Genomic DNA, 72,089 nt, shown 5'->3' on the forward strand with positions numbered 1-72,089 from the left:
AGGTTATTAGGGACTGGACCATATTCATGAGACATAAGCTATTAAGCAAAAATGAATATTATATTTATATATATATATATATATATATATATATATATATATAAATTAATAAACGCCACTATTGCTTCAAATTTGCTTGTTTGTATTCTTCAAAAAATTTATTTATTTGTCCTTCAGTGTGAATTAGATTGGATAGGACTTAATCATCTAAATGCATTACCAGACATGGGGTTAAATGCGTTAATTTAGAGTCAATTTCAGATGAAAATTTTTAAAATAATGTGCATCTGAAAAATTCATGCATGCAAAAGAATATATAGATTTTTTCAAAAAAAAAAACATTTTTGGAATTTAATTTGGGATGGTTTATGATGAATTCGGCTTCAACAGTGCAAAACCTGTTTAAACAGTATTTACAGCCTTGCATTGGGAATATTGCCCTAGTTAGATGTTTTATTTCAAGCAGATCTCGCTTATGCCTATATGAGCAAGAGCGAACGTTTTGTAGGATAAAACATATGCAAGAATTAGGGAATAATCGAAAGAACAGGGACACTCGAGATAGGAGAAAGAGACATAGGTGTTTATATTTTGATTTACTTTTTAATATATAAATTCATCCTTTCTTCTCGTCAATGTTTCATTGACCGTAATGATCAAACTGTTTTTTTTTTTTTCAAAAAAAACACACTTTTAGATCTCAAACCCCAATTTTTACATGATTTGATTCAGGTTGACCTGAATGGTCGAACCAATGGTCTATGATTTGGAGTCAAAAGAACATTTCAACCTTGTGATCGGTTTTTAAAACATTACTTCTATACTAAACTAGTGAATGATCCCGTACTAAGTACAGGGAAGTTATTATATATATGAATAAACATTAATGATTTTTATTACCATTTTTTATTATTGTTTATAAACTGCCATTTTTAAGACACTCATACAGTCTACGGGTCTACATAAATTGACCCTTATATGTCGAACCCATAAAATTATAGGGGTCACTAAATTCAATTTGAACCATTTATTACTTTAATTTATCCATTATTACTATTATTATTTTATTTTAGTATTTAATTTAGTTTTTTTGTTATATAGTAATAATATTAACTAAATTTTATGGGTTAAATATTTACTTAAAATATTTTTTCCAACCGACTATAATTATTTTATATTAGATTTTTTAATTCATATTTTGAATTTAAGAATAAACATTAATGATTTGGCTTAACAATTTTAATGACTGTTAATAAATATCGATTCTTATTTAAGGTTTAATTATTGTATTTATTATGGGACATGCTTTGAATAAACATTAATGATAATTGATGATTGTTATTTCATTTTTTATTATTTACTTAATTAAGTACTTGATGATGATTATTATTATTTTTAATTATTTCTATAAATAATTGATTGTTATTATTATTTACTTAATTCAATAATTTTCAGCAAGTAATTATTTGATTTATTTATATTTGAATTATTTCATTTTTTAATTATTTATAATAGACATTTAGGGTAGTCTATTTATTTGATTTAAGAGACTTACCATGTTTTATCTGTAATTTTCAGCAAGTAAGGGGCAACTATAGTATCATTTAATTTCAAATTTACTATTTAACAATAAAAAATCAATGTCCTATTGAGCAACCCACCCCTAAAAAAGTATCAATAACTTTGAATCATTAATCTATTTATAAAATAGTAAAATTAGATGGATGTTTACAACAATATCACCAATACTGCTTAATATTTAGGGGCATATGAATGGATAAAAAAACATTTAAATGATATCCATTCAAAGAGGCAAAGAAGGGAGAAAATCATTCAAAGAGTTGTTAAGAAAAGCAATCCATTCTAAACAATATTTGCAAATGCATCCATCCTCTGAAGTAAGAGATGAAAAATATATGACTACAATCAAATCATCATGTATGGCTACAATCAACTAATAATTTAATCAAGACTTCAAAGCCAATCCAACAGAGGAAATATGAAAGAAATGAAAATAATGGGACCATCCTAAGTATGATAGTCACCTCCAAGTTAGGTGGCAATTCTTCTTTTGGTCAATCATGGTTACAGATTTAAAGTCTAAGCTCCCCACAGTGTAGACTGGCTAGAATTTATCTTTAGGAAAAAGGTAGGGAAACATGTACATAACATAATGATTTGTTTGAATTATGGAAATTGGGAGATTGAAATAGGAAATGTAGGTTGAAATTATAATTTTGGGCATGCTGATGTGTCAAATTCAAGTCAATTAGAATATCCATAGATTTTTATTTCATTCATTTAGTAGCAATTTGAATGTTTTTTTATTCGATGTCTTTATTGAGTAATATAGATTAATAAAATATTAATAATTATGATATTAGTAATAATTATAAGTATATTATTATTATTATTATTATTATTTACTAATAATATATTCTTATTATGTTGTATTGATTTTGAAATCAGTAATATTAAATTATTATTATTATTATTATTATTATTATGAAATAATTTATTTGTTATAATTATGATTTTTAGTTAATTCTAAAATAATAACTACTTTTATATTTCTTTTACTTTAACAATAATGGATAATTAAAAGTTTATAATTTAACTTTAACCAAATGAAATATTTATTAGAGAATATTAATAGTATTAATTATAATTGTAATAAAAATAATGTAAATAAGTAACACTAATTATATATTTATAAAATAAATAATATGAATTGATGTAGCGCGATCCGGTCACTCCTAGCTGGCACTCACGTGGCTCCTGGAAGGTACTTGAGATGAAGAAGAAGAAGAATCCCTGGGGAGTTTACCCGGTGGGGATACTCCGATGCTTAAGTTAGTACTCTATAGGAGAAGCAAAAAGGAGACAAAGGCTAAGAGTGCAGATAGCGCGTTCTCACTATACTCGAGAGATTAGAGGTCTTAAGAAGAAGTTTCTCTTATGCCCTGAGGGCTTTTATAGGGGCACTCACGTCAGGTCGGGCATAACCGCCACTGGGATCCTGCCACAGCCGTTACATGCCAAGGCTGCGCAGGTGACCGTTGTGGCATACGTCTCGCCCGGGTGAGTGACACATCTCCAAAGTGGCAGGCATGCCTTTGCCTGTTGAGAGACGTGGACATAGACAACCAAAAGGACTGGGACTGCGCCGTCAGTAAGAGATATGGCACTGTTTGACCGACACGGTCTGTCAGTCAAAAGCTTCCTAAGGGACGCTCATGCGGCTCATTCGCGAGCTATTTTGTAGCGAGCTTGAAACACTCCAGGATTATCCTTAGTAGAATTGGTCCTTGGGACGACTTGTCTGCTTGGGAGCTCGGATGAGCTAATAACTTTAGCTCGCGAGCTAAAGTTGCTTCGGAGTATCTCTTCGAAGGTAGCTCGGGAAACCCGGAGCTCGCATTGTGGTGAGCTTCTCCTTTTGTGAGCTACAACGTAGCGAGCTGTTTTATGGGCCCATCACTTGGTCGCACCAGGCTACAACGCTGAGCTGTCGCTCGTGCTGAGTCAGTGTCCATGTGTCACTGTTTCATAGGTTGGGTCAAATCGTCCTCCATCAATTGCCCCCACTCCTCGGGCTGAGAGCACTGTCTTAGCGCAGGGAGTTTATGAAGCGCGATGGACTGATTTGACCGAAATTCAAACTTGATTGACTACTCACATTAAATGCATTCGCGGGAATCAAGAGATTTTTTACTTTCCTGACTTTTTGGATTCCGAAAACGTGCTGAAGTGGCTCTTAACTCTGAATGTCGTGCGGTCGCGATTACCTTAATCATGGAAGACGTGTGTGCCCGTGGGCAGTTGGATCTGCTTTGATCTAGGCTGTCAATTTGGAAGTGTGGAGACTATAAATAGGGGGCCTTCTGGGCCTCATTTTCTCCCACGCCATCTTGCTATCTTTAGATTCTGAGGTCGCGCACTTCATCTAGTCTACCCGAATTCCTCAGTTTGCTTTGTTCCATCTCTTTTGGTGAGTCCCAATTGTTGTCAACCATGTCTGGGTACCCATACCACACCTACCACCGGGGCGATAACCAGGATGACGATGCTCCCTCGAGCTCGGGGGGAGCTTGGGAGTAGATCTCGGAGGCTTGGGAGGCCTCTGGCGATGTAGCATCTACTTCTAGGGAGAGGGAGCCTGACACTTTTGGCCCTTCCTCCATGGCAGCGGAGAGACTCAGGTCTCTAATCCGCTACTTTCGCCTCCCTGGGGACCTGGTCTACAGCCTCCCTACTAGCAACTTCCCTTGGGAGCATGCTCCCAATGACATAGTAATCTTGCAAGAACAGCTCGAGGTTGGCTTGCGTCTCCTCCGGCACACCTTGATAGTGGAGGTGCTAAATCATTTTAACGTCACCACTGACCAGCTTCATCACAACACCATTCGAAACATGGTTGGGACTATATCTTTGTGCTACGAGTATTGTCTTCTCTTGAATCTTGATATTTTTGCCTCTATCCTTTGTATAAGAAATGTTGCTCCTAGGGTCCCTCCGGAGAGGTGCTTTTACTACCTCTCTCCTCGTCGCGGCTATAAGCTCTTGTACGAGCTACCGAATAAGATTCCCACCTGGAAGCGGAATTACTTTGTGGTCCACAACCCTGAGGGGTGGCCCTTCCCAACTTCTTGGAGGGGCGCCATCTAGGACCCCGGGGCCAAGCTGGACCCCGAAACTCGGAAAACGATGTTGTCCTGGGCATCGGTAGTTTTCCTCTGCTCAGATTACTTGGCCGAGGAGAAGCTCGTGCAGGTCGGCCTGAGCCCTGGTAGGTTGTCTTTTTAGGTCGCATGGTTTTTGTAACGACAACGTACTCACATTCGCATGCATATATTTCATTCTTACTGAACTAACACTGATGTTCTTTTTGGCAGCCATCATGTCTAGTACTGATTCGCGCCGCCTTCTCTCGAGCAACCAGAGGTGCCAAGCGAAGAGGACGTGCCCCGAGAAGACTCCCCCCTCGAGAGGTACTGTGTTCGGGTCTGCCGAGCCAGTTTTATCCTCCCCTCTGCCTGAGATTCTGGCACCCCCACTCGAGGGAACTAGTGGGGTTGGTTTTGGAGGGGACGAGCTCCCTTAGCAGGGGGAGGCTCCCTATAACCCCCTCCAGCCATGCCCTTACCCCCGGTTCCCAGTGGGAAACTGGGAAGGGGTGAACGACTACATCGTGGCTCGCCAGAGGAGCCAGAAGGCGATTAGTAATGATGAGGTCACTCACTGGGGGAATATGGAGCCCAGGGACCTCGCTGCGTTCGCCTCCGCCCACTGCATGGTGGTAAGTGACTCCTTTCCTTTTTCTTCTCTCATTTTGCTCCCTTTCACTATCCTCTGATCTTCTTTTCTGTTGGCAAGTGAGTTCTTCCATCCATGCCATGGCTCTCTAGATGCGCGTCCACCACGGCGACGCCCTCGACTAGCGGGCTACTAATAAGAAGCTCCAGGGCGAGCTCGACCGGATCCAGGGTGAGCTCCATCACACTTGCAAGGGGAGCGAGTCTCAAGAGCTGCTCGTCCATGACCAGGAGGCTCAAATTGCCCGACTTTCTGAAGAGAGCATGTGTTACAGGGAGGAATTATTGAGGGTGACGGCGGAGAGGGAGCTCCTCAGGCAGCAGGTGCGGGACTTGGAGTCCACTCTTCTAGATCGGACTCAAAACTTTGACTAGATGGTGGAGGCTGCACGAGAGAAAGCGGTATGGGATTTTAGAGACTCCCAAGAATTCCATGACTTCCAGGTGGAATATGGTTCGAGTTCGTACCACTCTGGGTTTAAACTCTACCGGTGGCTGGTTCGAAAAAAGTTCTCTGGGCTCAACCTCGACGGCATCACTATGAAGGGTCTGTCTCCTGAGACGGTGGACCAAGCGAAGGAAGAGGAGTTGACTCCCTAGAGGATGAGGATGAGGAGGCGGATCCCTGAGGCGGTGTTTCTCTGGATTTCTGGTGGCTTTCGAGTGCCATAAACCCGATCTTTCGAAGGTCTTTGGTTGGGCGGTTGTGCCCTATGATAGTCAAACTTTCCTGAGCTATTTAGCTCGGTTATTGCATTGTCATTTTCTCCCTTTTTTTTGAAATGATAATGAAAGTTCTCCCTTTTTTCTTCCAAGTATGATGTGCTCTCTTTATTTTTGCTAAGGCGATCTCAACACCCAAGCTATTAGGGCTACATACCCAAAGTAGGACTCCTCGATAATCGTTATCTCAAATTGTTCCTTAAATCATTTAAGGCATCTCTATGGCGCACGACAAAGTGATTACCACGTGTGCCCAAACTATATGCTCGTCGGTTATTCTCTAGTTCAATCGTCATACTAGAACAAGCTATGCTTGGTGGGGTTTAAGCCCAAGCTGCTTACACTCCTCACTTGAAGTGCGCCCATGTCATGGAGACGACTGGGTCTGATTGCGCCGAGATCGTGTTAGCTCGGCATTTTGGCCCTTAGGCTCTGGGAGTAACTTATAGTCCACTTTTGAAGTTCGTCCGTGCCTCAAAGGTGATCGGGTCTTATTGCGTCGAGATCGTGTTAGTTTGGCATTTTGGCCCTTAGGCTCTGGGAGTGGCTCGTGGCCTACTCAGTTGTTATAGATAGTATTGTCTTAAGTTGACACCCGAGGTACTTGTTTCCCTTCGAGGGTCTCAAGCTCGTACATTCCTTCCCCAAGTACTCGTTTCACTCGATAAGGTCCTTCCCAGTTAGACCCAAGCTTCCCAGCGCCGGGCTCAGGTACCATAACCTTTCGAAGAACCAGGTCGCCGACGCGGAGGTTCCGCTTCTTGACCCTGGCGTTATAGTACCGAGCTACTCTCTGCTAGTAAGCTGCAGTCCTGATATACGCGAGGTCCCTTACTTTGTCAAGTAGATCGAGGTTGGTATGGAGCTCATCTTCATTCGTCTGATCACTGTATTTTTCTAGTCGTAGCATAGGGACTTCGATCTCTACAGGGATAACTGCTTCGGTACCGTAGGTGAGGTTGAAGGGTGTTTCTCCAGTGGCGGTCTTCTCCGTGGTCCGGTAGGCCCATAGGACACTAGGTAACTCATCTGCCCACAACCCTTTAGCCCAATCCACCCATGCCTTCAGTCCGTAGAGGATGGCTCTGCTCGTGACTTCTGCCTGACCGTTTGCTTGAGGGAGTGCGACTGAAGTAAAATTCTGTTGGATTTCCATGTCTTGGCACCAGTCTTGGAATTTGATGTCCTCGAACTTCTTGTCGTTGCTAGAAATAAATACCCGAGGTAATCTGAAGCGGCACACGATGTTCTTCTAAAAAGAAGTTTTGGACGTTCCAGGTTGTGATCATTACAAGGGGTTCAACTTCTACCCACTTGGTGAAGTAGTCCACTACTATTACTAAGAACTTCCTCCCACCCGTTTCTGGAGGGAATGGCCCGAGTAGATTGATGCCCCATTGTACGAAGGGCCACGGGCTTGTAAGATACTTGAGATCAGCGGTAGGTTGGTGGTGAATATTGACGTGCTTTTGGCATTTGTTGCATTTTTTAACAAGCTCAATAGCGTCTGCCTTCATTGTTGGCCAATAATACCCCTATCGGAGTGCCTTCTGGGCTAGGGACCTGTCCCCCAAGTGTCCGCCGCACAATCCTTCATGAGTGTCACGAAGTGTAAGCTCGGCTTCGGTAGGTCGCAAGCAATGCAGGTAGGGGAGCGTGTAAGATCTCCAATATAGCCGTTTGTCTATCATGACATATTTGGCTGCCTGGCGCTGCACCCTTTTGGCTGCATTGCGATCTGCAGAGAGGGTCCCATGTAGCAAGAAGCTCACGAGCGGGCCAATCTAGCTCGGCTCTGCTTGAACGACGGGAGCGACCTCCTCTGCCCTCCCCCCCCCAAGAATGTTAGGCCGAGGCAAGTCCTCTATGTACACGGTTCTCATGGTGATGTCGCTGGCGCTGGCTAATCTGGATAGGGCATCGGCCTCAGTGTTCTCCGACCTTGGGATTTGCCTGACAAAGTGTGACTGAAAGTTGAGCAGGGCCTCTCTGACTTTGGCTAAGTAGTCTATCATGATTATCTCACGAGCTTCGTACTCACCGATGACCTGGTTGACCACGAGGTGGGAATCACTGTAGATAACGATGTGCTTTGCTTTTACTTCTCTGGCTAGGGCTAGTCCAGCTATCAACGCCTCATACTCCACTTGATTGTTAGATGCTTTTACTTCTCTGGCTCCGGCTCCGCTGCCTTGTTGGTTCGAGGAGTCATCTGCGTGAAGGATCTAGGGCTCCTCATCCCAGCTTGTGCTTGGCCGAACTAGGAGAGATGCCACACTAGCTACATGTGCATTTGGCTATGAAATCTGCTAAGGCTTGGGCCTTAATGGCAGTTCGTGGCTTGTACTGGAGGTCGTACTCGCTGAGCTCAACGGCTCACTTCATCAACTGACCAGAGACCTCGGTCTTAAGTAAGACTTGCCTCAGAGGCTTGTCGGTGAGAACGATAACAGTATGAGCCTAGAAGTATGGGCGGAGCTTCCGAGCTGCAATTACCAGTGCGTACGCCAGCTTTTCTATCTTTGGGTATCTCGTCTTTGCTCCCTACAATACTTTGTTGAACCCGATCTACTTCTTTTATTAGTACCGAACTGACCACTTTGTCGCTTGCCGAGAGGTACAGTTCTAAAATATCACCCTCCTCGAGCCGGGTTAAGATCGGCACACTAGTGAGGTATTTCTTGAGCTTATAAAATGTGAGCTGACAGTCTTGGGTCCATTCGAACCCTTTGCTTTTGATTGCCTTAAAGAACGGCAGACAGCGGTCCACCAATTTGGACATGAAGCGGCTCAGAGCGGTTAGGCGGCCATTCAACCTCTGAACTTCCTTCAACTTCCGGGGTGGTCTCATATCTAAGATGGCCTTAATTTTGTCCGGGTTGGCCTCAATGCCGCGCCGGTTAACGATGTATCCTAGGAACTTGCCCAAGGTCACACCGAATACACACTTGTTTGGGTTCAGTCTCATGTTAAACTTACGCACAATTTAAAAAATAGAATGCAGGTATTCAATTCATGTGAAAATTGAGTCTTGACGACCATGTCGTCTACATAACATTCTACTTTTCTACCAATTAATGGCACAAACAACTTATTTACAAGCCTTTGAAAGGTTGCCCCTGTGTTTTTCAACCTGATGTGTGGCTCATTGTGACACTAGCAAGTGCACTAGCCGTTCAAGTAATAAAGTAGTGAGTGAAGTATCATTCCCACGAGGATTTAGGAAACAATTACCAATACTAAATTGAGTACTTCTTATCTGATCAACAAATAATCAAAACTTTAATGAAAGCTAAAAAAAAAATTCTAAATTAAAATCTATCTAAATCATTGGCCCAATTGCCTTCAAATCAGGTTAGAAGAGTAAGCAGTAAATGTCAATCTCAGAATTCAGCAATCTATCAATTTGGATCATTCGAATAAATCATGATTGAGCCTTGGTTTGGTGAAACCCCAAGGTCATGAACAGCCTCTCTCAAGTGCATGTTCATCCTATGCATGAGTGACGGTTCTTCTATCTCTAGCAAGAATCTAATCCCCATGCATGCATTTCTTCAAACACTTCTAAGGCATCAATTCAAATCTGAATTGATCACCAACTGAATTGTGCAAGTTATCTCTAACCTTGCACTCAATTCAGTTCTTGAATAGTATATCTAAATTCCTAGAGTCTCTCTCAAGCACTCTAGGAATTCCAAGCTGTAGATTAATTCGGCCAATCTGAAAATTGCAGATCTGAATTCTCTTTCAAGCAATTCAGATCTTGCAATCTCAGATCTGAGAATTCAGATCTGAGTTTTGAAGGTTAGTTGGCCGAATTACTCTACAATAACACCCTTATTCAAGAAACTTCAAGTATAATTCATGACCATTTGAATGAATCAAAAAGAATTAGATTGCTGAACTGAAATTTTACAAGCTGAAATACATCAAGGAAGAATGGAACAAGGAGAAAGAATAAAGAAAATATAACAAATAAACTGAATTCAAATCAAAAGAGAATGAAACTACAAATGATTTATTACAAAAGATCTTTGAATCCCAAACCCTCAATTCGAACTCACCTTCTCTTCTAGCTTGCTTGTCTTGAACTTCCTTCAGCCCTTCTTCTTCTTCTTCCTTGCGCCTAGCCTTCTTCTCTTCTCTTCTCTCAAGGTGGCCGAACCTCTAAGAGTGGGAGAGCCTTCCTCTCAAGCAATTGAACACCTCTCCCCCCTCCTAGAGGCCTCCTTATATAGTTTTTCAAGGGGGCTCTTGCCCCCTTCTTGAAGCCTCTAGAATGGGGTGTATTACACCCCTTTCTTGAACTTTCTAGAGCTCTCTTGAAAGCCTCCTAAGGGCTGCTATTTGGGCTGCACTTAGGCTCTCTCTTAGCACATGATAGCTATACATTGAGCTGCTCTTTTCGGCTGAGAATGGGCCTTCCTTGCTGGGCCGAATTCTACTCATACCTAGGCTTTCTTTTCTTGGGTTTTCTCAAGAAATTCACTTGCTCTTCTTGGGCCGAAGTGCTCTCTCTTTCTTCCACGACCGGGCTGGACTGAAATTGGTCTTTTTGAACCTTCTTTTCTTGCCTTTTTCCTTCCTTTTCTTGGATTAATTATCCCTGAACTTATTCTTAGCATTAAGCTAAATTAAGGCAAAAATTAAGAAAACCGGCATAAAAATCCATGCTAAAGTGCTCAAAAATTATAGATAAATTGTAAGTTCATCACAACCCGAAGGGCATAACCTTGTAACAGTATAGACCGAACTCTGTGATGAAGGCCGTCTTTTCTTCATTCGCCAGGTCCATCTTGATTTGGTTATAGCCCGAATAGGCATCCAAGAAACTTAGCAACTCGTGCCTTGAGGTCACGTCCACCAAGCGGTCAATTCTGGGGAGTGGGATGTAGTCTTTTGGGCAAGCCCAATTTAGGTCGGTGTTGTTGACGCACATGCGCCACTTGCCGTTGGCCTTCTTTACTAGGATGGGGTTGGTTACCCAACTAGGGTAGTGGACTTCTCTTATGAAGTCAGCTGCGAGGAGCTTTTCGACCTCTTCGAAGACCGCTTTCCATTGCTCCGGGGCTAGGTTGCGTTTCTTCTGTCTAATGGGCCTAACTACGGATCAACATTCAGCTTGTGAGTCATAAGGTCGGGGTCTATACCGGGCATCTCTGCCGCGGACCATGCAAAAATATATAAATTTTGAAGTAAGAAGCTTACTAGTATGGATCGTAGAGGTTCCTGGATGGAAGCACCGATCTGAAGCGTCTGAGCTGGGTCGGCTGTTGAGGTCGGGATTGCGACTGTTTCTTTCATGGGCACAGCTCGTTCTTCACCCTGCTCCGTAGGCCGCTCCAGTTTGAGGTCGTCGGCCACTTTGGTCTTTCCCTTCAGGGCGGCGACATAGCACTTGCGGGACTCAAGTTGGTCGCCTCGCACTACCCCCACACCGAAGTCTGTTGGGAACTTCATAGCTAAATGATAGGTGGAAACCACCGCCCGCAGGACATGGGTGATCGGCTGGCCTATTATGGCATTGTATGGGGAGGGGGTCGTGACCACCAGGAAGTCGTGGTTGAGTCTGACTATGCAGGGCCATGTGCCAACTTCCACAGGTACTATCATTTTTCCAAGGGGCCGAACTTCTTCTCCGCTGAATCCTACCAAAGGAGTGTCCGCAGGATTCAAGTCACTTTTCTACAACTGAAGCTGGTCGAATGTAGCTTTGAAGAGGACCCCTCGCACCTGACCTCAAAGTCGTTGATCCTCAACTTTATCACAAGTGTGTCATCATGGGGGTAGTGGACCCCTCGCGCGTCATCTTCTGTGAAGAAAATTGGCTCTTTTGTCCTCGACAGCTTCGGAGGATTCCATTCTTCTTGGGCGGCTTCACGAACTGACGTTCGAGCTGCTGCTGAAGTGCAACCCGCAATGATCAAACCTCCCACTATAACGTGGATGGTGCCCTGGACCGGCCTCTCTTTCAGAGGCTGCCTCTGTGACTGCTCGACCGGCCTGCTACTGGACTCGGGAGCATCCTTACCATGCTTCCCTTCTGACCTGCTTTATTAGTATTATTGTTGTTTTGTACAAAGTTCCTTAAATATCCGCGATGGATGAGTTCTTCAATCTCGTCGCGGAGATTTTTACAATTTTCGGTACTATGACTGTAATCTTTGTGAAAGCTACAATATAGATTATTATTTTTCTCATTGGGATTTCCCCTCAAACGGGGTGGCCACTTCACATACGGAGCATCCTTGATCGCCATTAGGATTTCGGCCCGCTTCGTGTTCATTGGGGTGTAATCAGTTCGGTCCGCTGCAGAAGCTCAGAACGACTAACCTGGTTTTGCCCCCCAAGCTACATCTTTTTTCTTTTGGCTGTCCCCTTGACTGGAAGACTCTCCTTTTCTTTTCCTCTTTTCGGGCGCTCCTTCGCCCTTCTGGTTGATCTCTTCCTCGATGGCTATGAACCTATTTGCGAGCTTAAGGAATTCGGTTATGGTCGTTGGTTGGTTGATGACCATGTGCCACTTGAACTCCATATGCGTCATGCCTTTCTTGGCTACTGCAAGGCGCACAGCGGGTCCAGGCGTGATATCTGCATACAAGGGTCGTTGAACCGCTTGATGTAGCCCCGGATGGACTCTCCCTCTCTTTACGCTATGCTAAGGAGACTCTCTTTAGTTCGTGGGCACTGCTTACTGGTAACAAAGTGGGACGTGAAAGCCTACGTGAACTACGCCCAACTTCTTTTTGATCCTGGCACCAGGTTTCGATACCATGTGCGGGCTACTCCTCTGAAAGTGGTGGAGAAAGCCACGCACTTGCATGACTTGTTTGCTCTTGCTAGGTGCATTTGCGACTAGAAGGCATCTATGTGATCATTTGGGTCGAACGACTCATCGTACTTATCAAGAGGAGGGAGCTTGAAATCTTTAGGCATTGGGACTGTCAAGAGCTCGGGATATAGGGGGATTGAACTGAAAGAATGGGACCCTTGACTTCGCCTGAGCTTACTTCTTCTTTGCCTCCAAGCTCAGACAGGTCGTGGGTGGCAGACCGGCAAGCTCGACGGTGGCATCTTTGTTTCTTGGCGGGCTCGGCATTTGTACTGCTCACCTCTGTACTGTTTGGGATGGTGTGTGCAGGAAGTAGCTCGGGCCGCTGGTGATGATTGTGGACAGAGGGATCCTGCTTAGAGCCTACGGCCAGAGTCTCGAACTGGTTCTCTAAGAATGAGATATCCGGCTTGGAGGGCTGGGGTCCTTCCGACCTGACCGCCCGTAGAGAGGCCGGAGTGGCCGGTTTTTCCTGTCTGTCGCGGGAGGAGGCCTGGCTCCTTGGAGGGTTCTGGGGGGCCTCTCCTTGGCGAGATGGGTGCTCCTCCTGACGGCGATACCTAGCTCACTGCGAGACTGGGTGCCGAGGGGGAAGCTGCGATTGCTGAAGCTGAGGTTGAGGTAACTGGGGAAACTGCTAGTGATACTGATACTAGGAGACCTGGTGTAGCACATGTTGTTGATAGAGCTGAAATTGTTGGAACTGTTGCATTTGGGTCTGCATGGCCCGCATGCACTGCATCAAGTCCTCTAGTTGGTTCCGGCTGGTCGCTGGGGGCACGACCGAAGGTTCGGTGAAGGTTGCTCCGATTGTAGCAGGGAGCGGTGCGATGACGGGTGCCACTACATGAGGCACATTCAAGCTGGGGATTCCGTCCGCCGAGAGGGGGACGGTGAACTGTCCAATGCAGACAATAGGAAGCTGGGGTTGCTCCCTAGAGTCATCCATCTCCGTGCTTCATCCAATGTTGCTAGAGGAAGCCATGAGTGTTGAGTTTCTGAAGAGTAAAGAGATGTGAAAGTTTAGAGAAAGGCTTTTCGAAGCATTTCCCACAAACGGTGCCAAATGATGTAGCGCGATCTGGTGACTCCTAGCTGGCACTCATGTGGCTCCTGGAAGGTACCTGAGATGAAGAAGAAGAAGAATCCCCAGGGAGTTTACCCGGTGGGGATACTCCGATGCTTAAGTTAGTACTCTATAGGAGAAGCAAAAAAGAGACGAAATCTAAGAGTGCAGATAGCGCGTTCTCACTATACTCGAGAGATTAGAGGTCTCAAGAAGAAGTTTCTCTTCTGCCCTAAGGGCTTTTATAGGGGCACTCACGTCAGGTCGGTCATAAACGTCACTGGGCTCCTGCCACAGCCGTTACCTGCCAGGGCTGTGCAGGTGACCGCTGTGGTGTACGTCTCGCTCGGGTGAGTGACACGTCTCCAAAGTGGCAGGCACGCCTTTGCCTGCTGAGAGACGTGGACGTAGACAGCTGAAGGGACTAGGACTGCGTCGTCAATAAGGGATATGGCGCAATCTGACCGGCACGGTCAGTCAGTCAGAAGCTTCCTGAGGTGCGCTCATGCGGCTCATTCGCGAGCTATTTTGTAGCGAGCTTGGAACACTCTAGGATTATCCTTAGTAGAATTGGTCCTTGGGACAACTTGTTTGCTTGGGAGCTCGGATGAGCTAATAATTTTAACTCGCGAGCTAAAGTTGCTTCGGAGTATCTCTTCGAAGGTAGCTCGGGGAACCCGAAGCTCGCATTGTGGCGAGCTTCTCCTTTTGTGAGCTACAACGTAGCGAGCTGTTTTATGGGCCCGTCACTTGGTCGCACCAGGCTACAATGCTGAGCTGTTGCTCGTGCTAAGTCAGCGTCCATGTGTCACTATTTCATAGGTTGGGTCAAATCGTCCTCTATCATGAATTAATATAAATATAACATGATTTTATCCTGATTAATAATTAACATTATTAAAATACTTATTAATTATCATTAATTAATTAACATTCTGAAGTAATAATTATCATTGTTATAATTAAGGAATTAATTATCAGTAAGTAATTATAATCAATAATTAAATTTTATCACAAACCTTTATTATTAGTAATAATTAATTATAATTATTGATAATAATAATATAAATATATAATTATATTAATTAATATAAGTATTAATTATAATTACTGATAATAATAATATAATTAATTGTTTCATATAAATGTATGAATTATAATTTTTGATATTAATTCTAATATAAAAAATTAACATTAAATATTTATTTTCAAAATAATTAATATGAGTTAATATAAATATAAAATGATTATTTTTGAATTATTAATTACCATTATGAAAATCGTTATTAATTATCATTCTGAATTAATAATGAGAAATATTATCAGTAATTAAGTATTAGCAGTAATTATTATGAGAAATTATTATCAGTAATTAATTATTATTAGTGAGTTATTATTGTTAGTAATTAATACCTGAAATTAATTAATTAGAAGTCATTAATTATTATTAGTACTCATCTCTTTCAAAAAGTTGACTCATCATCATGGTCATCATCAATGACAACAACTTTATAAATACATAATTTGATAAAAATAGGTAAATATCATTAATTTATTTTTTCATCTTTTGAAAAACTGAATAAGGGAAAAATAAAATGGTTAGCATTGCAAATGAAAAATTATTTGGATTTTTGCAAAAAAATATATTGGACATAAAAAAAAACAATTATTCAAAAATAAGGTCATTAACCAAAGAGTATTTAAAATTATTCAGTAAATAATAATTATAAGAAATTAAAATTATTAATTAGTTATCTATCTGAATTAAAATGGGTAATTTCAGAAAATAATTTTAAGTAATTAAATTTCGCTATTAACATTTTTTAATAATAGTTAGTATTATTAATAGATTAATATTATAATAATAATTTTGAAATCAGTAATAATAATAAGCATATTATTATTATTATTAACTAATAATATATTCTTATTATGTGTGTATTTATTTTGAAATCAGTAATATTAAATTATTATTACTATTACTATTACTATTATTATATTTTTATTTTTATTAAGTAATTAATTTGTTATAAATACAATTTTTAGTTAATTCATAAAATAATATTTTTTTTATAATTCTTTAAGTTTAACATTATTTAATAATAGAAACTTTTATAATTTAGTTTTCACTAAATGAAGTATTTATTAGAGAATAATAATAGAATTAATTATAATAATAGTATTAATTATAAATACTTGTAATAATAATAATAATAATAATAATAATGTAATTGTATTAACTAATATAATATTATTAATTATAATTACTTATAGTAATATAATTAATTATTTCATATAAATCTATGAATTATAATTTCTGATGATAATTATAATATAAATAATTAGCATTAATTTTTTTTCAAAATAATTAATATGAATTAATATAAATATAAAATGATTATTTTCGAATTATTAATTACCATTACGAAAATATTTATTAATTATCATTACTTAATCACCATTTCAACTTAATAATGAGCAATATTGTGAGTAATAAATTATCAATAATTATTATAAGATATAATTTTCAGTAATAAATTATTATTAGTAAATAATAGTTGGAATTAATTAATTAGAGGTAGTTAATAGTAATTAATTAGTAATTAAAAATTATTATTATTAGTAATTAATAGTTGTAATTAATTAATTAATAGTTAATAATTGGAATTAATTAATTAGTTTAGTAGTTAACGTTAATTAATAACATAGTTTCTTTTTTTTTTAGGAAATGATTAGAAGTGGGAGTTTCCCACTTCTCACAACTCTGCATGGTGGTAGGCTCCACTCTCCATGTTAGTGGGCTCTTTTCTTGAATTACCACTAATTAAAATTTGACACATGTTTAATGGGCTCTGTTATTGAACTACCACTAATCAGTATTTGACACGTATCTATTTTGTATAAATCTTTGAAATGACAAGTGTCTGAATGTAAATTAGACACATGTCTGACTATAGGGAGCTTTGACTTGAAATCATTACTTTAGTATATATATTTGAAGCAAGCCAGGAAAAGAATGCCATCTCTTTCTCCTTCCAACTAGCAGTAACCAACAACCATAACCGATGACCAAGGGCCAACCTCAGGTGTTGATTCTCTTTGCGTTTCTTCCATGGAAAAACTAACCCTAACCGGTTTGGATGGCAAGCATCAACGACTATTTCATCGGATACCATGCAACTAACAACCATCACCGGTGACTGAAGGTCAACCTCAGGTATTGATTCTTTTCAAGTTTTTTTTCTTCCTCTTTGCATCTCTTCTATGAGAAAACTAACCCTAACCGGTTTGGATGGCAGCCATTAGTGACTATTTCATGGAAAAACCTGCAAGAACCTTTAAATATATAGACATAACAAAAAGGGGAAGGAAAATAAATTGACCTGTGATGGCTGTCATCCAAATTAAAAATAAAAAATAAAAACTAATTAAGGTTAATTTTTTCATAAAAAAAAAATAAAAAGAATCAATAGACCCCCGATCGCGGGTGATGGTTGTTGGTTACCACCGATTGAAGGAGAGAGGGAGAGAAAAGAGAACCCTGCAAAGGAGGGTGGAGTGGGAACTCTTCTATGATATTATATATTCAAGCTTGAAAAACTTGGATTTTTTTCAAAAGAAGCACCTACCTAAAATATTTTGAAAATAAGTTGCTTTAGCTCCGGATTCATTAGATTGGACCCTTAGGTTCACAGGGAGCGTGAACCCTCTAACAGGAGGTGTGCACGTAGACTCTTTTGAACCAACCTTCACATACGACCGTTTAACATTAATTTCTATACATCCGGTTGAACCGGACGCTAAAAGACAAAAAATGAAAAAAACTCCTCCCTCCCATTCTCCGACCACCGGCCATTTTTCTATGCAAACAACATCACTCCTCCTACCCTCTCCCGGCCCTCACCCTCTGCTACCTCTAGAGAGCGACACCAACTCCTTCTGCTTCCCCCGCCGCTGGTGCTGCCTGGTTGATCCCCGTCGTCGCCGGTGCACTGAATTAATCTCTGTCTCACATTGCTGGTTTGCTGTCTGAGTAGTGCGAGACAGAGATCCGGCGAATCCGTTGTACAACCCTTGAACTGAAGCTTCTTCATTCTACGAATTCAAAGAAAAATTAAGAAAACGACAAGGAGCCGAGAATCCGAGGAATCAATGCTGGCCAGGCTTAGAGGAAGTGGGCAAAGCCCTGACTTGCCACCCTAAGAGCTAGTGTCGGGAATAGACAACGGTGATATCGCCATTCCAACGCCGCCTCTCGAAAGAAGTTGTAGCTGAAGGGCCAGCATTTTGGCTGCTAGTGAATTCCCTTTTCTCTAGTTACGAAGCCGTGAGCTGAGCAGCGTGGAATCGTCGAAATCGTACTGAAGGTTTTCCGGCTGCAATGAGTGGTTTCGCCTTTCGCCTTTCTCGATGTGCGCCGGTCTGGCTGCCGATGCAGTGAATATTTTGAAGGTTTTCCGGTTGCCGATGGAGTGCGCCGGTCCTTGGATGAGAGATTTTCTGACTGCCGATGGAGTGAATATTTTGAAGGTTTTCCGGCTGGCGATGGAGTGCTTCGGTTCGGCAACCGGTGGAGTGCACCAGTCCGCTGAAAACTGTACTGAAGGTTTTCCGGCGAAAGGCGAAAGCGGATGGAGGGAAGTTCGAATGAAATTCTAAATCTTAAAACGAGATTCATTTTTTGTCTTTTAGTGTCCGATTCAACTGGACGGATGGAAGATAACGGCTAACGCCTGTTATGTTAGATTGGTTCAAAGGAGTCGACGTGCACGCTTCGGAGAGTTCATGCGCCCCGTGAACCTAAGGGTCCACTGAATCCTCGCTCCTTTAGCCACGTCATGTGGATGTTTGGTTGCTCAAAAATTAGCCACATCATGTGGATGTTTGGTTGCTAAAAAATTAGCCACGTTGGATTGTCCAAAATTGGTTCATGTGATGTAATGAATTATTGTTAAAGAGAAGTGACTGTTAACCAACACCTACAAACTGAACCCCACCTGTTGGCTTGCTATTCGTGTTGGAATTAATGTTATCAGACTTGAATTGGACGGGACGATTGAACTAGGGGTACAGTCTGCTTTTTGAGTCTCAGTTCTTTGTCAGTTTCACCAGCTGAATGATTTAATCTATGGTCGTTAAACCATTAAAACCCACGACCTAGCTGAATGGTCTAGCCGATGGAATTTAATTAGGAGTTAGGGTCAAGGATTACAACTAATCATGGTTTTGAAAACCGGATCAGACCGGATAGTCGGACCGATTGACTCGAGAACGGTCAGTTAACTTTTTTCAGTTCATCCTAATTAAAACCACTTTTCTTACCAAAAATCATTAATTTGGTCGGTGATTCCGCTGATTCGGGCAGTTGAACCTGTCAAATAATCGATCCAGACGAGTTTTGGCCTTTTTATTATTTTTTTAAGTTAAAATGGACTGTCCAACTTGATAGTTTGGATGGAGTATAAATACAATTTTTTTTATCAGCTTCCAAGTTGGATTCCGCCTGTATCAGACTCATTTTGTGTAAAATCTTTCTTTTAGGCTGTGTTTGGAAGTGATGCAGATGGAGTGTAAATGAATTGGGAAATATTGCCGGATCCATTGGCATTATCCACAAACAAAATATACGGTCAGCTGACACAGAGGGTTGTTGAAAACCCTACTTGAGCCTAAAGCTTGGCGATAAGGACAGATGAGTCCAGATGCATGGCCGGATTTAGTCACAAATATCAAAATATTTATAATTTTTTTTTTTTGAAATATTAGAGTTAGGGTAACTGAAATCACAATAACATAACACTGTGGTTTGATAAAAGTAGGGTAAAATATAAAATCCTCTACTGCGGTTACTTTCTTTTTCTTATTTTCATATATGGAAATTGTTGGGGCATTAATTTTTTTAAAGTGCATTTTACTCTTACATCTATCAATTTAGATGGAATTTTATATAAAGTATATATAAACATTAGGTCTAGTGAAATTTAAAAAGACAAATTTTATATTTTGAATTATATTGAAAGATGTAAGAATAATTTCATAACTTTTGAGTCTTCATTAATGGAACAAAGATGGAAGGGAGGTAATTATAGGGGATTTATGAAAGTACAAACATCAAGGGAGATTTTTATGATTGCTCAAAACTTTAGTGGAGGTTTTTATATTTTACCCTTAAGAGCCTATTTGTTTTTATGCATTTTGAGAGGGGGAAGTTGGGCAATGGAATTTTAGATTTCATTGACCAAGATACACATGTTCTTTATCCAGATTTATGTGGAGTCCATGAAAAATTTAGTTTCTCCATTTCTTATGTGGGTAAATAACTTTTCCACTTAGGGGGCTTTCTTTTTTTGGATTTTGAGAGGGGGGAATAAGAAACTCATGTTCTTTTTGCATATTTATGTGGGGACTAGGGAAATCTTATTTTCTTGGGTACTCCTAGATGGGTAAATAATTTTCCCACCTGGGGGTAACTTGCCAACACTTGAATGGGACAAAAATGCCTCTTTTAATAATAGATTTTTATGGATAAAATGGCCATTGCCTTATTTACATGGGAAATACAAGAACACGGGCACTTGCCCGAGTAAATCTTCCCCAAGAAACACTTACCCGAGTAAGTGCATTTATCTGATTAAGTAATTTACCTAAAAGTGAATGGGGCCTTAAGGGGAGGTAAGTGATACCCATCTCCTAGGTGGGTAAATAATTTTCCCACCTAGGGGGTAACTTGCCAACACTTGAATGGGACAAAAATGCCCCTTTTAATAACAAATTTTTATGGATAAAATGGTCATTGCCTTATTTACATGGGAAATAAAAGAACATGGACACTTACCTGGGTAAGTCTTTCCCAAGAAACTTACCCGGGTAAGTGCATTTACCTGAGTAAGTAATTTACCTAAAAGTGAATGGGGCCTTAGGGGGAAGTTGTCAACATTTGGGTAGGACAAAATTTCTTCTTTTAATAATGGTTTTTATGGCTAAAATGATCATCATCTTATTTACCTGAGAAATAAAAGAACATGCATAAATACACTTACCTAGATAAGTGCATTTACCTTGATAAATAACTTCCTTAAAAAACGAACAGGGCCTAAATACAATTATTAAAGAAATAAAACATAGGATCTCTCCCAACAGCTTAATCAGGTTTTAGGTTGTGCCTAAATATAATATCAAACTCTGTAGTTTTAGGGTTTAATCCTCGTTGCTTTACTTTGATTCTAATTAATTAAATTTCAGGATAAGGTATAAGGTGGGCCTAGCTTTTGTGTAACGGGCATATTAGAGAATAAAAACCCCTCTTCAGAGACCTCAATCATAATTTTAAACTTTTGATAAGGATTTCTTAATGGTAATAAAACCATGAAGCTAATCATGCCCACAGATGATGATGGTTGAATTAACATTTTCTGAGTATCATATCAAATCTTATGTCAGTTTGGTGATAGCTACAGAGCTAAAAGAAGGCAGCTATATAAGCCATGCACAAAGGGACAACTTAGTACAAAGATAGGATCCCTTCCCCCATAGTCGGTACTTTCACCCCAATAATTCATTTAAATGATGGTTGAAATGTTGGGTTGGAAAGATATGTGGCATAATCTTTTACTAAAATAACTTGGTAAAAAATTGGCGGGTTTTTACTGTTCAGTTCATTCCTAAAAATCTTAGTTCCACTATATAGGTAGGATGAATTCTGACCGTGGATGTAGATCGATGTCAAATCTATAAGCAGATGCATTTTATAGGGGTCTACTTATAAAATAGGAGAGGGTTGTAATTTCAGATTTCTAGGTGGAGTGCAGTCTACTTATCCCAAAATTATTGGCAGCAAAGAAACCTGGAAAATGGGAAAAGACATAATCTACTTACACTTGTGTCAGGAAGATTCAAAAATGAGATGAGAAAATGTTTTCCCATTACAGTAACTTTTGAGTGAGCCTGGAATTGAATATTTATATCATATCAATTGGTGTAGTTATGTTAGGGCTCAGTTTAGAAGGAGTACAAATATAAACATGTAGACTACAAAATCTTGTATTTTTTGTATGTAACTACACTATACATATTTGTATTTATACTCTTTTAGGCTGAGTTTATTCTACATTTAGGCCCCTTTTACATTTTGGCAAGTTATTTAATGGGGTAAGTGCATATACCCATGTTCTTTTATTTTCTTAGTAAATAAGATAATGACCATTTTAGCCATAAAAAACCATCATTAAAAGGGGCAAATTTGTCCTATCCAAGTATTAGCAATTTTTCCCCAAGTGGGAAATTACTTATGCGATGGAAATTACTTATCCACGTAAGTGATACCCAAGGAAAATAAATTTTCCATGGACTCCACATAAATCTGAAAAAAGAACATGGTTATCTTGTTCAATGTTAACTAAATTCCATTGACCAACTTCCCCCCTCTCAAAATCCAAAAAAAAAATATATGTTTTTCACTCTCATAATGCATATATGATTTTATTGGACTGAGTGCGAAGACTCTCTTTTCACATGAAAAGATTTCTGTCTGATTGGTTAACCATTTTGTTGATCGGAGATGATAAATCATGTTATGTTATAGGGAAAAAAAATTATAGAGCTCCTACAGTGTTGCAATAGACTGTATACCATCTAAAAATGATCACTTTAGCAACAGCCATGAGAGTTTAGACTGGTTTGACACACAAGTTGGAGGTAGTGAGATTGATATATCATAGTTTTCAAGGCAACCACAAGGCTGTGCGACCATAGGGCAGTCAAGCACTTAGGCACCTAGGAAACGCCTAGGCAATGGAATTTGAAAATATTAGTTTTATTAAGTTTTTACTTCTCCTACGTTTTTTATACTTTTTATTGGTTTTGTAAGAAACTATCAATCATGTATCCATGTTCATCATTTAAATATATTATTTTCAATAAAAGGAATCAAGACTATCTACATTAAAAAATGACCTATAGATATTAAAAGTATTTTAAGTTCACAAATTCATACCTTTGAGGTAAATAATGAGTAATGTACTCCTTTGAGTGCTACCCTTTTTCTCACACAACTTTGCCTTTAACAAAACAAAAATAATAATAAATTAAACAAATAGAAGAAAAGCACTGCAAATTTACAAAAAAAAAATGAACAAGGAATAAAAATCCAAATTATCCAATAATAATTGAATTTCAACCAATCAACCCTAAAGGAATCAAACACATACTTAATACTTTGATTGAAAGTTTATACCTAGGAATTAATAGGCACTATGTAGGAACCAAATCAACCAATGGATAAAGCTATAACAAAAAAAATGACAATACCAAATCATCTAGTTAGTAATCAAATCAAAGAATCAAAATGCCAAACAAATATAAAATAAAAAAAAAAACTAAAAAAAAGTAGAAATCATCTCTAATTCTCCACAAAAGGATAACAAAAAATGAAATTTAGAGTATCATGTATAATCAATAAAGAAAAATGTCTAATTAATTTGAGTATCTAAGAAATAAAAACTCACAACACTTGTACTAAATCCACCAAAATTGTCAGTAGCACAATCAACATCTTTATCGCCATCATTGTTATCATCATCTTCCACATTAAGTTCTACGTCTTCATTTTCATCTTCATTATCTTCAATAATATTTCTATCACACATCGAATTTTCCTCTTCTTATTTTTGTACAAAACTTTTTACTTCGTCTTGTACCCTACCATCACTTCTCCCATGACCGCCTCTACCTCTACTTCTACTTGCACACCTACTTATACTTTCACGTGCATAAATTGTATGTCTGCTTCTCCTTGGCTTATTTGACATCTTAATGACTTTAATTTCCCATAATGCATCATCAATTTGACTCTAGGTGAGATTACCACCTTCATAAACTGACTCATTTGATGGGTATTTTCCAATCAACCATTTACTATTATCATCAACACCATTAAAGCAAATGGGGATCAAATTGCATTGGGTTTGCGCATCTTGTCAAGAACCTCTCACAAAGACGTGCTTTGGTTTCCATTAGAGAAAGTGCATCCCCGATCATTCACTTTGTCCGACAAAGGGGTTGATCCTGTCACTATGATCACCCACTCAGATGAATTCTTGGACTATTCTAACATACTCAGGTTTTGACCCCTTCTAAGGATCTCACTGATTGGCATAATAAAACAGGTGTTGTGATTTCTCCTTATTACTTACATTTTTAAATGACCTCTATCAAATTAAATGGTGAGAACTATGTGCCATGGGATAAATCTGTAGAAGTGATTTTAAGAGCCAAGAAAAAGGTGAAACATGTGAGAGAGGAGAAACCCTCTTCTGATTCTCTAGGGTTTAGGAGGATGCATAGATTATGACCTGGTTGGGGAATAGCATAGAACCTCAAATTAGTGTGAATTTTATGTTCCATGATACAATTAAGGAAATCTGGGACCATTCTAAGAAACTTATTCCGGCCAAAATAATACAACTTGAGTGTATCAACTTTACTAAGAATACTTTAACCTGAAGAATGGTAACCAAAGCTTGGAAGAAATGAAAGCATGAGAGTCCTCCATAATGAGCTTAATGTGCATCACCCTCTAACTTTGAATGTTCAAGTTCAATAGCAACAGTGAGAGCAACTTGATGTGACAAGGTTTCTAGTGGTTTAAAGCCTGAATATGAACCTATTCAAGCACAAATATTCGATGGGTCATCTCTCCCCTCTCTTGAGGAAGTGTTTTCCCATCTTTGGAGGATTTATTTTGATCCTACAAAAACTTCCTATCTCTCGAACTGTTAGACAGTGTATGCCCTTAGCTCCAATCAGAATGGTGTACATTATTACATTTAATGTAAATGAATAAAGTACATATTTGATTCATATTATTGTGGTGTGTTTCTATGTAATACTCTTAAACTGGACACATATGAGACTCGTGTTAGTTTAGAATCTTCACAGCCATTGAAAAGATTTAGGGAAATTTATCCCGACAAGATTGACACTGATGTGCCACCAAGTTGGTTGGAGTGGCTTGTCTCAGCTTCCAGGGTGAGACCTGAAGTACATGCAGTGTGAGTTTTCTTGAAACCCTGAACCAGACCAGAATTCCAGTATTGCCCTAGACCTTGGAGGTAGGTGGGAAAAACTGGAAAGTTACACCTGACCCCTAGACTCGATTATGATACCGCACTAGGTGTCGGATTGGCCTGTCTTTGATATGCCAATCAGTGAGATCCTTAGAGGGGTCAAAACCTGGGTATGTTGGGACAGTCCAAGAATTCATCTGAGTAGGTGATTATAGTGACAGGATCAGCCCCTTTGTCGGACAAAGTGAATGATCGGGGATGCACTCTCTCTGATGGAAACCAAAGCTGTCAGCAGCCGATTTCAATAGTTGAAATTTGTTTTGCAAAATATATTTATATAAAGATATACATATATATATATATATGCAAAAAGTTTTAATTCCCAGGATCCATGTGAGTAGAGAGTGTAGCAATGTTCCTTGAAGCCAAGGGAGAGGTCCTCTCTTGTCGGGCAATGTTTGATCATTATGGACTGAGAGGTTAAGTGTAAGACCATTGAGGGTAATACTTGATGAGATAATCTTGCATCTGCCCACAGTCCTTGGGTTTTTATAAGGTTGCTTGACCCAATGACCATTTAATGTAAATGTTGGGCCCATTAAGAGCCCATGGTGATGGGCTCAATGGTTCACTTTCACCTACAGTGAATTCTATCAGTCCTTGCAAGTTGCAGTTGGACTGACGCCATCTTCTACTCTTGCTTTCTCCTGTTGCTGCCACCATAGCCAGTTCGATCTCCACATGTATGAGCGATCAAGAAAGGCTCTTGATATTAGTTTTTGGAGAAAATCTGATATGAAGTTGTGCTCACTTGCCCTCCATTAGATTCTTGGTGAAGAATCAGGTTCTTTCTAAAGAACCACCATGTTGATTCTGCTCCACCATACGCTGTGTCATCTTCAGTGGTAGCAGTCATTGGTGATCTCCTTGGGCATGAACACCTTCATTGGGAGTTACTACTACTCTGTATCAGGTATTTCCCTCTCCTACCATTTGGTTTCAGATCTGGTCTGGTTTGGGTTTCAAGATTGATCCTTAAAAATGCAATTTTCTAAAATAGGGAATGTGATTCTCACATGGGAGAGAGAAATTTTTGAAATTTTGCCCAACCTACCTACAATGTTCGACCATCCAAGAACCAACAGGTTCATAACCTTTGTCTCAAGATGATGGGTTATATTAATGAACTTGAGGCTTTTGAATCTGGGCTTGACCATGTCACGAAAGGTGGACACCATCCTAAATTCTTTAACTCCTTCCTTCAATCAGTTCATCATGAACTGTAACATGAATAAGCAAAATGTTAGCATTCAAGAACTCAGCAATATGTTGCAGAGGGCTGAAGAACTAATAAATAAGGATGAGCCCACTGCTATGCTTGTTGAAGCCAAAAAATCGGGAAAGAAGAAGAGGAAGGCAAAGAGAAAGCCTCAAAAGAAAGCTACTAAGAAGTAGAAGAAAGACAACATCAGATGCTTGTCACTTCTGCAGACAAGCCGACCACTAGAAGAGGAACTGTCCTCAGTACCTAGAATCCAAGAAACAACATAATTTCAAATCATGTATCATAGAAACCAATTTGTTGGTAACTTCTGCTTCCTGGTGTATTGACTCTAGGGCTTCGACTCATGCGTGTAACTCACTGCAGGGGTTTAGGATAAGCAAAAGACAAAGTGACGAAGAAGTAACTCTTTACTTGGAGACTTCTACAAGTGTTGCAGCTACAGCTATAGGAATTGTAGAGTTAATTTTCAAAGAATGAACTATTGTATTAAAAGATTGTCTTTATATATAGAATTTGAGAAGAATTTTGATTTCTGTTTCAAAACTGCGTGCAGATGGATATTCTATTCTTTTTAGTAAAATCAAAACTATCAAAAGAAATAACAAATTCCTCGCATACGGAGAACTTGAGAATGGTCTCTATGTTCTTCGTCCTTCTTTGGAAACTAACATAACCGAAACTACGTCGGATGACATCACCAAGAAAAGAACCCGTGATACAGTTAATCCCACAGGCATTACCGACTTGGTCATATTAATATAGATCGTATCATAAGGTTGGTAAAGGATGATCCTTTAGATTTTCTAACTGTAGAAATCTTCCAACCTATGAAACTTTCCTTTAGGGTAAGATGACGAAATGGCCATTTAACGGTAAGCTTGAAAGATGTACAGACACGCTTGACTTTATACATACTGATGTATGTGGTCCCATGAGTGTTAGGACACGTAACCAGCACGTTTATTTCATAACATTCATCGATAATTACTCTTGGTATAGTTACGTGTACCTAATGAGACACAAGTCAGAATCCTTTGAAAAGTTCAGAGAGTTCAGACAAGAGGTCGAAAAGCAGTTTGGGAGAGAAATTAAGACCCTTACATCGGATCGAGGTGTCGAGTATCTCTCTGACGAATTCAGGGACTACTTGAAGGTCAAAGGGATAGTATCACAACTAGCTCATCCTGCTACACCACAACTAAGTAGTGTGTCAGAGAGAAGGAATCGGACTTTATTGGATACGTTTCGACCACTTCTCATACACTCAGAGTTGCCCACATCCTTTTGAGGTTATGCATTAGAGATTGCAATATACGTGCTGAACCGGATTCCATCCAAATCAGTTCCAAAGACTCCATATGAGCTTTGGACTGGAAACAAACCAAGTATAAGACACTTGAAGATTTGGGGTTGTCTGGCACATGTTAAAAGAATGAGTGTGGACAAATTGGAATCCAAGACCAGTCGTTGCCTATTCGTAGGCTACCTCAAAGGCTCTCTGGGTTACCTATTCTATGACCTAGGAGAACAGAAGGTGTTCTATAGTCGAAATGACCATTTCTTGGAAGACGATTACATCCTGAACAATCATCACCAGGAAGTTGTTCTTAATGAGGAGAGCTCAGGGGTAGTGGGAGGTGTCCCACAAGCTCCAGGTAATGACCAACCAAGAAGATCTACCCGGGTTTTCAGGCCTCCAATTCGTTTCAGCTATGACCAGGATAGTTACTTAGTGGAAACTACAACCAATGAGGAGGATCCGGTGACTTATACGGAAGCTATGTTGGATATAGATTCCTTAAAGTGGGTATATACCAAAAGAGCTGAGATGAACTCAATGGAGACCAATGAAGTCTGAACTCTAGTAGATCCGCCCCCTATGGTAAAAGCAATTGGTTGAAAATTGATCTATAAGAGAAAGAAGGGCCCCGATGATAAGGTTGAGACCTACAAGGCTCATCTTGTGGTGAAAGGGTACACTCAGAAAGAGGGAATCGATTATGAGGAAACCTTTTTGCTAGTGGCCATGCTTAAATCCATTAGGATCCTGTTAGTTGTAACAGCATACCATGATTACGAGATTTGGCAAATTGATGTCAAAATGGCATTCTTGAATGGAGATCTTAGTGAAGATATCTACATGCAACAACTGTAAGATTTTATAGCTACAGGTTAGGAACACATGGTATGTAAATTAAATAGATCCATATATGGCCTTAAGCAAGCTTCTTGGAGTTGGAACATCCGGTTTGATTCTACCGTCAAAAAGATTGACTTTGAGCAAAAACCGAATGAGCCTTTTGTTTACAGGAAATCCAGTAGAGACAAGGTTACGTTCTTGGTTCTGTATGTAGATAACATTCTACTCATTGGGAATGATGTAGGAATGTTAACTACGGTGAAAATGTGGCTTTCGCATTAATTCTCCATGTAAGATCTTGGAGAAGCCTTCTATATACTGGGTCTTCGACTCTATAGAGATAGATCGAAGAGGATAATAGAATTATCCCAATCTGCTTACATTGACAAAATAGTCAAGAGATACAGCATGGAGAACTCCAAGAAAGGAAATGTTCCTTTTAGGCATAGAGTCACTCTCTCCAAGGGTATGTCTCCCAAGACACCCGAGGAGATTGAAAGCATGAAGGACATTCCCTATGCCTCAGCCATAGGGAGTATCATGTATGCCATGCACTCGTCCTAACATCACTCAGGAAGTGAGTGTGATAAGTAGATTTCCAGCCAACCTAGGGTAGGAGCATTGGATTGCTGTGGAAAACATACTCAAATACCTTCGAAGTACAAAAGAGTTTTGTCTGGTATTTGATGGTAATTCACTATAGATCTAGGGGTATACTGGTGCTGACTACCAATTAGATCTAGAAGGTAGAATGTCTACTTCTGGTTATAACTTCATGATAAGATCATGTGTTGTTAGTTGGAAAAGCAGCAAACAGGGGTCCTGAGTAGAAAGAATAACAGTCCACAACCCAAGATGAAAACATTGTCGTAAGTGAGTCTACCTTATGAATGAAGGTGTTCATTCTGGAATTTGGAATTCAGCGCATCACCCATTCCACTACTATGTGACAACACTGGATCTATGGGAGATTGATGTTAAAAGGTAGCATCAGTGAAGAATGTGGCAGACCCATTGACTAAGCCACTGACACAGAAAGTGTTTGAGAAACATGTGGAAAGTCTGAGACTTCGACTTGTACCCGATTGGACCTAAGTACAAGTGGGAGCTATTAAACAGTGTATGCTCTTAGCTCCAATCAGAATGATGTACATTATGACATTTAATGTAAATGAATAAAGTACACATTTGATTCAATTTATTGTGGTGTGTTTCTACGTAATACTCTTAAACTAGACACATATGAGACTCATGTTAGTTTAGAATCATCACAACCATTGGATAGATCTGGGGAGATTTATCCTGCCAAGGCTGACACTGATGTGCAGCGAAGTTGGTTGGGGTAGCTTGTCTCAGCTACCAGGGTGAGACTTGAGGTACATGTAGTGTGGGTTTTCTTGAAACCCTGAACCGGTCCAGAATTCCAGTATAGCCCAAGACCTTGGAGGTAGATGTGCGAAATTGGAATCTTACACTTGACCCCTAAACTCAATTATGATACTTCACTAGGTGTCGGATTGGGCTGTCTTTGATATGCCAATTAGTGAGATCCTTAGAGGGGGTCAAAACCTGGGTATGTTGGGACAGTCCAAGAATTCATCTAAGTGGGTGATCATAGTGACAGGATCAACCCCTTTGTCGAACAAAGTGAATGATCGGGGATGCACTCTCTCTAATGGAAACCAAAGCTGCAAGCATTCGATTTCAATCATTGAAATTTGTTTTACAAAATATATATATATATATATATATATATATATATATATTATATTTTGTTTTCAAAATGTTTGCAAAAGGTTTTAATTCTCGGGATCCATGTGAGTAGAGAGTACAGCACTGCTCCTTGCAGCCAAGGGAGAGGTCCTCTCTTGTCGGGCAGTGTTTGATCATTATGGGCTGAGAGGTTTAGTGTAAGACCATTGAAGGTAATAACTGATGGGCTAATCTTGCATCTGCCCACAGTCCTTGGGTTTTTATAAAGTGGCTTGACCCAGGGACCATTTTGTGTAAATGTTGGGCCCATTAAGAGCCTGTGGTGATGGGCTCAGGGGTTCACTATCACCTATAGTGAATTCGGCCAAGCCTTATAACAGAGACTGGGCTGAACCCATGGACTTAATGGGCCTAAATCCCAATTCAAACTAGTTTAATATGATTAATTAAAGAGGGGCGGTTCTAGGATTTAGATAAGCAGATAGCATAAGGGATTGTCCCTATCCACTCAGAGAGTCCAGAACCAAATAGAGATTTGGATTAGGAAACTCCTAATTATATTAGGAGGGTTGTTCTTTATCTACAGATAAGATAAGGGATTATCATTATCTCTTAAAGAGAGTTCAGATCCAAATACAAGATTTGGATTAGGAAACTCCTAAGGGGATTAGGAGAACCTCTCTTTAAGGGTATAAATAGAGGAGGAGGGTGAACCCCAATTTACCCCCATCAGATTACTGATACAAGACAGAAGACAGTTGTAGTTGGACTGACGCCATCTTCAGCTTTGCTTTCTCATGTTGTTGCCGCCATAGCCAAATCGATCTCCACCTGTAGGAGTGATCAAGAAAGGTTCTTGATATCAGTTTTTAGAGAAAAACTGATCTAAAGTCGTGCTCACTCGCACTCCATTAAATTCTTGGTGAAGAATCAGGTTCTTGTTGAAGAACCATCGTGTTGATTCTACTCCACCCTACGTTGTGTCATCTACAATGGGAGCAATCTTTGGTGATCTCCTTGGGTGTGAACACCTTCGTTGGGAGTTACTACTACTCTGTATCAGGTATTTTCCTCTCCTACCTTTTAGTTTTAGATCTGGTCTGGTTTAGGGTTCAAGATTGATCCTTGAAAATGCCATTTTCTAAAATAGGGAATGTGATTCCCACATGGGAGAGAGAGAAATTTTTGAAATTTTGCCCAACCTACCTGCAAGGTTCGGCCATCCATATGATGGATCTCTCATCCCTTCAGCCGGACAAGTCTGGATTTTTGGTGTTAAGAGGGGGAGGTCGTAAAAATAGAGGGGGTAGAGGTGGTCGTGGATTTCTAAGGAACCGATGAGGTCCTATGTTTAACAGTACTAGTGGCCGCAATGGAGGTCAAGAGTTAGGGGAGGTTGTGGTAAAGGAAGAAGTATTGGACCTAAGAAATGCACATACTATGGATTAGAGGGACATACTGTTAACTTCTGTTATGATTTACATGGTCCACCCAACACTTGCACTAATCATGTTGTAACTAGTAACAATGGTACAATTAGTGAGAACTAACAGACTAATCAGACCCCCTCCACATCTACTGGTGCTTCTGGGAAGGAAATGGTGAGTGTCCCACGTGAGGTATATGAGAAATTTCTTCAGACATCCTCTCAATAGAACACAGTTACTCTTGCCCATTCTAGTATGGCTTGCTTGGCTTCCAAACCCTCACATTAGATCATTGGCTCTGGAGCCTCAGATCATATGTCTGGGACTCCATATGTGTTTTCTTCATTTTTTCCATCTCCTACTTCCCAAACAGTTAGCCTTGCTAATGGTTCTACCTCTCCCATCTGGTGATGTTGATCTTACCTCCTTATCCTTATCCTCTGTTTTATGTTGTGTTTCATTGAACCTATGTAAGCTTCCTTGGCCTCTTGCTTTTATTTGTTCTAGTGACCTGTAGGGATGTGCTACCCCCCGTCTTGTGTAGCCCCCTCTGCGTTTATCAAAAAAAAATATAGTAGTGCGAATGATTTGGGTGCAAGTTTTGACTTATTTTTGTTTCAAAATTTACCTTACTTTTGTTGGTTGCATTAAAAATAAATAAAATAAGACCTAAAGTAGAATAAAGTAAAATCCCAAACAAAGTTAAACCAAAATTTGCATTTTTTTTTTCATTTGCACTCCCACGCATTGTACTAGTGCAAATAAAATTACATTGCAGCCAACCACAGCCAATGACTTGGGTTTTGGAGCAAACTTATCTAAGCCCTATCCTAATTACAAAGATCTTGTACTTTTGCTCCAAATGTAGGGTCATGTATAATGTCAAATCACAACTCCTCAAGTCTTTTCATTATCCCAGCCTTAAGACTCATAGTTTTCTTTATATTAGCAACAATAACCATATAAACAATAATATCTAAGGCCATGTTTGGAAGTAGGGATGCAAATGGATTGGATTTGAATCAAGGTATGTCCAAATCTGATCCAATAATTGCATATCTGATTCGATCAGATTTGATAAATATGGACCTGAATTCGAATCCAATTGAGAAATCAGATATTTGTATATAATCCAATCCAATTTGTTTTCTTTAAAATTAACAAATCATTAAAATAAAAATAAAATATACCAATTTAAATAAAGAAAAACAAAAATACAAGTATTTTTGTGAGCATCGAAAAATGGTTCACTTGCCACTTAGGTTGGAAATGGAGTCGCCACCCATCAAATAGATGAAAAGGAGGTGATGGGACCCACATGGTGATTCCAAAATAAGCATAATTGCAAATAGATGATTAAAAAAAGCAGCAATAATAAAGAAAACAACAAACTGAAAATAACAAACTTCCATTAGCTCGAAAGATGTTCCCTTCCATACTCACGGAACAACCGCCTTTTGGAATAGTTGGGAGAAGAGGAAATTCAAATTAGAGTTTCAGAAAAGAAAATAGAAACAATCTAATCTATAAGAGACAAAGGATAACTGAATATTAATGGCATGCTAGTTACAGTCTTGAATATGGTAAGCATAACGATCAACATATGAGGAAATTTATTTATGTTATTAATAAACATAGCCTTGAATCCTAAAGGATAGAATCAAATAGACATCTGTGTTATCAGTGTATAATCAAATAAAGAAAACAGCGAACAAGAGACTATGGCTGATCCAGGTTTCGGAGATCACAAATAAACCGACTCCACATTGGCCTCATCGTCGACCGCCTCCCCCCAAATCTTGATTAATCAAATGCAAAAGAGAAAATAAATCCAGAAAACAAAATGGAGGCAACAAAAAATTAAATACATGAAATAAATAGCAATCAAAATTCTCACTGTGTTGGGATTTTGGCTCCAAATTTGTCAATAATGCAATAGGGAGATTCGGCTGACTCTGCTTCGTATGGGGCTAACTTATCGAACGACAATGGTGGTCGGGTCCTTGCAGTCAAGAGATCAGTGAGAGGTGGCCCTAGATCGGGTTCAGAATCAAGAAGGGATGCCTGAGTTGCTACGATTGTACTCTGCTCGACTAGCAAAGAATACCGAAGAAGGATCCGATGATTGGTTAGGTTCGGTGGTTTTTATCAAGAGATAGAATGGATTGGAAATGAATAGCAAAGGAGTTTTATCACTGCAACACCTTGTTATTCGTGAAGAAAATTGAGTGGGCGATGAACAACTGACATGCGATGAACCAAGGGAGAGGGCAAGAGAGAAAGAGATAATGGGAGGTCTACCGCCACCGCAATTTGCAGCGGCAGTGACGAAATGGACCTGCAATTTGCAGAGGCAATGACAAAATGGAGGAAAAGAGAAAATGGGGTGAAGAGGGGAAGAAGAAGGAGAAGAGGGAAAAAAAAAAAGAGAGTAGAGAAATTAGAGAGAAAATGAGAGGCAGGAGAAAGGTTGGTTGCCGCCGCTATTTGGGTATCGCCTATTGGGGGTTGTCATAGCTCTTTGTCGCAAGGAAGGGGATGGGCTACAATGTGTCTTTCGAAAATCTTCGGATTAGCGACACTCTTCCAAGCCTGTACTTCGCAAAAATCTCTTTGTGCTTCTTTTGGTCTTTGTTGTTTCGTAGTTTCCTACCTCACAACAAAGAGGGGCAATTGTTAACACCTGATTTTTGCTCGGTTCATCGCCTAAACCTTCAATTTGCCTTAAACACCCGATCAGACCCATCTGACCTCTACAAAACACTCCAAAACCCAAAAAGCCCAACTTTCAACCCCAAAAACCTCAGATCCACCTTCAAACATGCCCGATCCCATCCAATGACCCCGGTCGACCTCACTTACACCTACCTGTAAAATTTCAGCTTAAGATTCTTCTGTTTACCCCTTCATCGAGCAAAGATTCTATTTCGATCATTCTCATTAACCTAAACACTCAGAACTCAGATTCCCTTGATCTTGATACACCTGAACCGATCAAACCAAACCATTAAACTCTAAACACATCAAAACACCTACCCATAAAGTTTCAACCCTAGATTCCCCCATTTGTCCATCCATCAAATAAAGATTTTGTTCTAAAATATCTCGTTGACCTAAATTCTAACGATCTTAACCCCCCCTCAACCAATCAGACATCACCATCATATCCCGAACACATCCAAACAACCCCCTGTGAAATTTCACCCAAAACAAACCTTGTTTTTCCCTCGACCACACAAAGATTCCGTTTCAAACCCCCAAGTTAATCGAATGAAACCCTTTCTGGATCTTCCCGATACGGGATCATTTGGCCCAATCTGACCCCACCAATGAACCCACTCTGCGGTGAAACCCATCTCAACCTTCCATCTTTGGCCCAAAAATCCCCACCAATGAACCAAAGGACCTAGTTTAACCCACCTAAGCCCGATTTGACCCATTTTCCAAAATTACCAAAATACCCCTCGAAACCCCAAAATTACCAAACTAGCACTAGCCCTATTATAAATACTAACCTAAATCCCTCATTCAAGCTAATCAGAAGATCAGCTATTGACCTCCCCCTTCCTTTCGACAGAACGGTGGTGAACCAGCGATAACAACTAACCTTCGAGCTCCTCCCCTCTCCACCTCTCTTTCCCTTCTTCTTCTTCTTCTTCTTCTTCTTCTTCTTCTTCTTCTTCTCTGTTCCACCAGTTGCCATCCCCTTTTCTCCCCACTGTCATCCCACCCGAACCACCGCTACAACTCCTAACAACAGCGGCATTCTTCCCTACCACCCTCACATTCCTTTTCTCTCCCCCATTCTCCCATTAAAGATTTGTTCACCTCCTCCCAACCTTGTTACACCCGAATGAAGGCAACAACAGTCCCCTCTACTTCTCTCTCTCGCCGCTGTCACAAACTGAACCTCCTTTTCTTGCTGTTGCAATAAGTTGCAGCGATGGATTTAAACCCAGCCAACAGCAACTTAGCATTCCTAGATTCTGAATGACTTCCCTACATTACTGAATGAACCAAGAATGTGTAGTTCGATGTAGTTTATTTTAGGCAATTAACTCTCAGCAACCCAGCAACATTCAACATGCTCCCTCAACATGTCCACCTAGCTAACTGAGTCCAAATGTGAGGGTTCTGATCGAAAAGGGGTGGGGTTTCCTATCCTTTTGCTCAGGCCCTTCCCTCTCTCTCTCTCTCAACTTACTGACGCGTATTTGCTACACTACCAAGTGCACTAGCCGCTCAAGTAATAAAGTGATGAATAGAGTATCGTTCCTACAAGGACTTATAAAGCAACTACTAGTAATATATCAGCCATCTATTATTTGATTAACGGAAATGTTAACCTAATCAAAACTGAATTCCTAACTAACAAACTATCTCTAGCAAATTGGATCAAACACCTTTCATGCAGTTGAGAAGACAAGCTATATGTGAACAGATTTGGTTCAGCAATTAATTCTCTAGGTCATTCGATTGGATTGGGATTCAGCCTTGGTTCAGGGAAACCCCAATGTTATTGACAACCTCTCTCGAGCACACTCTCAATCTATGCATGAGTGATGATTCCTATATCTTGTTAGACAGTTGTATGCCCTTAGCTCCAATCAGAATGATGTACATTATGAGTTTATTGTAAATGAATAAAGTACATATTTGATTCATGTTTCTGTGGCGTGTTTCTGTGTAATACCCTTAAACTGGACACTTATGAGACTCGTGTTAGTTTAGAATGTTCGCAGCCGTTGGATAAGTCTGGGGAGATTTATCCTACCAAGGCTAACATTGGTGTGCTACCAAATGTTGGGGTGGCCTGTCTCAGCCACTAGGGTGAGACCCAAGGCACATGCAGTGTAGGATTAATTGAATCTTTGAACCGGACCAGATTTCAAGTATTGCCCTGGACCTTGGAGATTGATGGGAAAAATTGAAAAGTTACACCTGACCCCTAGACTCGATTATGATATTGCACTAAGTGTCAGATTGGACTGTCTTTGATATGCCAATCAGTGAGATCCTTAGCGGTGATCAAAACATGGGTATGTTGGGACAGTCTGAGAATTCATCTGAGTTGGTGATCACAGTGATAGGATCAACCCCTTTGTCAAACAAAGGTAATGATCGGGGATGCACTATCTCTGATGGAAACCAAGACTATTAGCAACCGATTTCAATCATGGAGATTTGTTTTGCAAAATATATTTTATATGAGATATAAAAGTATATATAATATGGTTTCCAAACGTTTGCAAAAGGTTTTAATTCGAGGGAAATGTCATCTCTTATCGGGCTGTGTTTGATCATTAAGGGTTGAAAGGTTAAGTGTAAGGCCATTGAGGGTAATACCTGATGGGCTAATCTTGCATCTGCTCACAGTCCCTGGATGTTACAAGGTGGCTTGGCCCAGGGACCTCTTAGGGTAAATGTTGGGCCCATAAAGCCCGTGTGATGGGTTTCAGGGGGTGCACTATCCATAACAATGTATTCGGCCAGGCCTTGTAACAAAGGCTGGGCTGAACCCATGTGGCTGATGTGTAGATCAATGTTTAGGTCCCACGCCATACAAGAAAGCCCAACTGGGCAACAGTTTGGAAGGCTAAGTAAGCACATAACCTTATTGGACCTAAAGCCCATTTCGAACTGGGCTAATTTGATCAGTTAAATGAGGGGTGAATTCTGAGATTAGATTAGTAGATAGGATTGGACCTTAACCCTATCCACTCAAAGAGTCCAGATCTGATTGTGATTCAGATCTGGAAACCTCCTAATAAGATTAGGAGGGGGCTAATCTAATATGTAGATAAGATAAGGGTTTACCCTTATCACTTGAAGGGAATTCTTATCCAAATATGATATGGATCAGCAACACCTAATGAGATTAGGAGCTGATCCCTTTAAGCTTATAAAAGGAGGAGGGGGCGGCAGCCTAAAGAAGATATTCATATTCACATCCTCTTCAGAGCTGAAATCACAGAAGAGAGAATTCAGCATCACTGCGCTAAATCTCTCTTGCCGCCTCCTTCCTGCCGCCGCCATATCTTCCAGTTCGATCTCCTCTTGTCAGTAGGAGTGATCAAGATTGGATCTTGATATCAGTCCTTTGTGAAAGGGCTAATTGGAAGTAGTGATCACGTGTCATCCAGTTAATTCTTGCGAAGGATCTGGTTCTTGTGAAGAGCGCTGCTGATTCTGCTCCATCCTGCACTATGCCATTTTCAGTGGGAGCAGTTTTTGGTTCCTTCCTTGGGCGTGAACACCTCCATTGGGATAAATTATTTCTCCATATCAGGTATATCCCTCTCCTACTACTTTTGTTCGTATCTGGTTCGGTTCTTGGTTCAAGATTGATCCTTGAAAAATATGATTTTTCTAAAATAGGGAATACGATTCCCAATAGGATGGAGAGAAATTTTTTGAAATTCGCCCATTCTACTCCGCAAGATTTGGGTGTTCATACGATGGATATCTCATCCCTTCAGTGATATCAGAGTCAGGTTCAAATCTTGAACTGAATTTGATCAAATTTGAACCTACGCAAATGGGCAGAAGGCGTTCTACCCGATTTGCGCAGATATAAGGTTTTTCTAGAAAATTTGTTTCCAATTGATGGGCGATTGATCTGAAATTAAATTTTATAAATCTGATTATTATTTAGAATTTTTCTTTATAATTTTCTTGATTTATGGGTTGTTCGTACACATGGAGATCGCAATCTTGATTGGCACAGGGAACCTGTGATTTTGTAGTTTCTTGATTATTTTTTTACATTTGGTCTGTAAAATAATTTTTTTTTATTTTTAAGCTGAATGTATAGGCATTCGTTCTGATGTAATATTAATAGAAATTAGGTTTTCTATTTAATTTTATTTTGGATCGAACATCACGCGCAAGGGAGATTTCGCAGATGGGAAAATCACTATCTGCGATTTGTAGTTTATGAAACTACAAACTATGATCTAACCTCTGTATTGCAGGATGCTTTGTGCTAACAACACTATCTGACTGATTGTTGATTTTCTTTTATCAGTATTTAATTTTAGATTAATTTCTTGAATTAAATCTTTAATTAAAGATCAAAACCCTAGACCCATTTGAACCAGATTGGTCAAAACTAGTTGGACCGAATCTAGGGTCCAATCAAGTTTGAATGTCAGCCCTAATTCTCCCACTAATGGGGCTAAGGATTGATAATTAATTGAATGTTTAATTCGGCCCAACCTATAAAGGCCCAGTTTTAAATTGTTAAAACTGCTAAAAGCCCATGTCGCAGATAAAGCTGTATGGGTTGAACTATTCAACCCTAATTTGGCCCATATACCTAGATAATAATAATGGTTAATATTATGGGATTTAAAATGGGTTTTATAGATATTAATTGATTGGATCAAATCTTCCCTGAATATGATGTATGGATGTGTGATGTGTTACGTTCATGAGCCATAAGTGCTTGGCCCATGCTGATTCGATAGTGGCTCTTGCGCACACCATGGCTAAATGCACATCATTGCCATGGTGTCCCTGCTGGTCATTGGATGACCTCCCTCAGTGGTGAGCCCCATACCTCCTGAAGAGGATTCATGCAAAACCCTAGCCAATTTTGGCCCATCGAAATTTGGCTTTATGGAAGTCAGTGGGAGCCACTTTGGTTTGACCTAAATCAAACTAGGGCGTAATTTTTCCGTTCCCTCCAGCAAATATGAGTGCATGTGATAGGGAGATTCATATGATGAACTCTCTAAAGGCATTCCATCATTAGCATGAGGATGAGTCCTTCAATAATGAGGAAACGCACCAGAAAATGGGTTATCTATTTGTTGTTGGGCTTGTCTGAGCGTTTCATAAAATGATAGGGGTGTCATAAACCCTTGTGGTTTCCCACATTTCCAGAGACAAGTCGCTGTCTCCCTCACTGAGATGGAAGGAAAATCTCAGAGATGAACAAATAAAAATGGAACATAGATTAAAAGCCATATCTATATAATGAACATTATGATGGAGAGAATTTTTTTGAAATTCACCCATTCTATTCCGCAAGATTTGGGCATCCATATGATGGATATCTCATCCTTTCATATCTTTATCAAGAATCTAATCCTCATGCATGCATTAAGATCAAGAGTTCTAGGGCATCATTGCAGAATTGAATGAAGACCAACCGAATTGTACAAGTTATCTCTAACCTTGTATTCAATTCGGTTCTTGATTAGCAAATCCGAATTTCTAAACTCTTTCTCAAGCATTCTAGAAACTCCAAGAATTAAGAACAGTTTGGCCAAACAGAAATCAGATTGTCTAAATTCTTCATCAAGTAATTCGGACGGTCCAGCATACAAATTCAATTCGGCTAGCTATTCTAACAATTAAAATCCTAATAAAAAAACATCAAAATTGAATCTAATCCCTTCAAACAACCCTAGAGAACTAATTACAGATTTGAAATTACATGAAACATAATTCAATTATAGCAAGAGAGAGGAATTAATGGAGAAAATAGCATAAAACCCTAGCTGAATTCAGTTACCACTTGCACAGAATCAAAGAAGGAGACAACGTAGATTGATCTTCTCCAAATTTGGGTTCAGCACCTCTTCTTCTCATGAAGCTTCTTGAATCTCCCCCTTTCTTCTCTCTTGCACGCCTCTCTCTCAATTCTCCCAAAAAGGATTTCGAAACAAAGGAGTTTGAACCCTTTTTCCCTCTTTCTCTTCAACTTTTATATCTTTCGCTTCAGCCCCTTTTTCTCTTCTAGAAAGTTTGCTGCCTTTAGGCTCCTTGTGCTGCACTTCGGGCTGCATTTTGGGCTGCATTTGGGCTGTACATGGGTATCCCTCTTGCTGGACCGAATGGGCTCCCTTGGAGAGCTTCGGCTAGGCTCTCTCCTTGGGCTCCCCCATGGACTGTTGCCTAGGCTTCATGGGCCGAATAGCCCTCCTTAGGCTTCTCGGTTGGGCCTTTCTCCTAGTTGGGATGAATTGCCTCCACCTGGCCTCTTTTCCATGGTTTTATGTTATCTTTCCCCTAAGCTAGTCTCCTTTGATAATTTCCTGAAATCAAGCTAAATTAAAGTAAGAATTTACACAAATCAGCATCAAAACCATGCATAAACATCATAATTTATGTGTAATTTGCACACACCACTTACCCAGATTAGCCTTATCCTGGCCGATTGATATGGAGTCGTTATTTTTGAAAGTTTTGTGAGATTTAAATCCAGGAGGCCCATCACTCCTAGTAATGTATTCCGATGGGTGGCGATTCCATAGCATCGGCCATGAAGTGAACAACCAGAGGGATATTTTTTTGATGCTCACAATTTTTTAATTATTTTCATCATATATATGCATTTTTATAAAAAATAAATAATATAACAAATTTTCAAAAATACAATATAAATAATATATTTTATAAATACATAAATATCATACATATGTATTATATATAGCATACATATCAGATTGGATAGGGAGTGATCCAAATCCAATCCAATCCAATTTCTAATCGGATCCTATTATCCGATCCAATCTAATCTGAAGATTCAAACTGGGGTGATTCAAATTCGACCAAATACGATTGGATCTCGGATCAAATCGGATCCATTTGCATCCCTATTGCTTAAAAATAAGTACTTATTTGGGTCGAGACCACACCATTAAACAATTATTGGATTTTGGAAAATAAGCTAGAAATAATTACCTATTTTAATAATACGATCTTAAAGTCACTCAATTAAAAAGAAGGATTTGAGCGCAATGGTTTAGAAAGGCAAGCCCTGATCTGCACTATCTTCTCAGGCTCAACATATGAGAACAACACTTGGACAATGTCTTCAATGGGGCGAGCTTGCTCGTCAATACTTTCTGGGCATAGCTCCATGTTGATGTTGATAGCATATTTTCCCTTATCCTTTAGCGTGGCCACATAACATTTGCAAGAATCGAGCTAATCGCATCACATGACTCCTACTCCAGTACTCCACTGGATGTTGGAAATTTCATTGCTAAATGGTAGGTCGACACTACCGCTCGGAGAGCGTGCAAGATAGGTTGTCCGAGAATGGTGTTGCAAAAGGGGGTTATGACCACTAGGAAATCATGATCGAATTGTACCACGTTTGGCACTGAGCCCGCTACCATTGGGACCCTCGCTCGGCCTAGGGGCCGAACTACCTCTCCACTAAAGCCAACCAAGGGAGCATCGGCCGGTTATAAGTCTTTCTTACTAAGCTCCATCCGCTCAAATGCATCTAAGAAGATAATTTCGGCCTAGCTTCCCGAGTCGACTAGAATTCTTTTCACTTCAAAGTCATTTATTGTCAACTTAACAACAAGGGCGTCATCATGCGGGTACTGAATCCCTTGAGCGTCATCCTCCATAAAGTAAATTACCTCCTCTTTGTGTTGGCACTTTGAAGGATTCTCACTATCATGTTCAAGATCCTGAAGTAAACTTTTGCCTACCGAGGTGGTGCATCCTGCTACTATCCACCCTCCCATGGTCATATTAATGATGCCACGGATGAGCCGTTCTACTGGTGGTGGGTCTCGTCGAGGTTGGTCTCTATCTTGTTCCCTGCTCGACTAGGGTACATCTTTAAGCTTCTTAGTAGGTCAACCTCGGTCTTCTCTCTTAATGAATTATCTTAAGCAACTACAATGGATCAACTCCTCGACCCTGTCCGTTAGGCTTTTGTAGTTCTCAGTATCATGGCCTATATCATGGTGGAAGTGGCGGTACTTATTAGGGTTTTTATTGGCAGAGTCTCCTCTCATCTTGGGTGACCATCTTATGTACTCGGTATAACTCTGGTTCTAAACTGGCAACGTTCTAGATCACCAGCCAGATCTAGAACTATGTTGGGGAGACCTACTCCTTCTTGGTGACTTGCTTCGCCTATTGCGGGGTGGCCGGCTTCTCTTGGGTGACTTACTCCTATGCCACTACTTGTTGCTCCCTGCTTCTTCTTCAGTCCTTTTCTTCTTGTCGTTCAGCTCTAACTGGGATCCAAGTGCCTCTTCGGCCTTCATTAACTTAGCCATTTGGTTAAGGAACTCCATAGAGATTGGAGGCTTCAACTCAACTTCCCAGTGCAAGTCTAGATGCCAAACACTGTTGACCGCTGCGATGATCTGGACAACTAGGTTGAGGTTAAGAACTTGTAGTTTCTCCAGATTGAACCTTTTAATATAATCTCGAAGTTTCTCATCAGACCTCTAAACGGCGTTTAGCAGACAGGTCGCTGATTTCAGCCACCTCGTGTTGTTTATGAAATGTGTGGTAAATAGGTCAATGAACTGGTTCCAACTTCTTATGGAGCCTATGGCCAACCCAAGTACCACATCCAAGTTGTGCCTCAGAAAGTCATCGGGAGTCCATACACAGGCTTGTGTCATTTGCCCCGTGCAATTACATTAGGGCTTGGAAACTATCGAGATGGTCGACGGGGTATGTTGTTCCATCATAAGATTCCAAACTGGCCCCTAAAAGTCTTTAGGCTGCAGGGTCGCGAGGATCTCGACAGCTAGTGGCGAGGTTCAAGATACATGTTGTGGCAGTGAGGTGCCAATCTGGATGGCCTCCTTCTCATTTTCTTCTCCACCTCACTTGCAATTAGGGCGAGTTGACTCTTCCTTGAAGCACAACATGTGCGTATGCGGCACCTCCTTCAGGACCCTTCGGTCGAGCTAGTGATTTCGGTCCCAATAGGTGTTGTAGCTCAGTTCAAATCTTCTATGGGGTCGACGTTCACATTTTGATCGGGGACTTAATTCTGGTTCTAGTTAGGAACCTGGTTCAGGTTTAGCCCAATGTTCTAATTCTGTTGTTGCTACTATTGTGATTGTTGCTGAAGTTGTGGTTATTGATGTTGTTGCGGCTGCTACTGTTGTATCCCTACCAGGGTACCAAATCGATCTTCCCACATTCTCATCTATAAATTCATCCTCCAAACATACTGCACCAACTCATGGAACTAATGCACATCAATCCCAACAGGAGCCATCGGGGGCTCAATTGGAGGGAGAGGCGTGTTCACCTGAGGTAGTGGAAAAGCCAAGTTTGGCACGGTTGGGATGCCTAGTAGGGTCAGGGACATTGTGAGTTGTTTGGTTACTGAAGGGACCTCTAGGAGTGATACAACCTGGTCCTGCCCCCTGACTTGGCTGTTGTTGTTGTTGTTTGCAGGTTGGCTGCTTGAAGAAGCCATTAGATCGGTAGGAATGAGAGAACAAGATGAGACTACAACTTTTTGTTGTGTGATCCCATGGAAGGTGCCAATTTATTGTGCACGATTTGATAGCTCCCTACTAGCTGATGACTCGGATGTCGAGCTAAATGGGGCCAAGCTAGGAGGTAGCCTGGATGCCGAGCTAGTTTGATCAACAAGCTATGTAGTTCTCTAGAGAGACCTACGAGGAAATAGTATTAGTGTGCCTGGGTTGCTTTACCTAAGGTGGGTACTCTCATGCTTAAGTCAGTGAATTATGATTTTTAGAATGAATTAGAGTGCTAGAAGATCATAGTGTGTGAGAGCTGAATTGCACATACCTTCTTTTAGGAAAGTGATGCCTTTATATGGGTGTGAGGGGCTGGAGGCCCTTCGTAACGGGTTCGAGATTCTCGAAGAGCTGCTTCCGCTATGCTCAGAGAGAATATCATTGTCAATTACGTATATGTTGAGAGACCTAAGATCCATTCAATCGACTCTAAGGCGGGTGATGCGAGTAGGTGGGCTTAACGATTGAGTGGTGTTACTCCCAAAGTTCGGTCCTGATAATGGGATCAAAGAGTAAGTTGGTGAGCACACCTCGTAGGCTGCTACCTATTCCCAAGTTAGTTCGGCCAGTCCTCGAAGGAGATCGCTCCTTACACCAAGGTACCTTTGGTTGGCCTGCACTATAGGTTGGCCCTAGATGAGGTGCTGCTAGTTGATCTACCGAGGTGGTTTGCTTACTTAGTGTTGAGGTGTCATCTAGGTGTCTAGGGATGCCACATGTCGTGATATCATTCAGAAGACCAAATTACCCCTCATCAAGTTTGTTATCATCAAAACACATAGGGTCAACACAAACTGGCTTTGCATCCAGTAGAACAGGTGATCCTACTTCTACTTCATTCGATCTAGTTGCTCCTTCTACTACTACACCATCTAATCTAGCTGATCTTCTAGCTCAATTACTTCGCTAGACAACATGGCCCAGTTGTCATTAGTCTTCCTCATTTGGGGACAATACCTCCACTTCCAATGTCGAAATCAGCTTATTAACCTCTTCCCTTTCCATAGGCTACTATGATTATTAGTACGTGCTAATTGGTAGTCTCCCTGATAGCATATTTACACAAAACAAGACTAAAACCCAAAGATTCTCAATGTAAGCCATATGGACGAGGATAGTCTACAGGTCTTGAAGTTGGGATAATATTTCCTAAGATTGTGTTTGGAAACGATGCAAATAAGTGTGAATGAAAATATGTAGTGTAAAATGATCCATATAAATTGTAAAGTTGAGTTAGTTTTGCATTGACAAATTTACCTTCTTACTGTTGTAATGGATGCAAACACGAATTCCAATAAAGCATATGCCTTTTTTTATCAAATGCACACTTGAATGCAAATTTACTTCTTTTTTATTAATGTACTTTTACATCTTATTATCAATGTAAATATGCATTGGAAAATGTATCTTCTGTCTAGGGGTGGATTCGAGCCAAGCCAAGCCGAATAGTACGAGGCTCGAGCTCGACTCACCAAGGTAGTACAGGGCTTGAGCTCGATTTGAGAAAAAATGTTTTATAAAAATAAAAAATTATATATAAAAAATATTCTTTATTTGATATTTAAAAATTAAAAATTATAATATTTTTATTATATATTATTTTCTAGAATTTTATTATATATATACTCGAGCTCAGCTCGATTAATAAACAAGCCTATAAATTGGGCTAAAGCTCAGCTTGAAGCTCGGTTGAAATCGAGCCAAGCCAAACTCGAGTAGCTCGTAAAGAACTCGGCTTGTGGCCACCCCTATTTCTATCATTTGTCAATGCATAAATGTAATATTGCCAAACATAGGCAAAAGTGAGCATAACTGCAAATTACCCTAAACAAGGATTTACACTCCATTTGCATCATTTCTAAACGCAGCCTAAAGGTGAAAAAAACTAAGTACAAAAAGCTGAGAAAAAAAACTAACATAAGGGAATTAGGGTGAAAATGGGTTAGGGAAAGGATCCCTCTCTCAAGGTCCTCACCCGGTGTTTATAGAGTTAGGGAGCCAAGCTATACATGCATGGAATTGTATATCCTACAATCTTTGTTACTTTAACAAACATGGTAGAAACATGTTCTTAGAGGCCACTCAAGGATTGACGCGTGTATGCATAGACATTAAGTACAACCAAGCATGGTCTCCCTGAGGTAGGTAGTCGTGTGTCTTACCTTGAGAACGCTCCCAAGCAAGATCGTATTTTCTTCAATTTGGAAGAGAGAGAGTGAATTACTGGATCTCACTTGATCTAGCGAGATTCTATTTTCCTCTTGCTAGTTCTCTGTGATATTCATTTGTGGAATGAGGTTTTCATAAGGTTTTAAAAATTAATTCAGAATCGAAACCATTTTGGCTATTAGTTTTTGGATTAATGATTTCGATTGTTTGGTTCAAATATATGGCTTATTTCAAAAAATAATTTTAAAAAAAGGGTCAAAAATTATTGAATGAATCAACAATTCGATCATATCACAGGGGTCATTGGGTCGGTGAAGTTCATGATATTAACGTTTCTTTTTTATTTTGTCAAAAGGTAGAAGAATTAGGTGGCTCATGCCTTTCTTGGTCCTAAGAAGTTCGCTCATGTATATTGAACGGTACTGATATATTCACGTGATTGGTTGCATAAAATATGGCAAGTAGCATATCCAAGTGCCCCTACTAAGTACGTTTTATGTCCACCCCCCAGTCCATCGCTTTTTTTTCCATGCATCTCCCATCCTTATAGGACTTCACCTTTATACTCTATAGGTGCTTTACAGCACATCCCAACCATGTATTAGAACATTTCAAAGATGTTTTCAATGCATGATGAGATAGTGTTATGTGGAGTTCTGTTTATAAGAGATAAGGGTGTAAATTGGGCAGGGCTATGTTTATGGTCGTCCCAGGCCCAGCTCTAACATTTAGACTTAAGACTCAAGCCTGAAGTTAAATCCGATTTTTCAATCCAAGCCCAGCCCGCCCTGTAACTTGATGCACTCGGATTGGACTTGGGCCCGATCTGAGCTTGGGTTGGTCAATGAACCCAATTGAAAGATCGAAAATCTAAGTCTAACCTGTATAAAATGGACCTGCCAAGTTGCAACCTAATAGGAGATTAATAATTTATTTCTTTATTTACACTACCCCTCACATCGCTATCGCTATAACGCTAATACTAAAAGCCTTTTCTTTTTATTAATGATAGCTATAATAGTACCGATAATTTAATGCCGATATGGTCTATATTATCTGCTGCTGCAGAGTTCAATCTATGCATGCATTTCGGACCATTTCTGTGGACTGAGCTCCGGCCATCACTCAACTCAGCTGCGCTCTGCTCTACGATGGCTGAAGTCCTTCACCAAAGCAAAACTACTAAACCCCATGTAGCCGTCTTGGCTTTCCCGTTCGGTGCCCACGCAGCCGCTCTCCTCAACCTCACCCGCAGGTTAGCAGCTGCTGCCCCAGACGTAACCTTCTCCTTCTTCAGTACGGCAAAGTCGAACTGCTCTGTCTTCGGCAGAGACCACCTCCACGATAACATCAGAAACTATGATGTTGCAGACGGGATTCCCGCAGGCGACCAACTTCCGAGGCACCCAGTAGAAGCTATCGGGTTGTTTCTCAAAGCATCGCCGGATAACTTCAAGAAGGCTCTGGAGGTGGCCAGGGCAACTTCAAGGCAGTTCACATGCGTGTTGAGCGATGCTTTTCTGTGGTTCGCGGCTGATATTGCCGATGAGCTCGGTGTTCCCTGGGTCCCACTTTGGACGGCTGGGCTCTGCTCTCTTTCGACTCACTACTACACTGATTTCATCCGCCACATGACTCATGTGGGCTCCACTGGTGAAAAATATGGATCAACGGTTGGCAATAAAGCAAGTATAGTCGGGAATGAGGACCAGCCGCTGGAATCCATTCCGGGGCTGCCACCGTTGCGTGTTGGGGACTTGCCCGAAGGGATCATTACCGGGAACTTGGACTCGCCCTTCGCCTGTATGTTGTGTCAAATGGGGAAGATGCTGCCACGTGCTGCCGCTGTTGTCGTTAATTCCTTTCGGGAGCTGGAGCCCACCATTTTTGATGATCTGAAGTCGAAACTATATAAATGCCTCACAGTGGGGCCCTTGGCCATCTTGACTCCGCCTCCATCCGGTCCGGATGAAACCGGTTGTCTCCCGTGGTTGGACCAGCAACGGACCCACTCAGTGGTGTACTTGAGCTTCGGCACGATGACGAAACCCCAGCCGGAAGAGCTGGCCGCCATCGCGGAAGGCTTGGAGGCAAAGGGCGCACCGTTTCTGTGGTCGCTCAGGCAGAAGTTCCAGGAGCACCTCCCAACCGGGTTCGTGGAAAGAACCAGAGGGAAGGGTGTACTGGTCCCGTGGGCCCCACAAAAGCTCATTCTCGAGCATCCGGCCGTTGGCGTCTTCGTGTCGCACTGTGGGTGGAACTCGGTGACGGAGAGCATCGCCGGTGGAGTACCGATGGTCTATCGTCCGTTGTACGGAGATCAAAAGCTGAACGGACGGATGGTATCCGATGTATGGAGGATTGGGGTCGAGATTGAGGGTGGGGTGTTTACGAGGGATGGAATAGTGAACGCTCTGGATCTGATTTTGTCGAAGGATGAAGGGACCAAAATTAGGGAGAAGGTTGGGGCCCTCAGTGAGATTGAAAAAATGGCCGTGGGGCCCGGAGGGAGCAGCACTGAAAATTTCAAGACTCTTGTCAACATCTTTTATTAATTAGGGGTTTTTATGGATCTCTCCACCGCATAAATCGAAATCCGTGTCAAATTCAGTTAGTAAATCAGTACTCCACCCCGTGCATGTGAGTCACAATTTTAGAAGGGCTGTTATTATGGTGTCACTATCAATTATTGAATTATATTTAGTTTAGTGTCAATTAAGTATTTTTATGAATTAAACAATATTGATTATATCATGTCAGATAATTTATATAAATAAGTTGGTTATCATCAAATCACATAGGATTTGATTTGATTTGCTCCAGTAGAACAGCTAATCCTACTTCTACTTCATTCGACCTAATTGCTCCTTCTACTACTACTCCATCTGATCTAGCTGATCTTCTAGTTCAAATACTTCTTTAGAAAAAATGGCCCAATTGTCATTAGTTTTCCTCATTTGGGGGCAATACCTCCACTTTCAATGTCGAAATCAGCTTATTAACCTCTTACCTTGCCATAGGCTATTATGATTATTAGTACGTGCTATTGGGACTTTCCCTGATAACATATTTACCCAAAACAAGACTTAAACCCAAAGATTCTCAATGCAAGCCACATGGATTTGAAGTTGGGATAATATTTCCTAAGACTGTGTTTGGAAACGATGCAAATAACAATGACTTATATATAAATTCATATAAAATATATATTTTAATGATGTATATGAAAGAATATATTAAAACTAATATAATAGGATGCATAGATACCAAACATTTTTATTGATAATGTATTAATCATGAATCTAAAATGCAAAACATGTGCTCTTATTATATTTTAATTATTATATCAGTTATTTTCTATTTTACTATTTTTACATTTTTACATTAACAAAGAAGTCAGCTAAGTATTAAATTATCAAATGTAAATTAAAATATCAATTATTAATTTATAAAATATATAATATCAACCTAATTATATCACATTATTAAAATTTCTAAGATACATATCATATGCAAATTCACAATTTTTAACTACTAAAATCATTATTTCATTATTAACATTTTTATTTCTATAAATTTCTAAAATTAAAAATATTTTTTATATAAATGTAGATTATTAGATTTGATAGATTCAATTTAATATTATATTTTTGAATAATTTGTAATATTTTAAAGTAATTTCACTTATATCAATTAATAATTCTAGAAAATATATTTCAAAAAATTAATATTTATTAATAATAATTTTAAAATCTGAATCTATATTTATTTTATATTTATAAATATTATAATTAATATTTATTATATTTTTAGTAAGTATTTATTGTTTTTTGTGATAAACATATTTTCAATAATTATGTAGAAATCTATTTTTGTTATGTTATTTAACAGAAAATTTTCTTTAATTGTTGGAGAATAAACTACTATTATTTAACTTTTTAAATTTAACATATTGTATTTATTGTAGTTTTGTTATAAATTTATTTTTAGTAATTATGTATTTTAGTTATAATTTATTAATTAAAGATTAAACTATTATTTTTGAATACACTATTTATTGACTAATTTAATATAATTTTAGTATTTATTGTATTTTTGTAATTATTGTATTTTTATTAGTTTTGTATTGTATTTTCATTATAAATTTATTTTCAATAATTGTGTATTTTTGCTATAGATTTACAATAACTATTGGAGATTAAACTATTATTATTTATTAGATATTAGAATATTAACTTAGCTAAAATTATGAGTGTTCACTAATTGGTTCATTTGATTGTAGGTTGTTTGGCCAACGAAATCGACTTGGTCACTAACCAATAGTGAAAATCGACCAACTTGGGTCGTAAAGGTTTAGGTCAATTTTTAGTTTGGTTGGTTGTTCAAAAGATTTAAACTTAAAAATTAAGTTTAAATTTAAACAATTATAGTGGCATTTTTTAAAAATAAATTAAAAATTAAATTTATGATATAATCTATTTTAGACTAAGGAATATGGGAGTTTTCCCACATTCCCTATTAAAAATATATTTAAAATATAAAATGTTAATATATAATATGCAAGTTAGTTCAGTTTACAAATGGCCAAAATAAAACTTACCCAACTTAGTCGGGTTGGGAATTGTTGAACCAAAGCTTATCAGAAATATTAGAAACCAACCAACACAAGTCGAATTGGGTCAAATTGGTATTTTTGTAAAAATTATTAAAAGTATTATATAAAATGTAAATAATTATTAATTATTTAAAAAGTTAAAATATAAAATAATTGTGTATCTCTCATGCATTTCTATTATTTCTCTTTCACTTAACGAAGCCCACACATTGCATGGGTCCCCACGGTTTTATTTTTAGAAGGGACCCTCAATAAGGAGTTGGGGTGTCAATGGACCGGTTTTAGGTTGTACTCCATCCAAATCAAAATCCATTTGGATAGATTGGATAGTCCAATAAGACATTAAATTTGGATAGACTGGACAGACCAATATGACATATTGGATTGGACCTAATCTGTCCATAATGAATTTATATTGGATTGAGCCAATATCTGGTCCATTGATAGAAGATAAGAACATAGGTGTCAATGAACCAGGTTTGAGTTGAAACCAATATAAATTATCAGGAATTTGAATAGATTGAACAAGTCACTGGACCGGTCCAAAATATTCATTGGATTGGACTAGACCAGATCCATTTGTAATGGACTCACGTTGGACTGGACCGGATTGGACCAATTCCAGTCCAATTGAAACCCTAACAGGGAGCCCCACTTTAAAGATTTAAATGGGTCCCACATGCATGCATATAAGAAGGGGAGAGAGATGTTTTTGTAAAGTAGGTAGCTTGGAGGACTTGTCTTAGACTCTTAGCTACATCTCATGTGCCATTGCTCCTTGTCCTTTTTTTTTTTACTACTTTTCATGTTTCCTTCGTCTATTAATTGGTCTCTCCACAGTCTCACTCTAGCTTGAAACCATTTGTCCATGTCAACCTGATATGTACAGAGGGTCTACCTACGTATACAAAGCTGATGTGGTATTTTATTATTCGTCTAGGAAAGAAGGCATGTGCTAGTTCTAAGGCATCATCTACTATGGGAGTTGCTCTTATATTCTCTACTTCCATCTAGACCTGTTTATGGGCTAGGTTCAGGCTTGGCTTTTGTCAAAATTTTAATGGGCTGATTCGGCCCAAAGTCCAAGCCCAAGAGAGTGTAAAATTGGGCTCAAAGCCCAGCCCATGAATAAGTCTACTTCCATCAAGCATTTCAATTAGTAATTAAAACTTTAAAAGAAATGATGGTCCGTTTGATTCACAGTTGGAATTGGAATCAAAACCAAAATCAAAATCAAAATCTTTTGGAATTGGAAACAGAATAGTCTATTCCCATAGTATATTTGGTTCAGATAAAAATGGGAATGAAAATTAGAATAACCCCTACTATGCTTTTTAATTTTTATTCCCAAAACGGTATCTACTTCTCCTAAATCTTTAATCTTGAAGACAAAGGATAAGTAGTTTTTAGTTTCATTTATGCCAACTATATTTGTACCCACAATAAGCATATCATCAACATAAAGACATACAATTACTCCATAGTTTTTAGTGAATTTTGAGTAGATGCATCTATCAGCACTATTATGTTTAAAACCAAAAGCTAAATTGCAAGAATCAAACTTTTCATGCCACTATTTAAGTGTTTGTTTTAATCCATATAGTGATTTAACCAGTTTACAGACTTTCTTCTCATTTCCAAGAAGAACAAATCCTTCTGGTTGTTCCATATAAACCTCTTCATTTAAATCACTATTTAAGAAAGTAGTTTTAACATCCATTTGATGAATAGATAAGTGATAAATGAATGCTAATGCTATGAGTGTTCTAATAGAAGATGTTCAACCCACTGGTGCATAGGTGTCAAAATAATCAATCCCTTCCTTTTGACTAAATCCTTTGGCTACCAATCTAACCTTAAGAGTTTGTACAGTTCCATCAGTGTGGTATTTTCTTCTAAACACCCATTTACATTTTATTGGTTTTGATCCTGGAGGCAGGTATATTAGTACCCATGTGTTATTTGACATTATTGAATCAATTTCATCATTTATAACTTCCTTCCAAAATGTAGCATCTCTAGAGGTCATGGCCTCATTGTAGGTTTTTGGATCATTTTCAATGTTCAGAATAATGGGTATCTTATTTGAAATCTTTTCTTTATCAGCCTCAACCAAAAATACAATAGACTGAGTAGAGATAAAATTTTAACGTAAGTGTTTCTCTGTTCTTTGTCTTTGACTTCTTCTAGGCCCTATTGCAGGTGTTACAATTGTGTCATTTCTTCTTTCAGTCTCATTATTATCAACAGGTATTGAGATCTAAGTTTCTCTTTCAGGTTCTCTGTATTTTATGTGGATTCATTTTCTGTAAATTCAAAACACAATTTATTTTCAAAGAATTCAACATCTCTAGTTTCAATTATAATGTTGGACTCTAAGTCTAGAAGCCTATAGGCCTTGCTATGTTCTGCATATCCAACAAACATACTTCTCTTAGCTCTGAGTCCTAACTTGGTTCTTTTAGGATCTGAAACTCTATAATATGCTAAACACCACCACACTTTTAGATATGCTAAATTAGGCTTTCTTCCTATCCATAATTCATATGGGCATTTGTTATTAACTCTAAAAACAATTTTGTTATGTAAATGTCAAACTATTAGGAATGCTTTCTCCATAGGTTTAAGGGTGCATTAACTTTTAACAACATGCAGTTTATCATTTCTGTAAGTGTTCTATTTTTCCTTTCAGTCAGGCCATTCTATTGAGAGGTATAGGGAGCAGAACACTAATGTATTATTCCAAATTTTTCACAGAAAGAATTAAACTCATTTTTAAAGTATTCAGCACTCCTATCACTTCTAAGGATTTTAATTTTCTCTTCTATTTGATTTTCAACTTCAATCTTGTACAGTTTAAACATGTCAAAGGCTTCATCCTTAGTTTTCATAAGGTAGACATAGGTGTACCTAGAAAAGTCATCTATAAATGTTATGAAGTATCTCTTACCTTCTTTAGTTAATACACTATTGAGTGCACAAATATCAAAATGAATTAGTTCTACAAGTTCATAATTTCTCTCAACATTAGGGAAAGGTTTCTTAGCCATTTTATATTTTACACATATCTCATATTTTTCAGTTGATTCATTACTGCAAGCAGTTATACCAAGTTTGCCCATTGATATATGCATAAATTACATATAAATTTTGATGTTTTATGCATGATTTTGGTGTTGATTTGTGTAAAGTTTTACCCCAATTTAGCTTAATTTTAGGAAATGATCAAGGGAGACCAACTTAGGAGAAAGAGAGCATAAAACAAAAAAAAATGAGCTAAAGTGAAGCACTTCAGCCCAGTTGGAACAAAAGCCCAGCTGAGAGGTCAAATGAGGGTCATTTGGCCCATGAAGCCATGCTGCACTATTTGGGAGATGCCCAAAGAGAGAGCCTAGCCACAGCCTTCCAAAAGAGCCCATTCGGCCCAACAAGGAGTGAGGCCCATTTACAGCTCAAGAGCAGCCCAAAGTGCAATCCAAGGAGTCTAAAGGCGGAAAACTTTCTTGAAGAGAGAAAGGAGGCGTTAAGTGAAAAATAAGGCTAATCGGGTAATTCGGGATAGTTTTGTCACCGTGTCATAATTTAGGCATAACTCTCTCATCCGGACTCCGATTGAAATGATTCAAGATGTGTTGGAAAGAGAAGGAAAAGTTATAGAACTTTTAGGTTTTGAGTTATGATAGATACAAACTGCATTGAGGTCAAAATTGGTCCCGAATTATCTGGACCTAAAAGCTGATTTCAAATTTGGAGAAGAAGCCATTGGAGGAGATCAATCTAGGTTGCCTTCTTCCTTGATCTGCACAAGTGGTAATCGAATTCAGCTAGGGATTTCATGTTTATTTTCTACATTAATTCAATTTTTCTTGCTGTAATTGAATGATATTTTATGTAAATTTAGATCTGTAATTAGTTCTCTAGGGTTATTCGAATGAATTAGATTCAATTTTGATGTTTCTTGATTATAAATTCAATTGTAGAACTTGCACGTGCATGCACGCGCATTGCACAGTATCAAACCCCATACTCTCATCTTCTATTTCTAAGGAATGTAAATCAGCTCCTATTAAAATACTGAAAACAAAGCTTATAACTTTCCAATGTGGGACAAGTTCAAAACTAGGTTTTGTAAAAGAAAAGCTAATTTTCCAATCAAGTGTGCAGGTGCAATTTCTCATGTAATTGACCAATCAAACCCATTGGATTTAATCTCTTATGAGATTAAAATCCATCACAATGTATATTTGAGGTGATGTAATAATCAAATAAATGTTGGTCTTGCAGACTACTACTAACTTGGTCAGTGAACAAAAGACAATTTATTTGAAGCTTTGTATGGGGACATGTGCTCAAGTCTCACAGACAATATCGATGTTCCCAAGATAAAGTGTACTGTCACTAAAGATATCTCCCATGAAATAAAGTATATAGGTCCTAATGCAAAGCTGTAAAGACTATTTGAATGGTGTTCTAACGAACCTAGTACTAACCGATAATCCGGTTTAATGCTCTCATCAAGAAGGGTGCCCTATTTTTTAATGGTAATCCGGTTTAAGTCTTAACATTTGAGGTTGGTGCATGGTTTGGAGCAATCATGTATTTCATGGTTAGTTTGATAGTATATAATTGAATTTCATTCTATCTGATCTGTTTAGATCTCTTAAGCAAAGACTACAAGGGGAGCAAAGATTGTGACATTAAGGCTCTGTTTGATTAATTAGAAAATAAGAGAGAAATAGGAAATCGAGGAAAAGTTTTTAAAATTTTTCAAAAAATTCCTTAATAATCTTTTCACACCTTTGTGTACTTCTCCTATTTTTCTGAACAGTCTAATGATTCAAATCAGAGCACAAGAGTCTTAGTCCAATACATTGGGCTCGTGGCATAGTTTCAAGTTTCAGGTGGGATTTGCATTCATTTATTTCTACTCAATTTCTATTTGGATCGAATCCATTGTTTACGTGGATTTACGAGGCCATCAACTCGGTCATGATGAAAGATGACGGAGTCCAGAGACCAATATACTATGTCAGCAAGGTCCTCTACGACTCTAAGACCAAGTACCCCGAAGTGGAAAAGTTAGCCTTCGCCCTCGTTATCTTGGCCAAAAAGCTTAGGCCATATTTTCAAGCTCACACATTGTGGTTTTGACAAACAAAACCCTTAAGGCCGTCCTCGCCAGGCCTGAGACCTCAGGATGCCTTCTTAAGTGGGTAGTCGAGCTATCTGAGTTCGACATCTAGTACCAGCCGAAGCCCGCAATCAAAGCGCAAGTCTTAGCTGACTTTGTAATGGAGTGCACCTTTAGCAGACCCCTCTGCCAACCCCTCGAAGATGAGCCAGAAGAGGCGAGTCCAGCTGAGGAAGCCCATCCAGCATGGAGACTCTTTGTCGACAGATCATCCAATGCCAAAAGAAGTGGAGTGGTCCTCATCCTCCTCACCGTTGATGACGTTGTCATAGAATACGCACTAAGATTCGACTTCCCAACATCCAACAACAAAGCCAAGTACGAGGCCCTTCTCGCAGGGTTACAGCTCGCCAGGGACCTCGGCTCCAAGCATATCGAAGTCTTTAGCGATTAGCTACAGCCACTCTTCGGGCAGTGCTCCCATCTACGGGTCCCAGGATGGTCTCCAGGACCCCCTCCCCCTCGGCGTAAGGGGACCCCTCGGGCTCCCTCGGCAATACTGACGTGGCACTCTAACGGGGAGAGTCATCACCTTAGTGGTTGCCCTTGGCACCCCTTGAGGCTACTCTTTCCCTCAACACTATCACCTTCTACCGAAAGGGAACAACAGCTAGGGGACCCAAGGAAGAGAGAGGGGAAGGGGTCCGAGGAGAGCTCCCCTCGGAAGCATTCGGAAGTTCATAGCACTTAGGACCAAAGTCTTAGAAAGACACGTTGCAAGGAATTACCTAAAAGTTGGAGAGAAGAAAGAGAGGAGATGAAGTTTGTTGAAGAATGGAAAAGTCTAGGAGCTGTTCACTCAATAACCAAGGCGCCTAGAGAAAAATGACGGGAGAACCGTGACTAAACCCCCTATTTATAGGAGAATGGATGGCCCAAATCTTGCCCAATCTAACGACTGCAAGTCTCCTGCCTCCGCTGCCCGTCCAGGATGTGACACCCATCACTCGACCTCGGGAGAGAAAATGACTCTTGACTGGCGCTTAGTTTAGGGGAGATGAAGCGATGCTTAACTGGCGCCTAGTCTCGGGAAGATGAAACAACGCCTGACAACTGATGCCCAGCCTCAAGGAGACAAAACAACGCTCGGCAAACTAGCGGGTCCACTCGCCACAACCCACCGGCTAGTGCAAATGGACTAGGCAAGCGCACAAACCGGTTTACTCGAAGGCGACTGTCCCCCTTAGGGGAAGCTCTCCCTATTTCATACTCCTATCGAGTATGATCCCGTGCCACACACGGCCCTAGACCGTCACCACATAAGTAGGAGGTGTGGAGTCAGCTCCGCCAAGCCTCTTTCGCTCCAGGCTACCTAGCCGAGGCTGAAGTCGAGGCATCCGCAGCTTCACTCCTCCACGAGTTGAAAATCAGGTGGATGTAGAAGCGAGATGAAGGCAATGCCACAACAGGGTATACTCTGTCGAACAAGGCCCAACGGCACCTGCTGGCATTGACACTCCCTTCGGACGAAGCCGAGGCCTCTCCTTAACCCCCACCTCGGCCTTGGGAGTGGGGGCAAGTGATGTAGGCGCATTTGGCCGGCAAGTACGGAGCTGACACATGTCCAACCAAAGGGCACTAACCTGAGCATACTATGGAGACACTCAGGGCTCAGGCACAGATCGAACGAATCCAATCCAAGAGCACCGTGTGGCTCTAGCAGAGGATCTCGCCAGGCCCTCGTAAGCCTCGTATCTGGACTAGCCAGGCCCAACTACTCCCAGGCAGACTTGGCAAAAAGTAGACCCGACCCACGAACCCAACCCAAAAACACAAGGTTAGGGTCTCATATTTAGCTACCCAAATGTGAAAACGACCCGACCCAACCCAACCTGAAAAGAACTGGGTTGGGTTGGGTCGAGTCATGGGTTAACCCGCTAAACCGATTGTCAAGTCTAATTGGGATTATTTATGCATTGTTAGAAGTTTGCACTCTTTAATTTTTTTTCTATTTAGTCTTTACTTTTTATTGTTTACTCTTTAAATTGTTAAATGATCAAGTTTTTTATTTTATATTTGGAAATTTAAGGTTAGTTCTTTTAATTTTGACATTTTCATGTAATTTTTCTTTATTTTTTGGGATGACCCGAATTGATCCATGGTTCAACCCTAACCCAAACATTTAGGGTTAGGGTCTAGCATTTGACAACTCAACTCGAAAGTCAACCCGACCCGAAATCAACCCGAATTGCCTTGACCCAACCCAATTGCCAGGTCCCAGGCAACTCCGACTATAAATATGAAGCACCCCCCACAAGGTAAGGGGCTAGACTCTCTGAACTCCCTCCAAAGCTTGTGTAACCTCCAAATGCTATTGCCCTCTAGAGAACTTAAGTGCTATTTAAGTCCTCACCCAAACCCTTCGGCTCCAGACTTTGGACTCTCCTTACGCTCGTACTAACTTGATCGTCGGAGTCTTCGCCTCGGGTTTCCACCCGAGGCCTTTGACACCTTTGTCCTTGCAGGACCTCCTTTGAACCCACTACACACTATATTGGGTGCCAGCCTTCGGCTCCTACAGCATCCAAAGAAGACTTTCTGCCTCGGACAATAGCCCTTAGCCTTGGCTTCCCCTCCTTCGGACCTTCGAAGCCTTCGGCCATCCCCACTAAAGCTCGGGAGCAAAATTATCTTGTTATCCTTGGCCAATCCAAGCATCAACATTTATATTAATAATAAATTAATACTTTACAAAATTAATAACAAATTATGTAATAATAGTACAAATATAATTTTATGGATTATTAAATTTAATAAATAATTAATATTTTAAGAAATTAAATAACAATATTATTTCAATAACTAAATAATATTGTAAATAACTAATTTCACTTATGTCATATCAACAAAATTATATTTATTAGTAACAATTTTACAATAATAGTGTATAATCATTATATACTTATATATACTATAATTAATATTTATTTTCTTTTCAAAAATTATTTATTGTTATTTTATAAATATGCTTTCAATAATTATTTTTAAATTTATTTTTACATTTTTAACAATAACTAAATAATTGTTTTTCAACTGTATTTAACAGTAATTATATTTTTTCAATAATTACAGTATTATTAATATTTTAGTATTTTAATAATTACAGTATTTACTGAAAAGAAATATTAATAAATATTTTATAAATAATGTATTTTTTAATTAACAGTAATATAATTAAATGAAATTATTGTTAAATTGTAACTCGCAGTAATTAAATTTAATTACATTTAACAGTAATTAATAAATACATTAATTTTTAAAAAATAATATATTTTTTAATTAACAGTAATTAACACTAATTATTTTTAATTATATTTAAAATAGCACAAAATTACATTTAACATTAATTAACAGTAATTATAAGCTAAGCAATAAATAGCAAAAAATTACATTTAATTACCAGCAAATTACATTTAATTACATTTAACATTAATTAACAGTAATTAATTAACACTAGTTATTAATTAACAGTAATATAATTCACAGTATTTATTTTTAAGCTGTAACTAAATTATTTTTAAACTGTAATTACTAGAAAACTACATTTAATAAGTTTTAGCCAAGAAATTACCAATATATTTCTGAAAATAGGATAATTTCCAAAAATTGATGTATTTTAAATAAACACAGTAATATAATAATTACAGTATTTATTGAAAAATAGTATTTTTAATATTATAGTATTGTTAATAATTAAAAGTATTGTCAATAAATATAGTATTTTGTTAATAATTAACAGTATTCTTCATAATTACAGTATTTTTAATAATTAACAGTATTCTCAATAAATAGAGTATTGTTAATTAACAATATTTATAAAAAAATATTATTAATTAACAAAAATTAATAGTAATTATTTTTAAAATGTAACTAAATAACTATTTTTCAACTATATTTAATGGTAAATATATTTCTTCAATAAATACATTAATTTAAAAATTAAAATATTATTAATAATTTGGTATTTTAATAATTACAGTATTTACTGGAATGCAGTATTAAATGCAATTTAGTGATATAATTTGGAATAAGTAACAAAAACATAATAAAAATATCCATCAATTATACAAATACTATTAATATTTCAAAATATTAAAATTGTAATTAAATGTAATTTTATGCTATTATGCTGTAAATCATATAAAATACATTAGTGTGTCTATTATGCTATAAATAGCATAAAATTACAAGATATAAATGATTTTTAAACTGTAATTAACAGTGATTATAAGTTTAGCTATAAGTAGTATAAAATTACATTTAATTACATTTAACATTAATTAATAGTAATTAAGTAACAGTAATATAATTCACAGTATTTATTTTTAATCTATAACTAAATTATTTTTAAATTGAAATTACCAAAAATTTACATTTAATTAGTTTTAGCCAAGAAACTACCAATATATTTTTGAAAATATGATAATTTCCAGAAACTAGTGTAGTTTAAATAAATACAGTAATTTAATAATTACAGTATTTGTTGAAAAACAATATTATTAATTAATAGTATTTTTTTGCATAATTACAGCATTTTTAACAATTAACAGTATTATTTAATTAATATTATTAATTACAGCATTTATTTATTAACATTTTGTATTTAAAACGCTCGGTTTCTTTATTTAAAAATGGTGTAGATTATTTTTATTTGTGTTGTTGCCATCTATTTGAAAATGTTTGCTTTGTTTATGTGATTGAAGTGTAGTTAAATTTTATTTTGCAATTTTCAATTTGTTGTTGCAAATTTATACCCATAAAAAAATAATAATAATAATAATTAACAGTATTTGAATAATACAATATTTCATTTAACTAATAACTGTTAATTAATGTAAAATGTAATTTAATTACTGTTAACTAAATTACTGTTAACTAAATACGGTATTTCATTTAATTAATCAATACAGTATTACTTAATATAGTATATATTTAATTAATTGCAGTTTTTTTTGTGTTTAGTTAATTACAATATAATTTTAATTACAGTATAATATTAATATGTGATTGTAATAGAGTATTATAAAATTACAGTATTAATTAATTAACATTTTTAACTACAGTATTTAATTAGAAGTATTTATAATTGCATTATTTTTCATAATTTTTAATATTTAATGGTATTAATTAATTAATATTATTAATTATAGTATTTAATTAAAAGCATTTATAAAAGTACATTTTTTAAAGCATTTTTTACAAAAGCACTTTTATAAAAGTATTTGTATGAAAGCACTTTTACGAATGTACTTTTATGAAAACACTTTTACGAATGTACTTTTATGAAAGCACTTTTACGAATGTACTTTTATGAAAGCACTTTTACGAAAGTACTTTCATAAAAGTACTTTTATGAAAGTTCTTTTGTAAAAATGCTTTCAAGTGCTTTTATAAAAGTGCTTTAATAATAGTACTTGTATAAAAGTGCTTTTATAAAAATGCTTTCATAAAAGTGCTTTCATAAAAGTACTGTTATAAAAATGCTTTTGTAAAATAGCTTTCGTAAAAGTACTTTTATAAAATTCAACTAGGAATAATTTTATAAGTGGCACTTTAAAATTCAATTAGGGATAATTTTGGAAGAAAAAAATGAATAAGTGCTTATTGTATAAGCATTTAAAAAAAGCTGGAAATTTGGGCTTAAAAAACAATCCCTTATTTTTAAAATAAGCACTTATTTCAGGCTTATTTCCTAAATACCAATAAGTGCTTAATGGCCCAAATAAACATTTATTTTAAATAAGCACTTATTTTTAAGCACTCCCAAGCATGGCCTAATAAACAAAATTCTTTTAAAACTTTAACCCAAACTTAGCTTCATAAAATCCAGGCACAACTAAAAGAATTTCTATGCACCAACAACTACATATCAAGACTCGCCACTAAACAATATCACTACTACTTCTGAACAGGCTTACATAATTGCAAGGCCATTGTTTCCTCTAGAATTATCATTATGGCTAATATCCTCAAAGGGCAGTTCAACGGTATTCCTATCAACTAGGTATTTGCCCTTTAGAAATTAGACCTCCACGTTGCATATGTTGTAGTGATTCAAACTCATGCCTCCTATAGTGGCCACATCTCATCAAACTCCCAGACCACCATGCCACATTTCATTTTGAGATTAGAAGTGAAATAAAATAGACTTTATTAACTTTCGAGTTCACATGCAATTTTATACAAAAGCACTTTCACAAAAGCAATTTTATGAAAAGGAATTACAAAAGCACTTTTTTACGAAAAATACTTTTACACGAAAGTACTTTTATAAAAGTACTTTTTCAAAAACACTTTTATGAAAGCATAAAAGCACTTTTACATGAAAGTACTTTTACTAAGACACTTTTATGAAAGCATAAAATCACTTTTGTTAGAGTACTTTACAACAACACTTTTATAAAAGTACTTTTACGAAAACACTTTTATGAAAGTGCTTTTAAGAAAGTACTTTTATGGAAGCACTTTTACAGAAGTACTTTTGTAGAAGAACTTTCATAAAAGTACTTTTGCAAAAGCACTTTTATAAAAGTTTTGCATTATTTTTCATTTTCTACAATTTTTTGTGCTTTTTTACATAAATTTTGCATTTTTTGGTTTTTTCATGCATTTCCTACAATTTTTTGTTTTTTTTTTTGCATATTTCTTTTTTATTTTTCTATAATTTTTTTGTTTTTTTGTTTTTTTGCAGTTTTTGCATTTATCTACAATTTTTGCATTTTTGAGTATACGAGTTGACCTAACTCATTTTTGTCACGTGACAATCTTGAGAGAGATTATTCTCTCAAATTTTATTATTTTGGGTATATGAGTCATCCCAACCCATTTTTGTATTTATAAGAGAGGGTAGGTGGGTTAGTATTGGTGAGGGTGGTTAAAGGTCAATATGGATGGGTCAAGTGGGTCAATATGTGTGCGTCAGGGTGGGTTAGGGTTAGGATGGGTTATGACTCTTTAACGAGGATTGATGATGGGTCATGGTGGGTTGGTGGGTCAATATGGGTAACCCAACCCAACCCATCCATTTGCCACCCCTAATAGAAAGGCATGTTTAATTTGCAAATTTGTTGATCACCGTAATGTATACCTCCTCTTGGAGGTCACCGTAATGAAATGCGTTATTGACATCAAACTAACGATGCTCCCAACTTTTGATGTTTGCTATAGCCAGAACAGTACATACTATGACCAACTTGGCAATAGAGGCATAAATGGTGATAATCCACGCACTTGATTTGAGTGTATCCTTTTGTTAGAACGCATTCCTTGTAGTGCTTTATTGTGTCATATTCCTTAAACTATATATATATACCCATTGGATCATATTGGTTTGTTTGTCCAGTGGCAGATCAACATGTATCCAAATATTATTCCGTTCCAAGGTGGCCAACTCATCTACCATGGGCTTATGCCAATTGGGGTCGAGATCAGCCTGAGAAAATTTTTTTTGTTCAATGGTAGAGAAAACATTATTAATGAAGGCCTACTAATAAGTGGAAGAAACTTGTCATAAGAAACCAAGTTAGCTAAGGGATAAATGGCATTACAAACATAATCTTTCAAATAAGATGGAGGTTTCCTAAAATGAGTGGACTTAATAAAGGCGAGAGTAACATGGAAGATGGTTGCATTGGAAAAGTAATGAGCCTTGATTGGTCAATGAGATGACAAGCCGCATCACTAATGGACTCATTAGTAGGCCTAGTGTCAGTAATAGGTTTACTAATGGGAGAAAGGAGTGGCTTAGTAATGAGCTTTGTGATATGCTAAAAGAAGATTTTGATGCTATTGCAGACACCAATTGGGTTAATAGATTAAGTGTCGTGGCGGCAAGCATATGTTAATTATTTTCTTGTGCTAAAATATCAAAATTTTCTATTTTTTCATATGTGAGGAAACTTACATTTTTTTTTGCAAATAAAGATTAATTTCACTAAAAGATGAACTTGATGTAGAGGAAGATGAATACACAATGCTGCTACTTATTAAGAATCACTTAATAAATTATTACTACTACTATGTTCAATAGGTGGTGACGAACCAATTTCCTTTTTATTTTATATTCAAATAAACTAGACATACATAATAGATTATTATGGTTTGCCAATATATATGGTTCATCTATATTATTGATTCATGTATGACATAGATGGTTAAAATTCACAAGAGCAAATCCAAACTCGTCCCTTTTAACCCATTTTCCTGATTTTACATTAACTCAGTTACATTTAAACAACACAATTCTCTTGTACCCTACATAGTTCAACTCTATAATCTTTGTCAACCGACCATAGTAGTTCAAATCCCTGCCACTAGATTCCTATCGTTAGCACGTGAAAAGCTTGATGTTCGTGTAGTAACGATAACCCTACAATTTTGAGTTTTTTTTTATCTTCATCACGAGTTGTTGTGCAAAATCGAAAACCATTAACGATATATCAAATAAATTTCGAGCCACTACATCAGGACCCTGCAGCAAGGCTCTTAATTTCTGTAGATATTTCATCGCTCATGGTAGAATAAACTCATTCCTTGAACCAATTAGGGAAGTCACTATTATGGATTTATTCTTTAAACATAGGTGTCCTTCGAGGATACACATTTTGAATCCAACTTATGTTCTCTGCATAAGATACATTGATATTAATTAATGAAAAAAAACATTGGATTTAATAATCTATTAAGTTATAAGGAGGTTATAAATACGCACTTGATAAATGGGGTGAGTAAATTGGTATTAAACAACACATATCTATGTGTCTTATTTAAATTATTAAGATTTAAATAAAATGACACACTATCCCATATGATCGACATTCTTCATCTTCTCTAGAATAATCATTCCAAACATTTCTATCAAATCTCATCTCAACATCATGCATGTAACAAGAACAAAATATTATACATTCCTCTACTAGATATCTCTCTGCAATTGATCATTTAGGTTGCTTTTTATTTTGTACATATGACTTTAACTTTTGTAGATATCTAAAGAACAAGTTTTAGAATATTCTTTTAAACTATAGTTTTTATTAGAATATATTATTAAAACAAAATGAATTGAGAAAATGTATACAAACCTCTCAACTAGGTATATCAAACAATATTATACTAGGCCTGCCAATCTTGCCTCACTTGCTAAGTGCACATTTAGATATACCATGATATCAAATAATGAAGGTGGAAATATCCATTCCATGCAATAAAGTATGGGTATTATTCGTTGCTCAAAAACCCTAAAATCATTTTCACTTGAAACATTGGAACACAAATATTGAAAAAACCTACTTAATTCAACAAAGACAGTGACCACATTCTGATACAATGTTCTATGTATGGATATTATGAGTAGTTGCATTAAAATGTGGCAATCATGGCTTTTAAGACCTAAAATTTACTTCTTTTGAATATTAGTGTACTATGAAATATAACTAGCATACCTATAAGGAACTTTTACACCCTTTATGACTGTACAAAATATCTCTCTTTTGATGTCATTGTAAAACTTGTAGGAGGCAAATATGATCTACCAAACGACATAATCTATGAATGAAGTGAATATCTGATATTCATTACACGAAAATCCAAATGTGATTTCAAGTGGCATTTTGCCTTTTTTCCATGTTCAATAATGTCCTAAGGATATTTATCTAACACATTCTTCTCAATATACATAAGATCAATGTTGTGGCACACTAAATTACTTGCCTAATATGGTAAGTTAAAGAAGATGTTCTTATTTTTTCAATTGTTTTGTCTCTTCTTAAGTGTTTTTCCATTTGATTGGACTTGTTTCCTCTTCTTAGGCGATTTTCCCTTTATTTGGATTACACTACCATTCTTAGGTGCTTTTCCCCTTGTTTAGTTTCAACTCCTCTTCTTAGTGTTGGATATCTTTTTAGACAGTTTTTCAAATGTCACATTTATCTTATTAACCTCATCTAACAACTCACCCCCACATAATTGCTTCAGTGCCTCTCTCCATTATTTCTTATCATTAAACCCTCTTTTATCATGCCTAAATCTATAATCATTGGCCCATTACTCAAGAATCGACGATGCCCCATGTAACAATACTTATTAATATTATCCAATCACAAAGAGTTTGTCTCCTTATGACAATAAGGACAAGCAAGTTCATATTTTGTACTCCATCTTCACATCATTGCATATACTGAGAAGTCATTGATTGTCCAAAGTACAGTTGCATGCAATTAAAAATTTGACTTTGACTATGCATCATATGTGGTGACTCCTTCATTCCACAATATCTGCAACTCCTTTATCAATGGTTACAAATACGCATTAATATCATTATTAGGACTAATCGAACCAAGTATATATAGACAAGATAAAGTATTTTGATTTCATGCACAACAATGATGGCAGGTTATATGGCATCACCACAATTGGCTATGTACTATGTGATATATTCATAGTTCCAAATGAATTAAATCCATCAGATGCTATGTCAAAACATACATTGTGACAATCAAATGTAAAATTCATATATCGCTCGTCTAAAGATCTCTCTGCAGGTGAATCTACTGGATGTCTCATTATTCCATCTTGAGTCTGACCCTCAACATGCCATTTCATATTTTTTGCAGTTTGTGTTTCCACGAACAACTATTGTAGCCTTGGAATTAGAGGAAAATGTCATAATGTCTTAGTAGGGATCTTTTTTTACTTTACTTGTAATTGTGTACATTTCCTCGTCATCAAAACCATTAGTAGTGTCTTTCCACTTAGAGACATGACAATGTGAACATACTTCATCCTTAGCTTTACCCTTCCAGTATAGTTGACAATCATTCTAACATGAATCAATCTTAGTATAAGTGAGACCCAACTCCTGAATAATCTTATTTGTCTTGTAAAAATTTAGTGGTAATGCCTTACCCTTTTGAATGGCAATTCCCAACAACTTAAACAAATCATCAAGTGATTTGTTAGACCACCCATGCATGCACTTGATTTGAAATAATTTCATAATGAAAGAAAGTTTTGTCAATATATCACATCTTAGATATAAGGGTTCTTTAACATTTTGTAATAATTGAAAGAAGCTTTTAACTTCTGAATTCAGACCCTCTTGAAAGGCTTCGTATGTTATAGGTCTATCCATATCTTTTGATATCATTCTAAACACACCATATAATAACATATGCATATCATCACAGGAATGTTCATCTTGAGTTGAAGGACCATGTGATAATAAAGTATAGCTCTTACCATGTAGATTTCAATTTGTGTAACTCGACATTATTCCATTCCAAAGCAAATCAGCTTCAACATCTTCTTTAGACTTCATGTATAAATTTAAACACCGGTTGCATGGACAATAAATCTTTCTATCAACATCAAAATGCTTCTTAGAAAATTCTATGAAATCTTATACTTTTTTTCCAATATTCAGCACTTTACCTATGGTTATCATTAAATAAAATGTATTACAAAGGACATGTGTAACATAAAGAAAATCTTATGTTAAAGGTTATCAATTCAGCACTTTACCTTTGGTCTAGTCATCCAACTCTTATTCATATCTTTTATGCATAATGTATTTGTATAGAGACCAATGAATAAAACACCTTTCAAAGCTTATGGATCCACAATTATTACCTAGATGAAAATGTTAGTTAGAATAGACTAATCATTTGTCCACTATAGAGACCAGTGCATAAAACTTCTTTTAATGTTACAGGGATCAAATTGTTGTGCGCTAGCACAAAGTCTTCATCTTTACTGTAAGTCTAGTTGTTACAAACCAGACCAAACCATAATAAAATAGTTTGATTTCTATAATGAAACAATTCAGTTTGGTTTGAGCCTCAAACCATAATTTATTGATTTGGTCTAAGATCTCCAAACCGAACCTAACCAGACCATGAACACCCTACTTAGCTCTATTTGATTCAATCATCCCTATTATATCTAACTATTCAAGCAAAAATCTTGCTGGTAACTTGCTATAACCTGAAGAAAGGTGATGCCCAATCAAATGCAAGAACTAACACTTTATTCAAATAGGTCTGCCATATAATTTATTAATCTAGACAATTATCAAAAGCAAGGGAGATCAATAATAAGTAAACTAGCATCATTACTCACTAGAGAATGATTATAAATAATAATATTGTCATACAATTCTTCTTTTAGCAGTGGACATTTTGTTATCCATAAAAGAGTTTATGTTACTATGCCTTTGCTTTTGTGAAGCCTTGATACTTTTTTGCCTAGCTTAGGTCTTTTAGTTAGAGTGGACTCTTGTTTGTACCATCTTCTTCTTCTGAGAAATCCTCCAACATGATTAGTGTCAAGTGATGTATCTCTCATCTATGACATGGGCTTGAAAATGGTCTGAGTGGAACAAGTGTTTTCTTTTTTTGAATAATGTTGTAGAAAGTGCTCATGTAAGAAAGAAGAATAAATGTTGGGAAACATTGTAGGTTGACATTTTCTTGGAAATGTATTATTTGGGGGAAACCTAGTAGCTAATGTTCCAATTGGTAATTACTTTTGTTTTGATTGGGTGGTTGTAACTTTGTAAGATGATTACTTGAGTCATATTGCATTTTACAATGATATAATCTCTTATTGGATTGGAATCTCAAAGAGACTAATGATGAAGAGTTGTTTGAGGAATCTTTTGCTCAAACCAAAATAGTAATCCTTTTTTTTAGAGATATTATGAGAAATTGAAGTTCTAGCAATAAGGGAAAAGGAATTTGATGGGTACTTGGATGATTTTTATTTAGTGAAACAAGAGAATGCAAGATGCTGGAGGGGGAGGCAAAGAAGAGATATTTTTCTCTATTTTTTAATGCTTGGAAGATCTATTCCTGAAGTACATTATTTTGGTAGAGAAAAGTAGAGACAGGATTAGTTGAACACAATAGTTGTTTATCAGGATGTGGAACCAATGATAACGATCAACACTAGTCATAAAACAAATGGGCCTAACCATTCAACCTTTCACCATGCGCCCAAGCATTTTATTATTGTTGTGGGATATTATCATTGGTTCCATAGCCCGTTACACATCCTCACATTCAGCTAATCCGAATTAAGAAAATTGGAATCAGTGTGGATGGTGGAAAAAATAGGAAAGCAAGGGTAGGCTAAAGGAACCCTAAGCTTCAGTATTGAACTGTACAAGGGTGGGCCTGAGAATGAATTACTCAATGCAAGACGAATCAGCATCTTCTTGAAGTATGTGACCATGGATTCATCGATGTTTATTTGATTGCATTTGCTTTGTATGCTAACCAAAATAGGTTAGTATTTTCTGCTTGAATAAGCCTTCCAAAACTTCCTTGTTCTCATGACTTGTTTGACTTTATTCTTGAAACATTAAAGACAAGTCATCACCATTTTAAGTGAAAAATTTTCTCTGTTAAGATTTATTGGTTGGAGGGCTTTATGATGAAAAGTCTCCTGATTTGATACATGGGAAGAATTAACAATATATGCTAATATGTTTAAGTATTTAGCAAGAAAGTTTATTCAATGGTATAGACTTTGTTTGAGGAAGATGTTGAACTTGTTGGCATGGAAGTAGAGGATTGATAAGGGCAATGGTACAGACCTTGAAAGAGGGGATAGTTGGGGATTTTGTTTGGGTATGGACATAGGAATCAAAATCAAACTCATGACTAGGAGTATGAATGTATGATTTAGCCAAGGTTGTCAACCTTGGATTAGACTAGATAATTGGAATCAGAATCAGAAACAAACTCATGGCCTTGGTTTTTGACTAAGTGGCCCCTCTTCCCCTCCTTCTTGATGTTTTTATGTTAATAAACAATTCCTTTCATACCAAAATCCTTAGATTTGAAGAGAGAAACCGAGTATCTCTCTCATATCTCTCATTTAACCTCTTGAAAAACACTTCAGCTTGACTGTCCCCACCCATGAGGTTTTCTTTTGGGGTTTTTATGATTTAGTCCACCCCTAGAAAATCCTAGCTCCACCTAGGGGTGGACTAAATCTTGCCCGTGGATTGATGCCAAATTCATGGGCAGGATATGGTTTATAGGGGGGCTACTAGTAAACTAGGAGGGGGCTGCAAAAAAGATTTATGAGGGGGAGTGCTGTCCAAAAATCCCTTTCTTTTTAATTGAAGATTACAAACTTTGTTCTTCATTAGCGAATCTCAATAGTTTTTTGCATACATATATGTAGTTTAACAACAAATCTTTTTTGGGTTTATTTTCCATAGATATTCATAACTTTAACAATTAAATTTACATTTGACATGTACAAATGGGGCTTGCATATAACATCCAATACGACATTATCTTATTAAATATAATAATTAACTGGACAACAATCAACACAAATAGCGGTGGCAATTGGGCGGGTTGGGTTGGGTTGGGTTAAGTTTCAACCCAATCCATCTAACCGGCCAACCCATTAATGACCCAGTTATATAAAATTAAATGGGTTGGGTTCAACCCAAACCCGCTTTAACCTAATCCAACCCATCTAAACCCATTAATCTTATACTTATGGACTTAAAAAAAAAACTAACTCTCTTTTAACAAATAAGTTGGTTATAGCTTGGTGGTGATAACAGTTACTATTTACACAACTGGTGAAGGTTCGAATCACATTATATGCATGTTATTTTTACATACGAAGCCATTTCACTATGTTCAGATTTCAAGTTTGATTGAACCACTTAGGTTCAAACCGGCTGGACCATTTAGATCTAGATCAGTCCGGTTAGATCAGACTGGTCTAATCAATGACGGATTGACTTGGACCGGCCCATATTAGGTTTGTGCATGGGTTTGGGACCGAACCAATTGACCCGAAGTGGGTCCACATAAGTAAATCGGGTCAGGTTATGTGGATATTGGTTGGAGCGGGTGGTCTAGCCCGGACAAAAGCACATAGACACTAGACCATCCCGACTGGAACCATTTCGGATTTGGGTCGATTTGGATCGGTTCCGATCGAGTCAGGTCGGGATGTGCGGTGTTGATTGGACCGGACAACCCAAACCAGGCAAAGTAAGCGGTACAAAACCATCCCTCTTGAGTCGATTTCGAATTCGGGTCGACCTGAATTGGTATATGTTGGATCGGGTCAGACCGAGTCAGGTCGGGATGTGCGGTGTTGATTGGAACGGACAACCCAAACCATGCAAAGTAAGTGGTACAAAACCATCCCGCTTGAGTCGATTTCGAATTCGGGTCGACCTGAATTGGTATATGTTGGATCGGGTCAGACCGCGTTGAACTATTCTGGAGTCGGGTGAAATTGATTTGGATTTATGTTGGGTGAAGTGTGTTGGTTCAAGACAAAACTAAATTTAGTCAAATAATTAATAGAAAATTAATGCATTAATTATAAATTATTTAATTTGAATGAAGAAAAAAAAAGGCTAAGCAATTAATACGTGTGTCTGTAATGGTTAACCCAATGGTTATCCACAACCCAACCCTACCCAACCCAACCCATTTAAATGGGCAGGTTGGGTGATGGGTTGATCATACAACCTGCCAAGTAAATTGGCAAGTTGGGTGGATTGGGTGGGTTTAGCGGGTTGGGTGAAAAATTGCCACCCCTAAACACAAACATGGTGGTGCTAGTTCTCTACAGATTGCCTTATCAAAAGTACATAAATTATTAAGTTAATTGTTTGATTCCCAATGGTATTTTATTGAAATAATCAAATAATATAGTTCTCTATGAATTTCTATATCAACAAAATATAATAATTGTATTGGTGTTGAAGCAGTATATATAGAGAGAATAAATAGATGATGCACACAAACTAACCTAAGATTGAATCTCTCTTTGTCGATGATATATGCTATAGTTCAAACCTTATGGGATGGAGAAAGTCTAAGTTTGATCATTCCTAAAACAAACAAAAAAAGATAAACATTAAATTGGGCGAGAGAGAAAGAGATATCCTAAATTGGGCAAGAGATAAAAATAAACATTACTCGAATGTCTTCCCCCTATCTAGCTTGCTCAACCACAGCTATAGCCTTGCTCGACCTAATGTTGGAAATCATGACAAACAAAGAGATTTATAACCTAAATATGCAATCAAAAACCATTATGAGAGATTTCTAACCTCTATGGATATAGAAATTTTGGTTACCTCAACGTTTTCACCCTGTTTGACTTGTTCGACCACAATGCCCCTGTCTTGCTTGACCTAAATTATGACTTGTTTGACCACCACAACCTAAATCTATGAACAATAAATGAGTGAGAGAGTTAGAGGAAGGATTATATTTAATCCTCTGCAAATTT

At 37.9% G+C, this 72,089-nt stretch overlaps 1 long non-coding RNA gene and 1 pseudogene across 3 annotated transcripts; one reads left to right on the forward strand and one right to left on the reverse strand.

Annotated features, from left to right (window-relative positions):
* Positions 1-22,815: 22,815 nt before the first annotated feature.
* Positions 22,816-34,079, reverse strand: LOC148843972 (uncharacterized). 2 transcript variants are annotated; one of them, XR_016103663.1, is made up of 3 exons: positions 33,462-34,016; positions 23,169-23,218; positions 22,816-22,992 (listed from the first exon to the last, which is right to left on the reverse strand). It is a non-coding gene; the product is annotated as an uncharacterized LOC148843972 (long non-coding RNA). The 2 variants fall into 2 exon arrangements; XR_016103662.1 differs by lacking the exons at positions 22,816-22,992; positions 23,169-23,218 and adding an exon at positions 33,089-33,362 and having other exon boundaries at positions 33,462-34,079.
* Positions 34,080-47,024: 12,945 nt separating this feature from the next.
* LOC148843973 (anthocyanidin 3-O-glucosyltransferase UFGT pseudogene) lies at positions 47,025-48,798 on the forward strand (annotated as a pseudogene). Its single transcript, XR_016103125.1, has one exon. The product of XR_016103125.1 is annotated as an anthocyanidin 3-O-glucosyltransferase UFGT pseudogene (transcript).
* Positions 48,799-72,089: the final 23,291 nt, after the last annotated feature.

This window comes from Nelumbo lutea, chromosome 8 (assembly GCF_056320005.1).
Source record: "Nelumbo lutea isolate HS-2025 chromosome 8, American lotus-T2T, whole genome shotgun sequence".
NCBI classification, from domain to species: domain Eukaryota; kingdom Viridiplantae; phylum Streptophyta; class Magnoliopsida; order Proteales; family Nelumbonaceae; genus Nelumbo; species Nelumbo lutea.